Raw genomic sequence first — 72089 nt, forward strand, 5'->3', positions numbered from 1 at the left:
TACAACTCCCTCACAGATGTTTTTTAAAAAATTGTGGTGACTGTGGGCTTCCCTGGAATCCATTGTGTATCTAAATGATAGGTTTAGGGTAAGGGGAAATAAAAGGTATTGGTAATGAACTCAAACCTCTTTGGCAGAAAATTTAAGGGCAACACATTTAAAAGGATCAATTCAAATTTTAGTCTTTCTCAAATCTCAAAGTGTAAAATCCCCTTTGTAATTAAGAGCAAAGAATGTTCAGATGGTGCTTTTCCTGCTTGCAACGTGTTCTGCCACACATGGGTACCTCCCAGTAACTCTATTACCGTCTCCATTTGCTAACAGATAACTGAGACCCAGAGAGGTTGTCACCTTGCAGACTCATACAGCCAGCCAGTGGTGGGATGGGACCTGAACCCAGCTCTTGTGACTCCTCCATCAGAACTTTTGTTTCCTGCAATTATTGCTACCCTCTGTGGCAAGCATGAGAAATCAGGGTCCCTGGATTTAGAAAGGTGGAAATCACACCTTTATTTTTACTAACCTCTAAATGAAATTTTGAATTTAATTACAAATTAAGGAGACAAACCACGAGAGAAGTTGTAGTGCCTGGGTCTTGCTGCTGACATCTTGGAATTCTGTTCACACCCATATTATTTCAAAATTATTTCGGTTCCACTTACCACTAGATCTTGCTATTTCATAAAATTTCAAGAAATATGTCATCATTATTACAGACCTGTTTTTTTAAAAAAATATTTTCACTGCTATGTTTCAATACAATTGGTTTCCTTTGAATTCATGAGTATTTTATTTCATGCCTCTAAAAATATTACTCTGAAGAGTGGTACAGAGGCGTCACCATACCACACAGGTCGGTGGTTGCCATATTTAATAGTCACAGCCTCGCAGAACTGGGAATGTACATGGAAATAGTGAGTGGTTCTTGGGTGTCACACAAAAGGCACCAGAGAACGTTTCAGAACGAGAAGCACATTGACCTTTTTCTCAGTGGGACCTTGCGTTCTGAGATCTGAGGGATATGCCCTGACTTTTTGGGAGGAGGGGATGATTGGCATCTTTCATTTGCCCAGATAATCCCAGTCTCTGGTATGCATCCTATTCCATCAATACACACCCAGTCCCTTAAGTTAGTCTAAATAAGAGCAAGATTTCCTTTCTAAATGAGAATAAGCATGGAAGTCCCCACCATGTATATAAGTATTAGCAGAAATATAGGGCCTGTCCCCAGTGCTGGGAATGAACACACCCATGGAAGAAAGTGATGGCAGAGAGTTTACTATGTTTATGGATGAGGTGCTGGGCCTCCCAGCCAGCACACACCCATGAAACCCCGGATCCTCAGGCAGGCTCACAACATCCTCACCTGGGCTTCTGTGTGATTGCAAGGTGTTTGGTGTCTGGGCTTGGAAATGAACTACCTGTCTCTCAGTCTTCAATCTGGTCCTTGGAAAGTATTTGAGACACAGTCCGAGAGTGACAGGGGGAATTTGGAGAGCACCTGGGAATGAGAGAAGGGGTGAGGAAGAAGGCTGAGATTAGTTATACCAGACATAGAAGACAGGCATTTTTAACCCTGGGAGGTTTGCTTCCATAGCTAATGGTCTGTTTATATTAGGAGCAGGAGCAGAAGTTGCTGAAATGCACCTAAATTAATGGCTGAAAATGGGAAGGGTTATTCTACAGCAAGCCTTAGCCATTCTCCCTGGAAAAGAGCACCTGGAGGACTCGTGGGGCTGAAGTTTATGAAGGCTCCAGAAAAATAGCCTTCTGTAGGTGAGAGAATCCCCTTGCTCGTTGAACTTGCTCTCCGCTAAATGATGTAAACCACTTTTGCTTTCAGCCTCAGGAATTCATGGAACCACTCCAGACCCCACCTTTCTCTGGACCCCAAGATGAGGTTCCTCATTTGGGAGCTGAGATGTTATGTCCAGTTTGCTCAGCAGACACACAAGTGGCAGTTACAAAAAAGTGACCCAAGCTCCAATCAGATGTGGAAATGCTATCGCTCCATCTGGGGCTCAGAGTGGAGAGGAAGGACTTTGTACCTCGAGTTCACTAGGGAGGTAAAGGATGAGTGCCTGTAGGTGACACAGAGTCTTCATTTCATTCTGCTCATGTTTGGGGAGAAAGAATAGTTAATATTATTGGATGTAATAAAGTGAAGTTTGACATTTTTGTTCTTGTGGATGATTTTAAGATTAATGAACTCCCACAAGACTAATAAATATCCTTTTTAACCACGCCCTTTCCTTTAGGAACATGGGTAAAATACAAATATATGAGTGGTTTGTGGTGACACAAAGAAAGGAACCTTATTGTTTAAACACATTAGGACCATATTAATGACACTATAAAGATATGATATAAAGAGCACTAGAGTGATAACAATAATATATCCCTGGGATAGTGACAATTCTGTATTCCTCTTTCCCAAGGCCACATAGTTCCCCAGCTAGTAAACTCAACTAGAGAAAATTGACTAATATGACTTATAGGAAGCATTTTTAGTGTGAATTAGAGATAAATTAGTTGAAATTCTGTGATATTTCTACTCTTGGAGAAACAGTAAAGGAAAAAAATCCTAAAAGTTCTACAAAGATGAATCAACCACTAATTAGTACAGGTGGATAGTGGAAAGGAAGATGTCTTAGTTTGCCACTGCTCAGTAATGAACCAAAGCCTCAGTGTCTTAACCAACAACTGTGTATTATCATAGATCTGCATGTTGGGCCGGCTGGGGTTGGCTGATGTGGCTGGGCTCAGTTCCATGTGGCAGCTCTGTTCCACGTGTCTCTCACGCTCCTGGACCAACAGGCTGGCCAGATGTGCTCTTTTCATGATATCGGAAGAGACACAAAGCAGCTGAAATCAATTCTGAACGTGACTTTCAAGGTCTTTGACTGCTTCAGGTCCACCAGTGTTCCATTGGCCAAAGTCACAAGGGCACCCTAAGTGTCAAACTCACACCCCAAATCAAATGGTGAAGCAACTATGGAGGTGGGAGGTGGAGCATGCAAGAGGAAGGGGTGGGATCTTTGGAAGTGGGGCCTACAGGAGGTAATTAGAATTAGATGAGGTCATGAGTGTAAGGCCCTCGTGATAGCATTGGTAGCCTCCTCAAAAGAGGAAGAGAGACCCAGATAAACAAGCTTGGTCTCACCATGATGCCCTGTGCCACCCTGGGACTCTTGGTATAGGTAAATAGCAAATGGGAGCATCTTACCTGTGTTGCTCCAATGAACAGGACACACTTGTAGAATGATCTGGAGGGCGTTCTAGGAGCCTCAACAGACACCAAACAGGCTGAAAGAGACCAAACTGACATGCAGACCCACCTGTCCTACATGTTGACAGGGAGATAAATGTACCCTCAATCCCCCCATCTCATTTCTCCCTCGGCAGCGACACATGTTGTAAGTGTACACTTTGAAAGGACTGAGTCTGCATCCAGAAGTGCTAGAGGGGGTGAGGGGTTGGGGATGGTAAGGTTACAGAGAAGTAGACTTGGATAGGGTGGTGGCTTTGGGGCTTTAGATGTTTAGAGCTGGGAGAAGGGGTCTCAACTAGGTAGGCATTTCAGATTCTAGGCTCCATGAGCCTTGTGTTTCTAGAGGCTTTGGGGACAGATAGCAGAGGTACGGTGGAGCCAGCCTTCCCTGTGCCAGCTATTCACATCTCTTCTCAACTTCGTATTTAATGACATCTAGCTGGAGGCTCAAAACCAGCCATGGTGGTAATGTTTAAACCACTGAAATGGTCAGATGCTAAAATTCAGGGCTCTTCCCATTGCTGTCTGCGGAGAATCAGCTGCTCAAACTTCACCCCAGTTGTTGTCTGTTGTCAAATTTTACCACTGGATAGAATGATTTTTTTTTTTTTTTAGATTCAAAATCCTTGATTGTTGAACTACAGACCAATGAAGTCACAGTTGAGAAGGTAAGAGAGGAGGGCCAACATGGAGCCTAAAATGAGAGCAGAAGGTGAAGCTAAGTCTCAGGCACCTGGCTGGAAACACTCTGCAGTGCTATCTGTCAGGAGATGGTGGGCATAAGATTAGATGACCACGTACCACCACGTGCAGTGGGTGCTTGGTCCCCCAGATTGTTATCTGAAAATAAGAGACATACAGAACCAAGCAATTTTTTGAGTTCCTTCTGATGCTGCCATCCATCATTCTAACTATATACATTTTTACATGGAAAGTTACCTGACACTATAAAAGGAAACCCACAGGCCACATCACTGGTCCTATCCACAAGGACAGGCAATGAAACATGAGGTGGATTTACTCTTTTATTGATTTCAAATTATTTTTAGAGACCAGCTATGATTTGATATCTCTCTGTGAAAGCCTGGGGTATCATATTCAGAAATGTGCTGAACCCTGCAAACCCAGGAAACAGCTCATTTCTCACAGTGGTGACTGGCTTGATGACCCTTTTTTATCCCCACCAGGATTGAACTCAGGGGCACTTGACCACTGAGCCACATCCCCAACCCTATTTTGTATTTTATTTAGAGACAGGGTCTCACTGAGTTGCTTAGTACCTTGCTTTTGCTGAGGCTGGCTTTGAACTCGTGATCCTCCTGCCTCAGGCTCCTGAGCCACTGGGATTACAGGTGTGTGCTACCCAGCCTGGCTTGATAACCCATTTTTAAATTGACTTTCTCTGGTTCCTATTTCTTTTTTTCCCCCCTTTCCATTCGTGTCCCCACTCCCTTTCCAGTGTTCCCTGGAATCATCTCCTAAAAGGCCATTTGCTTTGAATGTTTGTCTCAGAGTTGCTGCTGGAGGAACCCTAATGGAAACATGATGACCTGAAAGTGTTCTGTGAGGCTTTGGCCATGGACCTGAGTCTTGCGTCTCTCCTCTTCCATGAAGTGGGCTCCCACAGATCATCCCTCGTGAAGGAGAGGTGGGAGGTGGTGTGAGTTGGAGGTGCCAAGGGCCTGCGTGAAAGTACTCATTTCTCATATTGCTTTGGAGGACCCGCTGGCAGAGTGAAGACCGACCGATCTAAAGCTATTCCCCAAAGGGGGAAATGAACGTCTGGGGGGCAGAGAAGCAGGCAAGAAGGAAGAAAGGGAGGGAGGGAAGGAGAGAAAAAGAAAATGAAATGTCTACCACCTTCTAGTCCTACAACGCTAGAGTCACTGGTGTTTCTGGGCTGTCCCTGAAAGAGGTGGAGAAGACCTAAGGACAGGATGCTCCAGAAAACAGATGGCCAACTCATGCTGCAGAACTCAGGAGTTTCCCTTTCCCCAGACACAGAGCTACATGCAGGTGAGGATAATGCGAGTGGATGAGGCAGGCACACTTGCACCTTCCAAAAGGAGACTCCCCCTTTTCCAGCATTTGTTGTTATAACAAAATTAGAGAAAGAACAAAACGTTCAATTAAATACTCTCTGGACCAGAAAATGACAATAGGAGGGAACTGTGCAGTGGTCCCTGGTGGGTTCTTGGTTTACTCCATTGTTTCTGAGCTCTGCAACCTGAAACATACGGTGTGTAATATTACCCAAACACCGTCACATGTGTGGACAAAGGGGCAGCCCCATCCTCAGTCCTGCGCCTTGCTTTTAAAGCCTTGGACGTCTTTTCAAAAATTATTTTTATGCTATAAGAAAAAAAATGAAAGGGGTGGGAGGGGTGAGGGAAGAATTGCAAATAACCAGTTTCAAAGATGCTTCCAACCCATGTATTAATTACAATAAGGCTTTGTAATTAGAGGCTGTGCTCAGTGCAGGGCACATGCGTTGCCAGTCCTCCCCTTTACTCCGCATCAGAACAATGAATGCACCGCCACTGATCTGATTTGTTTCAACTTTGAGAAAAACAGGAGATCCACTCTCAGGGCAATGGATCTTGCTCCTGTGTGTCTCAAACTTTTCCAAAGAGCTGTTTAGAACAGGGGGATTGGAAGAACCCACAAGCACAGAATTTTTCTGTGGGTATCACCCCACAAACACACTCTGCACTTTTTGAAGTTCTTTTTTCTTTTCTTTTTAATTCTTAAAAGCTCACGCCAAGCCAGACAAGTTTCCATCCATATAAATTCAGATGATGAATCCACACAAAGCCCCCCAGAAGATTTGCAATGGAAATGGCCACTGGCCCTTAACTACAGAGCCCAACGTGACACTTGCAGTGTTATTACAGTGTCTGATTTGGAATTCAAATTCTACAGATGACAACGGCCCTTTAGTATGTCTCTGACATTCATTACCTTGCCTGCTGGCGGCCATACCCCACTGACTGCTTATCCTGGGAGTCCTTCTAACTCTTCACCCAAACACAGGAAGAAGGCGACCCACCAGAGGGCAACCACCCAAAGAGATGAAATGCTGTGCAGATCTGAGCCCTGTAGCTCTGCTCTCGGTTGCCCTTTGCAGCTACACCCGTTTCTCTTTCTGAAATCATGAAACCGAAGGGGCTGCTTCGGTGGCGGCTCCAGGTACCTGTTGACCAGCCTCTCCCCCTCTGCAGCACAAATCCTCTGCTGCTGTCAGTGACACATGCTCCTGGCTCATCTGGGTGGCCCAGCCTCATTAGGAAGGGATTTGGTGCCTGTTAGTTAATTGAGGCCGTTCCCGCCACCTGCCACTCGCGGGCCTCATCTGCACACTAACTGCCCCTAATTGTCATCATACGGCGGATCCCCGCAACAACTTGAGAACAGATCCTGAGCGGCACGTGCAGGCTCGGCGACGGCCCGGGGAGCGGGGTGACTATTTATCAGGGGGCCAGAGGTTTACAGAGGAAAGGCACCTTGGGCCGACGTCAGTGTGAAAGTTGGCCATTTAGTACACTCTCCCGTGCCACTTTATAAACAGGGCAGGCCAAAGGCTTCACTGCAGTGGGGACCAACTCAGCCGAAAACAAATGGTGTAGAAAGTGGGCAGCTGATCCGCGCATCGTGGGAGCCTGTGCTGTCTGCTTAACTTCTCCTGTTGGGAGTCCAAGAAGGGTCTTATCCACACTCTGTTTCCAAAGAGTTTGAGTAAAAACAGACAAGGTGAGAGAGAAGCCGGCAAGCACAAAATGACCCAGAGGGAGCACATCCTGCAGGCACAGAATTGAAAGGCACTGGAGGGAAACACCTCCAAGTGAGGGAAGGGGCTTTGGCGAGGTATAAAATGCATATCTAGGGGCAGAGGCTGGAGCTCAGTGGTAAAGTGCTTTGCCTCCCATGTGTGAGGCCCTGGCTTCCATCCTCAGCACCACATAAAAATAAATAAAGATACTGTGTGTTCATCTACAACTAATAAATATTTTTTTAAAAAAAATGTGTATCGAGTGAAAAACAGAAACAACTTAAGACCCAGAATGTGAGGACTACAAGGAGAGACTGAGGAAGAGGGTAAGGAAGAAGATTCTATCACATAAGAAATCACAGTCTACTGTCATGTATAACTAAAAAGAACAAACAAACAAAAACTAAAAAGAAAAAAGAATAGGAATTAGGGGCTCAGGCACCACATCTGTAAGGAAATCCTTCTGGACTTACCAGAAATCAAACTATGACAGGTAATGGGGTTGATTTTGCTTTTGTATTTTATTTTTGCATTTTCCCCCACTGTGAGCACAACCCCAATAGCACTTCCCTGGGATTCTGAGGGCCAAGGCTCTCAGGAGGACCCATCCCTAGGGGGTTTGTCTGGTGTCTCCACCAGATCCGGGATTTTTAAAATTTAAATTTATTTATTTATTTATTTATTTATTATTTGGGGGGCTAGAGATTTTTAAGTCATGTCCAATTTATCAGCCTCTCCCAGCTGGATGAGGGAAAAGAGACAAAGTAAGAAACACCTGGAATGATCCTGCAAGCAGAGAAGCAGAGAGAGAGGGAAAGAGAGAAAGAAAGAGGAAAGAGGGAAGGAAAGAAGGAAGAGTGGGGAAAGGGGAGGGGGCTGATGAAGAAAGAAGGAAAACTGAGGACCATCTGACAGGAAGAGGGTAGCCCTGTGGACTGCTTCCAAGAGGCTTCAACGGTTAGCAGCCAGATCCACAGGACCAACTCCACCAGCGTCCCCGTAGACAGACACGGGGTGAGGGATGCTTAAGCCCCCCAGAGAGCTGGCAGAGAGGAGTCACGTGTGCAGGGCCACTCATGCTGCACACCTATTCTTTTGGTTTCTTCTGTATGACAAGTGATTTTTACCAAGCTTGATGCCACTGGTTTTCTTCCTTCCGTTTTATTAAAGAAGCCTCAGGTCTTCCCAGAGTTCCTGTTGGCACCTCACAAGCCAAGCCTGAAAATGTCCTTCAGCCTAATTTGCTAACCCCTGTACCTGTGCCTCACCCAAGCTTCATTCTGCCCACAATGCCAAACCCCAAAGCCCCTCTTTTCATGTCTTGCCGGGTGGCGGCTGGCTTTCCCGCTCCCCCTCCGCAGCATCCGTCCCTCCCTGGATGTCACTCACTGATCTCCCCCACTCAGGCCTGTGAACCCGAGGGGCCTGGTCTAAGCGGCTTGCGAGAGCTGGCAGATTTCAGAGGAAAAAAAAAAGTGCACGGGAAAGGAAGAATGGCAGTTTGACACTGCACTGTCACAGTTAAAATGGGCCCCGCGCGTGACCCGGGCTTGGACACCGAAGCCTCGTGCCCAATCACAGCTGAGTCTGCATCTGCCACGGTGCACGGCCGCCGCTCCATGCTGCGGGACCAGATGCCTCTGTTGATGCCGCCCTCCTCCCGGCCTTCTGCCGGACGGGCGACCACAAGACAGAGCCCTGCCGCCGTCACTGGACTTCATCTGTCCCTGCAGCCTGCCCTTTCTATAGATTCTTTCCTCCGCCCCTCTGTGTCTCCACACCACCACCCCAAATGACCAGAAGGGATGTTCTTTCTTCTTCAAGTTTGACCTGAAGAAGGCAAGCAGAATAAAAGGCTAACCCGGAGGACTTTGATTCCTGCCACATACAGGACAACACAAGAGTATTCAAAGATCGGGCCAAGAGGCCACCAGCACTCTGCTCTGGGTCCCCACTGGCTTCCTGTTTTAAATGTCACTGTGGCCTCTAGGAATATTGACATCGGAGAACCAAGTTTAAATACTGGCACTTAACCTTCTGAGAAAAATTGACCCTATTTTTTAAGAAGTTGGAGCTCAGGAGGAAGAATGACAGATTCGAGACAGGCAGCTCACTGCTGTTTTACAAACGGATTTTGGTTTTGTATTTTAAGTCCTCCTGGGTGCAGTTGGCATCCCCCTCTTTCGCTGAGCCCCAGGCACATGACACACACAAGGGACGGGGTGGGCACCCCTTTCTACAAGGGGGTGAGTGGAGCACACAGAAAGAAGAGTGTCCCCAGAGACCAAGTGAATTTTTATTTGTCTAGGGCACATAGCAGACCAGGTGCCAGTGACAGCCACATACACTGGCGGGGTCCCTGCAGCCTGCACATCACGGAAACATGTTCAGAGCAAACAGAGCCCACCATTCTCAGGCGCCCCAGATACCGCACATTTGGCCAGAGAGGGAGACGATGTGGTTTCTATGCAATGGCCATCCCTCCTGTGTCAGTGGTTATCCTTGCTAAGGACTCACGTCCTCATCATGAGTCCTAGAACCGTTCCCTTTGGCCATTGTAATCACACTGGAAATGCTTGGGATCTGCAGGCTTCTCACTTGCCTCTCCCCCAGAGGCCCTGTTCTCCCCTCTCCCCATTACTAGATATTTCTCTCTCCAAAATTCAACTTTACAATGAGATAAAACATGAGGTTTTATCTATACATTATATTGCAGCAGCCCCCCTGCCTTATTCAAGTGGACACATTCTTAGTCTCCCAGTGGATGCCTGAAACCTCAGATAGTAATAAACCCCATCTATATACACTATAATTTTCCTATACATAACAGACAGAACTATGTTAAAGCTTAATTTATAAATTAAACAGAGTAAGATACCTAATAATAAGGTAGAATTTCCCTGGAATCAGATTGCATCTCTCTCTCTCTCTCTCTCTCACACACACACACACACACACACACACACACACACACACAAAATGATTCAAAGAGAATATTATACTTCAGACATCAAATAATATTTATCATATACGAAATACCTGCAAAGCACCTACAAAATTCTTAGTGAATTAAAGAGACATATGGGTTATTAGAATCGAGTTTATACTCAATTATTATATCAATGTGATATGATAATATAATATTATAAGTACTTATATTGTTTTTCAGACAAAGTCAGGTTAGAAATATTAGTAATTTTAAATGGTGATCACAAGTACTATTTCTTTCTTTCTTTTTTTTTTTTTTTTTTTGTACCAGGGATTGAACCCAGGGGGACTCAACTACTGAGTCACATCCCTCTTTTCATATATTTTATTTAGAGACAGAGTCTCACTAAGTTGCTTAGGGCCTCACTAAGTTGCTGAGGCTGGCTTTGAACTTGAGATCCCCCTTCCTCAGCCTCCCATGTTGCTGATATTACAAGCATTCACCACAATGCCTGACTGATCACAAGTACTATTTTTAACCCCTAAGTCTTTATTCACATCTGACAAAATACTTGAAGACCACCAGTATCCTCAATGGGCACTGCATACCAGTGGTCACCTAGCAGCAGGCCAGCCTGACCCAACAGACAACACTGAATCTCTAAACAAGATGGGAACCAAGAAGCATTTTTTTCACCTAAGAAGAATTAAACAACAATAACAAAAAAGAAAACTATACAAAACTAAAAAACAAAACAAAATTACCTTGCAGGGGCAAGGTAATTTAAATTATATATAAATAATAAAAAAATTAACAGACAGAAAATATTGATGGTCACAGAGTTTAATTTGAGTTGATAAGAACATGTGGTTGTATCTGGTGCATATGTAAGAAGCTAAGGATTTTATATTTTCTGATAGATAATTATTTAGGAAGTCAGATCCACTGGTACTGGGGGAGGGTCCCTAGTACATGGAAAGCATTGAATGGAAGCTTCACAAGTACCATTCATGCTCTGCACCTGGCACAGATTCTGTGCTCAATGAATAGTTGGATGGATGAATGAATGAATGAATGAATGAATGCAATTCTAGCTGCTCTGGTGACTATTAAAATACATAAGGCATGATTCTTGACATCAACTGTTTGGATGGAAAAGATACAGAATAAGTAATGATCGAATAAAGTTGAGCTCCTTAATCTATCTATCAAGACTTTATATCATGCCGTGGCCTGTTTTTCTTATTCCTATATACTGTAAGAAAGGAAAAGTGGTGGAGGGAAGGGAGGATAAAGAAAAGAAGGAGGGGAAGTATTTTTAAATACCCTATTGACTCCAAATCCTCCTAGATTTCCTAGAAATGTTACTTTAAAATTTAATTTTACCTAGGCACGGTGGCACGCACCTGTAACCCCAGGGGCTCAGGAAGCTGAGGCAGGAGGATCGAAAGTTCAAAGCCAGCATCAGCAAAAGCAAGGTGCTAAGCAACTCAGTGAGACCCTGTCTCTAAGTAAAACACAAAATAAGGCTGGGGATGGAGCTTAGTGGTCAAGTGCCCTGAGTTCAATCCCCAGTAATCGCCCCCCAAATTAATTTTAACCTAAACTCTTTTTAACCAAATATTTGATCAACATATTTTGGCAAAATTCATTTGCATAGTTCAAAAGAATGTTTTCCAGGTAGGATATCACATGTGGGAGCTCCATCACTGAGAAACCCTATCGCATACTTTCCCTTTTGGAAATAATTTAGCATCTGAGTCACAGCTCTCTGCACATGCTTACCACAAAGTGACTCCAAAACAGGGCACACACATTGACTAATCAATCCCCATGACAACACGGGGAAGCCCTGGAAGGCTCTGAGCAGCTCCCATCCCCTGGGCAGCACCACAGCTTGGCTTTTAAGAATCTTGTTCTTTCTCAGCTTTCTCTATTCAGGACATCTCCCTCCAAAGAAAGAGACACAACAAACAACAACCCAGAATGTAGTCACTTCTGCCCACCGCACCATATGTGTCTCTCAACGAAAGCAGAAAGGGACTATCACTGTCCCAAATTGCAGATGAGAGAATGCACACAGAGATTATTGCCAAAGGTCTTACAGCTGGTAAGTGGTATAGACAGGATTATTCTAACCCAGGAAAATGGTTTCTGAGCCGGCTGCTGATTATCAGACTCTCCCCGTATCATTCAGCACCAAGGACACCTCCCATGATTTTGGATGCTGCTAGGGACACTGTGTTACAAAGGAAAGATTTGGTCTAAAGACTGCAAAGAAAGCTAGCCTCCCACCAAGGAAAGTATCCCAACCACCAACACAATTTCAAATATAATTTTAGGCAAAAGAAAACATATTTAACGGGCTGGGGATGTGGCTCAAGTGGTAACGCACTCGCCTGGCATGCACGGGGCACTGGGTTCGATCCTCAGCACCACATAAAAAATAAAAAAGATGTTGTGTCCACCAAAAACTAAAAAATAAATATTAAAAAATTCTCTCTCTCTCTTTCAAAAAAAGAAAACATATTTAACTGATTAGTTATGTTTATTGATATTATATAAATTAATATTTTAATTGATTTTAATTCATTATTTATCTTAAATAAAAGTCATGCTAAGCAAATTTCTGCTGAAATGTTTTCATTTACAGTATAAAGTAAAATAAAAAATAAAAGACACAGATTTCCAGGTGTGTGGGACCTCAGGAGCAGCTGACCACACACTCTCTCCATTTCACAAAAAAGCAAGGTCAAGATAGTGATCCATGGTAAGGGACTATTTCCAACCAATTACTCCCCACTCTCAGCTTTGCTCAAATATTAGAAAATTAGCTTTATGCTAAAAATTTTTCCATTTCTTACCTAAGATGTTTTCCCCTGATGATAACCTTTTTAATCAGTAAGATTTTGAAAGAAAATCTCTTTGGAGAATTTATTGTAAATCAACAACTTACAAAACATTTTTATTCCCTTCTTTCTTCCCTCTCCTCAGTCCTTTTATTGGGGGGAGGGCACTAGGGATTAAACCCAGGGATGCTTTACCACTGAGCTGTATCCCAGCCCATTTTATTCTTTATTTTGAATCAAGGCCTCACTAAGTTGCTGAGACTGGTCTGGACTTTGTGGTCCTCCTTCCTCAGTCTCCCAACTTGTTGAGATTGCAGGTACATGCTCATGTGCCTGGCCCCACCTCAGTCTTAATTAGATCAACAGCTTTCATTTTGGGGCCTCCTATGGGACAAATTGCTCTTCATGTATTACCATATTAATTCTCACAGTCACTCTGTAATACACTTGGTATTAACCTTATTTTTATAGATAAGGAATGAAGACAAAAACAGCTAAATAAAAACAAAACTGTATACCTGCGTAGAGACATAGTCAATAAATGGCAAAATAAGGATTCTCATTTGTTACAACATCCCCTCTACTTTCCCATCAGCCTCCCCAAATTCATTAACTGCTCATGAATCAGTGCCTAAAAGGGCCACCTATTATGAAAGGTAACATAAATTATGAAAGTAAAGGTCAAGAGCAGAGCTGGGCATGGGAAGGATGAATCTCAGCTGACCAAATTGCTCTGATAATAAAAATAAAGTGAGTGCTTTCAGTTTCTTCTGTGTTGGCACAAGAGATGTGAGGTTTGTTTTTGTTTGTTTGTTGGTTGGTTGGTTGGTTGGTTGGTTGGTTTTTTAAGAGGAATAATCTGAGAATAGCAAAGGCTGACAGAGCCCCATTGGAAGAAAGCAATCCAGGACCATGAGCAGGCTGGGGCCAACAGGAGTAATGGTAATGGCCACTAAAGAATTCCCCATGGTGAGCGTGGCACATTGAGTTTTCCCAGAGTGACCACAACAATATTTCTATGCCCAAATGTTCTTTCAGAATATTGTCACTGCCTTCAAGATGATGAGTCAGATAGGTACATGGTACCGGGCAGGATTTTGTGATGGCCTTGAAGAGTGGAAGGCATAATGGCATGTGATTTCTGAGGCTGAGTAATAGGAAGTAACTCTGCCTAACTCACTGTTACAGTCAGCATTTTGTGGCTGGGACCAAATACCTGACAGGAAACTCAAACAAGGAAAAGTTTACTTTGACTTATAGTTTCAGAGGTCTCTGTCCATCATCAGGACTCTATTCCTCTGGGCAATAGAGTGGAAGGTCACAGTGGAAGGACATTGCAAAGCAAAGCAGCTCAGCTCACAGAAGCCAGGAAACAGAGGGAGACAGGAAGTGACCAGGGACAGATATAGTCCCCAAGGCCACACCTAATCGCCTACCTTCTCTAACCACACACCACCTGCCTGTAGTTACCACTCAGTAGTCCATTCAAATTATTAATCCAGCAAATGGATAAATCCACTGGTGAGGTTACAGCTGTCATGATCCAGTCATTTCCTGGATCATGCACCTCTGAACCTTGCTGTATTGAGGACCATGCTTTCAACACATGAAGTGGAGGGGCATATTCATTCCAGATCCACACATGACACACACACTCTCTCTCTCTCTCTCAACGTGGACACCATGTTTTGAGAGGTTATGGCACACCAGCCAGGCTTTCAGGCAACAATCAACACCAACTACAAACATGCTAGTGAGTGACCTTTCAGATGACACCAGCCCACAGCACTCTGGCTCCCTAACAGACACTGAATGGGTATAAATGAAGAACTTCCTCAACAGTGATGAGAGATGCCTTATAAATTTTTAATTTGTTCTGTAACTGGTATTCCCAAGCCTTCAATAAAAATCCACTAAATAGTAAAAAAAAAATAGATTTATGTTAGGGATTCCTGAGAAATGGAGGAAGGGGACTGTGTCCATGCAGGGGGGAGAGCAGTGGGAAGAAGCAGCAATCAGGAGACCCTCAGATGTGGTCCCTAACCCAGGGACCAGAATCAACATGGAGTCACAAGTAAATAAACCTGATACACATATGACTGAGAAGAAGAACTATCAGAAGAGACTCCGTAACAAATGCCACTTTGTACAAAGGCCACCACAACTTCACACAGAAAATACTTCTTCAAGGACATCTGCCCAGCAACTGCCTGTCCAAACTTGGACTGACGCCACCCTTGTTATCAATCTTGTAGCAAAAGATAACTCTTTCAAAACAATTTATGTAACTCTTCACATTTTGCCTTTAAAAACCCTTGTCTTCCTTACTTCCCCCAATACTCATATGGTTTGCTATGACAGGCATATTTCCATTGCAATGTCCATTCCATAACACATTCATTATCTTGGGAGAATCTGTCTCTATTCTAGTTTGACTGTGGGGAAAGAGGTGACAGGCATTAATCAGTAGAATGTAGCTCACCATCATGTCATCCTAGAAATCCTTAGAAATTCTGAGAAAGGGACTAGTTTTGTTTTGAAAATAAGACTTTTAAACTACTGCTCAGGATACAATATTCCAAAGGTTCCTGTTAAAAGAGCATAAAATAACCACTTCATTACACTGGATTCATGAAACTTATTAAATAATATTAAAAATAGGTTTTAAAAGATATGTCTATTTCTGTCATGTGAAACTGTGGATTCAGACATCCCTGTATTGACTGGCTTCTCCAATATCCCTAGAGTCTAGGTTGCTTCTGGTTTTCTACTCTTCCATTTCTAGGGCATGGTTCTCATTCTTTTGGCCAAAATGGGACACCAATGATCACATCCACATTCCAAAGAGCAGGTTAGAGGAAGGAGGAGGAGAGGATGGGGGGTCAAAGGATGGGGCTATGATTTCAGTTGATGTGTCCTCTCCAAAACTCATGTGGAAATTTAATCCTTACTATGAGATGCTAAGAGTTGACACATCGAAGAGGTCATTCGAGCTCTGAATACATTAATCCATCCATGTGACGACTGTGTTAATGGGTTATCTCCAGAGTAGGTCTGCTATGAAAGCCAGTTGGCTAGGTTTCTCCCATGCTTCCTGTCTGTCACCATGTAAAGCCCTGAGCTGTCTTGGGACTCTGCCACCAAGGCCATTACCAGATGTGGCCCCTCCACCTTAGAATCATGAGTTAAAATAAACTTCTTATAATGTACCCATTCTATGATATTGTCTCATGAGCAACAGAAAGTGGACTAAGACAGAGTGTTTCATTCCTCTTGTTTACGTCCTGACCAATTGGTCCTTTAAGCAAGGAAATGCAGTCTTAATTCCAGGCAGTCATATACCCATTGGAAGTCCAGAGTTCCAACTGGGAAAGATATTCTCCAAGATGGGACCAAAACAACCTCTTTTGGGTGGCCAGGAAGATGTCTGCTGAGGCTCACAGCAGGACCATTAAAATATCAAGGTGGGATTTCACATGCTGCTCATCCTCATCCTCTGAATCTCAACTTCTCACTCACTGAAGCCAAGCAAATGAACTTGAGTGTCTCCTGTTGTTCCCCACACTCTGGGATGGGTTTGCAGCTGATTCATCTGGAATGGCTGCTCTCCAACACTGGCTTTCTAAAACCCATAGTATCTCCAAATGCTTTAAGTGACCTAGAAAAACCAATAAGAGATTTTCAAAAGAAAACTGAAACACACACACACACACACGTGTGTATGTGTGTGTGTACACGTATATATGTATATTATATATAGAGAGAAATAGGAGAAATGTCATCAAATCAAACAATTGAAAGGGAGGGTCAGAATTTCACAATGGTAGGAACAACTGTTCCCGGGGTCACTCACTCAAATGCCAAGAAGACGACCAAATCAAAGCTTCACATTAGTAATTTCTGGTGGCTGTTTTGTCTTTGACTTTGGTGAATTTTGATTCAGTCACCAGTCTAACTTTGCTCATAGGATAGAGGAACTTGTAATAAAGCCAGATCTTAGACAAGCCAGACTGCTGAAGACACTGCTCTACAAACGGGTGGAATCAGAACAAGCAGAGCCACCACCGAGCAGTCGGAGCTGTTTTGTGGACTTGCTCTTTGTAGGATCAATATCAGCCAGAATTCACAGGGTTCCCTGCATGGTGGGAGTGCATGGAAGAGATTTCCTTGTTACTTAAAATACTATCACATGCTAGGTGCTTTTAGCACTTTGATATAGACCTAATATAGTGTCATCAAAATCACAAAATTTTTAATTTATTTCCATTTCTATCAAAGTCATGTGGATCCACCTAAAATCAGGCAGAATTCATCAAGATGGTGTTACTTATACAACCAGAGATATGAAAAAACTGTGCTCTATATGTGTAATAAGAATTGCAATGCATTCCACTGTCATATATAAATAAATAAATTTTTTAAAAGATGGTGTTACTATTGCCAGCCACTGTCTGGACGATGTGACTGTGACTCCTGAGCCTCATCTGACAGATTATCATGAAATGGACAAAGTGCTAAGAAGTGTGGTCTTTAAAGTGGTTGATTAAATAACAGCAGACCAGTCATTAAAAAAAAAAAGTACCATAAAATACTGGCTCAGAGGCATCCCAGGGTTGAATCAAGTGAAGAATAATTCAGGGGAACTCAATACTATATCATATTTAGAAACATCAAGAAAAATTTCAAGGATTTTGGAGACTTCAGAGTTAATCATCATTTTGGAAGCTAGGCATTTTTGCATGGACCCTCTGTTCCTTGGGAACACCTTATATAACCACAGTAGTTTCAATGACAGTTGAGAAGACACATTCTCCAATAGATTAATTGTAAGTGGCTGGGAAATAGGGTCCTGGGCTATGGTGTGAACATGGTTTGTTCACACTAAAACTCACCTTGAGGCTTAAATCCTGCAGGCAGCAGAGTTGGGAGGAGTGGGCTGGTGGGAGGTGTCTGGTCATGGGGCTGGAGCCCTCACGATGGATCAATGCTTTTCCCACAGGAATGAGGTAGTCACAGCGGGAGCTTGGCCCCTTTCTCTCTTTCGCAGGTGCCCTCTTGCCCTCCTTCTTCCCCCCATCCCTGGAGCAGCACGAAGCCTTCAGATATGGCCACCACTTGATCTCCACCCTCCCATCCTCCGGAACCGTGAGCCAAAAGAAATCTGTGATCTTTTATTTTTTAAATAAATTACCTCGTCTCTGAATTTCTGTTAAATCAACAGAAAACAGGCTGTATTTTTTCATTTATTCCCATATTTCTAATCTGTGTCATTAAAATAAAAGGAACAACTTAAACAATCCACATTCCACCCATATGAGCTTCCCTCCCATGAGTTCAGGGTGGAAATAAGACTCCATTCCCATCATTACTTGCAGCCCATAGGACACATTTGTAGTCCCTCCTGCTCATCCAGACAGAATTGGAAGGAACTGCTGTGAATTTTACAGAAGTCACCGCTCTGTGACAAAGTTCACCGCTCCCTGCACCACCTGCCTCCGACTCCCACCAGAAGCCATCATCCCTGATTAAAGCAAACACTGTCAATTCGGCTGCGACCCAGGTCGTTCCAATCCTCTCTGAAAACATTGCCAAAACAGATTTCTGATTGGGTCACCTTAGGTCACAGTATCCACGGGTGGACAAAATGTAGTAAAATTTTTATGGGCCACTTGAGACCTATCCAATCGTCAAGGAACAAGCACTGTCCAGAAGAGCGCAGTTGGCTTCAAGTCCTTTCAGAAACTCCTCAGCATATGGAAACTTCCCCAAGACTTCTCTGGCCTCCTTGGCAGCCCGTGGCCCACCCCCACCCCTCCTCTCTTCAGCCCAGACAGTGCAACCTATTCTCTTTCAGCTCCATGCCTCCCGAAGAACAAAGGAAGTGTCAGAGTGGGTCCCTCTCCTTTGTTAGAACCCCAAGGAGCTCTTCCAGGAAGAGGGGCTGGTGTGAGGGGTGGGTGGTGGCCTTTCCAGGAATATTATTTTTACCCAATGCCTATCAGCCCCCAACCGGCCTGAGTTAACCTTGAGATACGACATATACATGTGTATGAAGATATAGGTACACATTCCCTCATGGAGGGCCCTGAACATTCTGCAAAGAGACTGAGACTTGATCTTGTTGGTACTGGGAGCCACTGAAGGTCTCAATGCAAGGTGCACATGAGTTTGGGGGCATCATGGGCATCTAGATATTGCAAAGTGACTCCTGGGAACTTATCGGCTTCCCCAGGCCCACGGGGATCACCTGGTGGAGGCTTTAGTATGGAAACCACAGATGCCTCATCCTAGTTCATCCCAGTTCTCTTATGTGCTGGGTCTGGGGTCTCTTCTCAGAACCTCAGTTTCCTCATCAATAACATGGGAAGCACTGATGTACCCATCCATGCATAAACAAAAAAATTTAAGTGATCTGTGAAAGAATGCTAAATTATGCCTTATGCCTCAAAATTCACTTGACATCTCTTCCTTAGAATAGAGACATTCCCACTCCTCGTTTTCAAAAAGAAAATCTCCAGCTCCTTGAGAAACATCCAAAGAAAGGCAGCTTTCCCCATCACTATGGACTGATCCACAGGGGAACTTTCTGTTTCTAAAGTAATGTTTTAATTTAAGGTCTGGCCTATATTGTGTGTAAAACATATGTTTACTTATATCTAATTATTCTATAAATATATTATAATATAAATACAATATGTAATTCTATACATAAGTATAACTTATAATCATTCTGTTTTCAGAATGTTTTGATTTAGGATGTGGCATAATACTGTATATATACAGTGTATATAAATAATTACATGTTATATTTAATTTTTATATCATTCTATGTAGGTAATATGTAATTATTATGATATAAATATATAAAATATACATATAAATACACCAAATACAAGTCCCTACACTTGCCAAGTTCTTAGTGAATTACTGGCATTGTGGCTGAATTGTGTCCCCAAAAAGGGACATCTGTGAATGTCAGCTTATTTGGAAACAGTGTCTTGGTAGGTGCATTTGAGGTAAGATAAAGTCATATTGGATTGGGGGGCATGGGTAAAATCTAATGACAGGCATCCTTGTGAGAAAAGGAAATCGGAGACACACAGAGGGAAGATGGCCATGTGAAAAGAGAGAATTTTCCTATAGAAACATCCTGCACAGGTTTCTCCCTACTCCTGGCTTTCTCTTATTTAAGAGTGTGTTAGTCAGTTTCCATCACCATAACAAAATGCCTGAGACAATCAACTTAAAAAGGGAAAAAGTTTATTTTGAATCATGGTTTCAGAGGTTTTGGTCTATGATTGTTTGGTTCCTTTGCTTTTAGTTCTGTATCAAGACAGAACATCATGGCAGGAACGCATGGCAGAGGATGACACTTCATGGCTAAGACATGAAAAAAGAGGAAGAGACCAGGGTCCCATAATCCCCTTTAAGGGCACCCCAGTGGGCTAAGATTTTTCACTAGGCCCACCCTCCTGAAGGTTCCACCATCCCCCAATAGCACCACAGGCTGGGGACCAAGCCTTTAACACCCTGGCCTTTGGAGGCATTCTAGATCCAAACTGGAGCAAGGCGCAGTCCCACTTTTTTGCTCCCATAAACAGTGTTTCTATAACAGAGACCTGGAGGTGAAATTTCTCTGGACCAAGGGATGTGTCCAATGCTTTTCTGATTCTCCACTCCTTTGCTTATGCCCATCCATGGATCCTACACCTCAAACAAACATAATTGCTTTGTCTGATTCTGATTCCTCCCCACGAGCAATGGCCTTTCCTTCCTCTGTGTTCCGAGGCCCTTGATTTGTCCCCCTACCTATTCCACTTTGTCACTGCTGCCATCTCTCTGCTTGGGTTCTCTCCTCTCCTGGGAGCAAAGTCTCAAGGTCACGATCCCTCACTGTGTCTGTTAGGCTGTAGTGCATACTGTACTTGCTCGGTTCCCAGAGCCACATTCTTTTTGCACGCTCACATCTATGACCTGGGAGAGGGTCTTACATTCTATAGCATGTCATAACTTACTTAGCAGCTTTCTTTCCAGAGCTTCTTAAAATAACAGCATGGCTCACAGTCAGGGATATCGTGGGTTCCGTTTGATACAGTAGGAGATGTTCAACAGATGTTTGCTGAACTGGATGAGTTTAAATCGTGTGAAGCCAGAGAAGGACTCGAGACCCACGTTGCACTGTGACTAGGGGCTTCCCTGGAGTCCCTCCTGCCCTCGCCTGTCCATGAGGCTGCTGATGGCTATTCCTGCAGTCTTCGCATGCTCTGAACTGTCTGGGCAGTTACTCTAGAGGACATTCTGCTCACCACCAGGATCCCTGTTGCCTCCAGCAGCAAGCTCAGTCACGGATTTTACCTTCTCCTTTGTTTCCACCCTCGGGATAAAGCATCTACACCCAAACCCTTCACTCAGGCTCCGATTCTGGAGAATGCAACTAAGATAGAAGGAAAAGGTGAGGGGGCGGGGGCTGGGGGCAGCTGGTCCAAGGAGGGAAATCTCCCAGGGTCTGTGGCCAGGGAAGGGAGCCACCCTTCCATACCTGTCCCTACGTGCTCGGCTGGCAGGGTAGAGAGCAGGATTTACCTAGACTTGTGATAAGTGACTCGAGGCCCCGTGACAAGGTGCTTCAGGCAGGGCCACCTCCAGGGATAGCAGGATGGGGGTGGAAGGCACCGTGCCTGGGGTGGGAGGCAGCGAGCTGGAGAGAGGAGAGCACACCAAGTGCTGGGAGCAGATGGGGCTTCCTGGACACCAGGGCTAATTAGCCAGCTCGTCAGCGCAGGGCTGGGGCCTAGCATAGTGCCCATGGCCCCTGGGGGCTGAGCACACACACCGTACATGGGTAAGGGCTCACGAAGCTGGCAGTCTAAGTAGAAACCCCAGCCCTGAGAGAAGAAGGCAGGAGGGAGAGTGGCCATCCTGGGGACAGGTCATCACTCCACTCTCCAATCCAGAAGCCAAGGCCCTCCCCTGGCCAGAGGGCAGCAGCTTCTAACACAAATCTGTGCTTCTCACTCATCAGGGACCCAAGGAGAGGAACAGAGGGAAAGGGAGGGTGGGGGGGAAAGCAAGAGCTAGGGACTCTGCTTAGGGAGCTGCCACTGCAGCCCCCCTGCCCTAGACCTCAGGACCCCAGAAAATAAATGTGACTTCTCAGAGATTGAGAGAGACCGTGTGTGTGTGTGTGTGTGTGTGTGTGTGTGTGTGTGTGTGCATGTGCACGCTGGCGCCACAGGCCTCTGACAGATTTTCAGTCAATTAATCTCCATCACACGTCCCAATCCAGCAGCTGGTGGTACCTCCCACCTCTTGGGGAGCCCCACGGGGACCTGTTCATTCCCTGTGTCCCTGAGTCCCAGCAGGTGTCTGCCCTACCTCCACAGCCTATCCTCCTGGGTTCCTCTCTCCTTCTCTCCCTTCCAAGAACAGAATTCATTTTAAGTGTCTCTGCTACCAAGCCAGGGACATTGTGGACAGGGCCGGAGAGACTAAAGCTTTTTCAAGGGAGATGAGGACGTCAAGAAAGGTTTCTTCATTTTCTTGGGGTTTTTTTTAGGTGCAGGCACCTAAAATGGGCTGTATGCTAGAACCCCTAATTATTTCATAACCAATTCTTGAAATTTAACTGAGATTAAGATTCATTCTTAAATTGCAGACAAGAGCAAGAAATAGCTCCCAGACACAAAGCAACCACGCACAACTCTGCCACAGAGCTCCTTAAGCTGTTTTCTTTGAATGTGTATTTGTGTTTGTATCAAAGCCAATTTGCCTGATTCTCTCCCAGTTTGGGGTGTTTTATCTCTGAATCTCCAATGCAGAGCACATTCCTGGCTTATGAAAGAAATTAGCAAATATTTGTTGAATAAATAGACCTCATATTCAAAACAGAGTCCCAGATCACAGAAACAGAGTAGCTAATGTATGCACACTCTTCATCATGTGGGGCAAGCCCGTCTCAAGCACTTTGTTACTAGTGACAAAATAATACTGGAATTACCATCATCCCACGAGGCAGGATCCAAAGTAAATTGCCTTCGTTCAACATTATTGTGTTTTACTTTCAAAGCTCTTTATGGATGATAAAATACAAAGTCTGGATTTGCTTCAAAATGCCTCAGCAGACTAAGATTATAGATTAGACGATATCTAGTGATGGGGACAGAGGAATTCATGAAAACCATTCTCTTTACTTTCAAAAGTATATCTTACATTTTCCATTGTAAAAATGTTTTTAAAATCCTAATTGTAATAAAGCAGAATTTTAAGGAAAATAAATAAAAAGAAGGAAAATAGTCAACAACTCACAAGGTTGGTGCATCCAGTTAGGACCTATATGCTCAGCCTTGGCTTCCAGGATTCCTGATGAAGAAGAATGATGTTCATGAAGCCTGTGTTAAAGGACAGTCTTTGCCACTATCTTGTTGCTCTGCAAATATATGCTCCAAGCCATCAAAAATTAGTAACAGCAACCAGGCGTGGTGGCAGTAGCACATGCCTGTAATCCCAGCAACTCGGGGGAGGTGGGGTACTGAGGCAGAAGGATCAAGAGTTCAAAGCCAGCCTCAGCAATGGCAAGGCATGAAGCAACTCAGTGAGACCCTGTCTCTAAATAAAATACAAAATAGGGCTGGGGATGTGGCTCAATGGTTGAGTGCCCCAGAATTCAATCCCTGGTTCCCTACCCGACCCCCCAAAAAAGAATAATAGTAAGTGATACACTTCTTCATTTACTTCTTCAATGTAAAACAGAATAAGAAGAAACGACCTGATTTCCTAACCATTATTTCTGCCTTTAAGGAGAAACAGGTTTTTGCACGATAGGTCTGTATACACTGCCTCCTTCCTTTTAAGCTTGTAAAGGGAATTTCTTGCAGACTTTGCAGGCAGAAGGAAGGGCTCTGACCTCCCTGGCGTGGCAGTGCTGGGTACCTCTGCCATCTTTTGCAAACTGAGCACAAAGAGACTCAATGCACATGAGCAGATCCCCTTACCCAGAGCCCAGCCCAGCTGTGAGAGCACAGAGCAGGTGTGCGGAAGTCCTGGCTCTGTGCAGTAGTAGCCAGTGAGCCTCCAAGAACTAAAAACCAGGCTGATTGGCAGCAACTGGAACTTATTAGAAGGAAAAAAACTAGTAAATAATCCTAAAGGAATGTTTCAATATGTACTTGGGATGCTTTGAACGTCCCCTCCAAAATTCATGTTGAAATTTAATCCCTATTGTGAGGTGTTAAGAGGTAGGACCTTCAAAATATGACAAGGTCAGAAAAGATCTACCTTCATGAACGGATTAATCCATTCACAAATTAATGAATGAATGGGTTGACGGGTTCTATCAAGAGTAGGTTTAATATAAAAAAGACTTTGGTCTGTCTCTTGTATGAGCTCCCTGGTCATGAGATGCCCTCTGTTGTGTTATGATGTAGCACAAGGCCCTCAATAAGGGGTCCTCACCATACTCTTAGACTTCCCAGCCTCCAGAACCAGGAGCCAAATAAACTTCTATTCCTTATAAATTTCCTTGTGTCAGGAATTCTGTTATAGCAATAGAAAACGGACTAAGACAATGGCTTTTTCAGAGTGGAAGGGAAGACAGTAACAATTTCTAGCAAAGTTCCGTTCCTTCAAGTATCTTACACAGAATGGGAGACACAGAAGGCAGACACAATTGCTCTTATTTTTGATGACACTGTTCCAGATATTAAAGAGCACCTTCCATGTCGGTTCCATGTTTGGGCTTCTATGATGCTTGATTGAGAATATTTCTAAAGATTTTTATTCTATGCCTTTCTTGTGCAATTTGTAAATTCAATTTTAAAAACAATTTAAAGTACCTAGAAATTTAGACCTTGATTCTAATTTCAAAAGACAGCTAAAAACCTAAATGTTTGCAATCTAAATAATATTCAAATAAGTGTCATTCATCTGAATGGCAAAACAAGTAAACGTTTGGACATTTTTGGGGGGGTATTTGGGCTCCCAAATACTTCTCAAAAGATCAGACTGTCCCATCAAAGAGATCATCAGCAGATTTTGGAGAGTGCACTACCCTGTCACATAACCCATCTTCAGCCTGAGATTTGAGTAAGCCAATAGTTCCAGAAATGCTGAGACTTTATTTCCAAATGCATTCCAAAATGACCTTCGGAATTTGGTGCAATGAGTATAATATTTTTGGAGTGGGGAACTTAAGCAAAAATAGCACATATTTTTTGTGTGCTATAAACTTCTATTCCTTATAAATTTCCTGGCATCAGGTATTCTGATATAGCAACATCAAAAACAGAAGTGATACAGAAAGAGCTCAACTCCAAAGGATGGACCTAAAAATCAACATTTTTTTCATTATTCTCCATATTAACAAAACATGTATGTATTCATATATGTTTTAAGCATATACATATGTAAACATAAAATAATAAATGCTTATTTGCCAATTGTAATGACCTTTTATTGAATACAAATATGAACTATCTCCTGCAATCCTCAACTCTGCTGCATCATTCTCACTTTAAGACTATGGAAATCACAGCTTAAAAGGTCACACAATATAACCAAGGTCATGCACTCATTACAGAACCCTTGCTCCATGGCCCAACTGACCAGCCCTATCCAAAGTCTGGCTCCACCAAAGACTGGAGTAGACAGAATCGTGTTGGTAGAAATTAAAAGCAATCAACCTGCCTATGAAGGACCAAGCAGGTCCTGACTGGGAAGGACCAACAGAAAGTCCCCAAGTGTGGCCCGTGTAGTCTTACCCAGCTCACCTCGCAGCTGCGGTCAGGCCAACACCCCTGAGACATCTTCCAGCACTGTTCTGGAAGAATCCACATCTAGCTCTGTATTTGAAAATGGTTGTCATCCCCCACTGTTCAGCCCCAGGCCTGAGAAGGCCCCAAACATACTATTTTCTGATCCCAAAGAAAGAACTTGGAGGCCTCGATGTAGAGTGATTGGCAGGCCAGGATGCAGGGGAGGGCCGCACCCTACCAGCAGGGAGGAGATATAGGTGGGTTACCTGCCCACTGTGCAGACTGCAGGAGAACATTCCCTACTCTACACCCAAGGTCACTCAGCTTCCGTCCTCTCCTAAGGCCTGGAAACAAGGAAGAGGCCGCTTCCCGTCTCCACTTCCTCCATCCTGACATTCTTACAGTTCTTACCTCACGGCCTGGAACACAAGCTTTCCTAGGCACTGAGTAGGGTTTACCCCCTTCTAAAAACAGTTCACCCACTTCCTAAACAAGAACTCAAAAAGAGTGACTCTGAGGGAGCTCTCCTTGGACGACTAAACTTGAGCGTAATCCCAAGCAACTGATTGTTTCCACGTTTTGACTGCTGTGAATGAACATGGGAGTGTAGACGTCTTTTTGAGGCAATGATTTCACTTCTTTTGGGCTATCCCCAGGGAGGGATTGCTGGGTCGTGTGGGAGTTCTATTTCTAGTTCTTTGAGGAACCTTCACACTGTTGTCCATAATTGCAGTTTGTGTGTATACATACGTGTGTGTGTGTGTGTGTGTATGTACGTACATATGAATATTATTTTAAAAGGAGATCTTACCATCTGCAAACACACTAATGAACCTGGGGGACATTTTGTTACATGAAGTAAACCAGACAAGAAAGAAAAATCCTGCATGGTCTGACCTCTACATGGAATCTACAAATCAAATGCATAGAAGCAGAGAATAGAAGGGCAGTTACCAAGGATTGGGGCATGGAATGTTGGTCAAAGAGCACAATCTTACAGTCATGAGATAGGTCCTGGAGACCTAATGTACGGCATAGTGAGTAGGGTTAATAATGTATTACATACCTAAATTTGCTGAAAGCAAATCTTAAATGTCTTCAACCTCTCCCATTACACACGCATACACACACACACACACACACACACACAAACACAAACACACATAATAACTATGTGAAGTGATAGCTATGTTAATTAGCTTGATTGTGGTAATCATTTCATAAAATATTTGTGTATCAAAACATCACCTGGTATGCTCTGAACATATGGTCATTCCAGGGGATCAATTATAGGACCCCCACAGATACCACGATCTGAGGATGCCCAAATTCCTGATAATGCAATCTTCCTGCACACTTTAAATCATCTCTAGATTACTTATAATACCTGATCTAATATAATGCCATGTAAATTGTTGTTACACTCTATCTTATAGGGAATAACAACAAGACTAAAGGTCCATACATATTCGGTACAGACTCAACTATCACAAGCCTAATCACATAGTGCAGTTCAGCAACACCAGAACATTTTTGACCCAAGGTTGGTTGAACATGGAGGACCAACTGTATATAATTTTTGTTAACTCAATAAACTGTGAAGATAAAAAAAAAAAAAGCAGCTGATTTACCTGTAGGGTTAAAGCCGCCGTTCTCCATGGAGGTATCACTAAAGGCTGGAGTTGACAGGGTCATTTGGGTAGAAATTAAAAGCGATCAAGCTCCCTGTGCAGGACCAAGACTGTGGAGGGCCAGCAGAAGCTACCCAAAGGTCGCTGTAGTCTTACCCAGCTCACCGTGCTGTGCTCACCATGCAGCCGTGGTCAGGCCAACACCTCTGTGACGGCATCTTTGACTCCCCTCTTTCTCACCTCATATCCCATCTGACAGAAAATCCTAAACTTCTAAATAAACTTAGAATAGGACCACTTCTCCCACACCCAACTGCCTGTCCGTCTGGGCCACCATTGTGCTGTGTCTGGATTCTTACAGCAGCCTTGCCGGGTCTCCTTGCCCCATGAGGTTCATCCTTAACACGGTAGCAGAACGGTCCCTTAAAAATCGAAGTCAAGGGGCTGGGGTTGTGGCTCATTGGTAGAGCACTTGCCTGACACATGCGGAGCCCTGGGTTTGATCTTCATCACCACATAAAAATAAAAAAGTAAAATAAATGTATCATGTCCAACTACAACTAAAAAAATAAACATTAAAAAAAATAATCTAAGCCAAATCAAGTCAGTCTCTGCTCCCAACCCTCCAAGGGCTCCTCCACTTCTTTCAGAGTCAAGGTCCTCTCCATGCTTCAAGGGCCCTGCATGGTCTGCTCCTGACCACACCCCAGTCCCTCTTGACTGCAGTCTGCATATCAACCCTGCTGTTCTTCAAACACACGGGGACTTTGCTTCCTCTCCCTGGAGCACACATCCCTGAAGACCCTCCTGACTCGCTCCCTCACCTCCCCAGGTCATGCTCCGATGTCACCTCACTGAGATCTGCCTCCAACTCTCTATTTAAAATTGCCACCGGCTCCGCCCATCATTCCCATCCGTACCCCTGCACCACTTCACCCCGTAGCACCTACACCCTCCTCACCTGTCAGTGACCTATTCACACTGCCCCCCGCACTCCCCCAACACACACAGCAGGTAAAGGCCAGGAGGGCATCCCCAGGGAATCCAGCTCCAGGCCCACAGTAGGCGGTTTGTGACTCAATCAATGTGAGTGAATGAATGAAGAAGGTCTGAGAGAAGGACCAGGGCTAAAGAAGACCCTTCCAAGAACCTTTCCTTCTCCCCTCCCACCCCCACCTCTCACCTGGGTGAAAAGAAGTGGCCGTGGTGAATGAAAGATCCCTAACATACCCAAGGGAAGAGCCATAGTCCAGGCTTTCCCCAAAGAAAACTAGAATCATAATCATAATAAACAATAAAAATAGGCATTTGCCAAGGATCCCCTCTGTCCCCAGCACCGTGAGAGGTGCTTTATCTGCCTCAGTTTCTGAAAACTCTTGAATACAGCAGATGTGCTGCCGTCTCATTTGTGAGTGTGCCACTGTATTTTTTGGAACTATTCTGACACCAACAGGTGTCCTGAAGTACGATCTCAGCACAACTACCAGAGTCAGCACAGAGCCCACAAGCTAGAGGGTTAGTCCTCACAAAACAACTCTAACTTCAGATGCCAGCCTCATGGTGGGGGTATCTGAAGCCATCTGCACCACTGTCTGACGGGACAAAGGCATTCCTATTACTTGGGAAATTCCAAGGATTTAGAGGCTCCCTCCCAAGAACCAGGAAGAAAGGCCAACAAAATTGCTCATTATGCAGCTGTGGCCTTACCTAAATTCTCTTCCCTCCGTCCAGTTTGGGGTTAAAGTTCCTTCCGGGGTTAATTCCTACTTCCAGCTCAAGTGACTTCAAGATGACAGGGGACAGGGGAAGCATGCACCTGGGCATAAGTCTCCTCTGTTTCAGCTGTGACACTCCAGTGCAGGGGACTCTGTGAGGCTGCTGAGGCCAGGCCCACGTCCACTCCAACACTGCCACAGGCCACCTGCAGTCCGAGTCTTGCTGCCTCTCTAGGATCTGTCTGGAAGAGCCTCCAGTGCTCCTCCATCCCCAAACCATATTCTTCACCCGGATTTGGCTGCGGGGAGGAAGTCCAGGGCCTTTTATTCAGAAACACATATTTATCCACGCACTTCCCCTCCCCGCCACGTACCCTCTTCCCTGAGCCTGGAACAGCCTTTCTAATTTCAGAAGCCACGAGCTTTACTCTCATATCTATCATCATGCTCCCTCCTGTATCTGACAGCTACCCCTAGGGCTGTCCCTTTCCTTCCCAAGGGATGGCTTCTGAAATCCAAAGGCCTGTTTTCTAGCAGGCCAGTGTGCCTCCCGATGAAACGGCAATGTACTCAACATGGCCTAGGAAGCGTCTTCATGTGAAAGAAGCTGAACCCAAATCCAATCCAACCTCTGCAGCCAACTTGCACTTACAGGAAGGGGGAAGCTGAGAATCAAGTGTCTGACAGCACCAGGAAGCAAACAGACAAACACAAAATGTGGGACAACCTCCAGGAACTGATCTAGGCACCAAGTCAAGGAGAGAAGAATTAGAAGAAGAAAGATATGGAAGACTACTCTAGATTAAGACATTTAAGAGATGCAACTTCCAAATGCCCCAGGGAGGCCTTGTGTGGGTCCTGACTTACACAAAGCAACAATAAAGACACACTTGGGAGACACATAGGAAATGTTGTTATGGACTGAATATTATATCCAATGCTTCTGAGATGGTGTCTTGGAAGAAAGAAAGAGTATCCTACAAAAAGACAAAAAGCAGAAGGGCAAAAGGGAACAGAGCTCCTCTGACAAGGCTTTAAATAGGAGCACCTAATTTCACTCATGATGGCAGAGCTTTCATGACTCAGTCACCTCCAAAAACTACACCCGTGCGGGGTTACATTTCAGTGTGGATTTGGGGAGGACAAAAACATTCACATTATAGAGAATATAGACATGATTTATCATCCACAGGACGGGTGCACTTAAATGGTTCGAAGGTGTTCATGAGAAGTGCATATCACACCCAGGCACAGAGCTAAGGGCTTATAGAACTTCTGTCAATCAATCTTCACAGTAACCTTAGGAGGTAGGTGTTCTCATTCCCACTTTACAGATAAAGAAACTGAGGCTCCAGATCACAAAGCAATATTATGAGTCAACCAAAATGGACATAGCTTCCAGTTACACAGTTTGCAGGAGCCCAGCTGAATCACCAACAACCAACTTGCTGCACGATCCTTCTGCCAAGTGATCAACTTGTGGAATGACCACTAATCTCTGCATTCACTGGATTTAGGAAAGTACCCTTGTCCCTGCAGCTTCACTACATTTTCCTTCCAGACTTTCTACTTCACTTGGTTTGCTCAAAATATGTCGGCCCAGGACAGCCAAAGGTCGGTATTTCTGTCATTTCAAGTTCCTGGTGACAAGCACCGTCCACTGCCCTGTGTTTATAGGTGCATGTGTGAGCAGCACCTTGTGTGAATTTTGCTGTCCCCGATTTCTGCAGACTTCTGTCCTATCCTCTGCCTCTGCCATTGGTGGAAAAACCAAAATCTGCTTAGACCTTGTTTGAGGCATCCATCTCCCAGTTTCAGCAAATGAGTCATGCTGTGAAGCAACTGATCACTAACTGGCTTCAGCCTCAGTCACCGCAGACCCAGGAAAACTTGAACTCAAAATGCAGGGTGGGCTTGTCCTCCACTCAGTGGCCCTCGTTGAGCTTTATGTGACAGAGTCAGGGTGCCGGTCACAGCTCCTCCTTCAGGTTTTGGCCCCTCTGACTCAGCCTTCAGGTGCCAGCCTGTCCCACGCTTTCCTGCCCTTTGATCCATGTCTCCATCTCCTGGCGCCATTCCACATGCAATTAGGCACCTAATAAAGGCTTCGTGCCACTGATGATGGTAATGATGAGGCAAGATGGCTACGGTGATGATCACAACTGGGAGCAATTGAATGAAATTGTGCTGAGGGGATGCTGAGCTGAATGTCAAAATCTCCTGATGCTGAAATTTACTGCATCGCTAGCTCCCCCAGGGCAGGTTGGAAACACTTGTCCCCCCTTGGGGACAGCCCATCACTCTGTATGTGTCAGGGTATTTATAGCCAGGATCACTGAGCATAGGAAAAGGTTTTGGAAGAGAGTGCAGCCAAACCCAGGGGTGCATGGAAGAGATGGTTGTGTGCCTGCTGTATCTGCTTCTCAGTTGCTCATCAAAAGCGTGGGCTCGGCGGCCGTGGTGCATTGAAGGTGACCACACATCTTTCATGTTCCTTTATTGCAGTGAAGTCAATTTTGCTTCCTCTGGACTCTGAGCAGGTCTTATGAATTGCTTTGACAAATAGAATGCAGTAAAAATGGCCCTGTGCCACTTCTAGCCCTAGACTTTAAAAAATTCTCGAAGCTTCCACTTATGCTTTTATTGTTCAGCTGCCCTGCCAAGAGCTAGATTTTTAAGAGGTCATGTAGGGAGAAAGCCGGGACGATGAGTGGCGTCTGGATATCTCAGCCCCAGTTGAGCGTCCAGCTGAATGCAACCACGTGTGTGCCCTCAGCTGACATCACCTGGAAGAAGAAGATGGGCCTAGCTGAGCTTAGCTGACCTCCTGGAACACAGGAACCAGAGAAAGAGGTGTATCATTATTGTCTTAAGCCACTAAATGTGGGGGTGGCATATTACGCATAAGTACATGACACAGACGGGAAACTGAGAGAATCCCCCACAGGACACTAGAATCAGTCCCTCTAGAGGGCACTCCCAGTCCATCTTGTGGGTAGAAGTGGAGAACAGTGTAGCCAGAGGATCCCTTGTTTTCATTTTAGTCAGGTTTTTCTACCACTGTGACCAAAAGATCTGCCAAGAACCATTAGAGGAGAAAAAGTTAATTTGGGCTTCATAGTTTCAGAAGCCTCAGTCCATAGACAACTGACTCCATTGCTCTGGGCTCAAAGTGAGGCCAGACATTATGGTGGAGGGGCGTGGCGGAGGAAGCTGCTCAGGACATGGCAATCAGAAATCATAGAGAACTCCACTCACCAGGGACAAAGGCACACCCCCATTGATCCACCTCCTCCAGCCACACCACACCTGCCTATAGTTACCACCCACTTAATCCATTTAAGTGGATTAATGCATTGATTAGGTTAAGACTCTCTGATCATTTCACATCTAAACTTTCTTGCATTGCCTCACACATGAGTTTTCAGGAGACACAATATATCCAAACCATAACCTTCCACAACTGGCCCCAAAAAGCTCATGCCCATCTCACAATGCAAAATACATTCAGTCCATTTCAAGAGTCCCCATAGTCTCAACAGTGATAGCATTACTCAAAAGTTCAAGTCCAAAGTCTCCTCTGAAATTCAAGGCAATATCTTATATATTTTCTCTGTAAAAATCAAAGCCAAGTTCCATATAATCCATTATATAAATGCAGACAGTAAACATTTCTATTCCACAAGAGATAATTGGGGGCATAGAAAGAAGGGATGGGACCAAAGCAAGAGCAAAATCCAGCTGGGCAAACAAGTCCTATAGATGCACATCCAGCATTGGGGGCACATGGCATCCTGATGTTTTCTCCAAAGGGCTTGTGAAGCTCCATTCCTGTGGCCTTGATGGTTGCTGCCCACACAGCTTCTCTATTGGCTTTTTTTCTGGTCAATTCCTGCAGCTTTCCTTGGCAGATGTCCCATGTCATTGGCATCTCTTCATTTTGGAGGTCTCCACCATTCTTTTACCTTCCTTCTCACATCTCCATGCATTCCTCTCTCAGGGGCTGCCTACAGGGCCTCTGACCCTGCTGAACTTTGCCTGGTCTCCCAGGCCTTCCTTTGAAAGGAAGTGGAAGCCTCCATGAATCCCTAACTCCGGCATCCTCCATTCCTGCAGAACCAGCACCATGTGGTTGTCACCAAGATCTGTCACCATCTTAAGCAGTAGCCAAACCTCTTGAGACCACAGCAGCAACAGTCTCTGAGCACCTCAGTGAAACAACTTCCTAAGCCTCCTTGGGAAAGTAGAGTGCCCCAGGGTCTCATCTCAAAGGAATTTGTACCTTCCAGCCTAAGATGGGTATGATCTTGCTGATTCCTGAAATGCTCTCAAGCCTACTTTCCTATTGTTTCTTTAGTGGCTGTTTTGTCTTTAACAACCACAACTTCCTTAGCCCCAGTTTTACTTGCATTTTCTGTCCAAACTCCAAATTTTTCTAATCTTTCTGCTTTGATTTCTGCTCCTGATTATCATGGTAAACTTGGTTAAAAGTCACCAGCAGTATTCATGCCACTGCCTTAATGCCTTAAATTGCCTCTGCCAGATTATGTAGTCCATCACCTTTAAATTCAGTCTCACAGAAGGTCTCAGGATATGGACAAAATGTAGATAACTTCTTAGCCAGAACATAACATGAATGGTCTCTAGTTCAATTTCCAATAAAGTCATCCTTCTCTGAAACCTCATGAGCCCAGTCTTTACTGTCCTTAGTCTCATTGGCATTCTGGTAGGAACTCCCAGAAAATCTCCCATTAAGCTCTGCTTACAACACTCTAAAGCTTTTCCATCTTGCATCTCCAAACTTTCCAGAATTCCTCCCACAAATTTCAAAAACCTTCAAAAGCTTCTGAACCACCTGGTCAGGTTAATCACAGCAATGATCCTACTCCTGGTACCAATTTCTGTTTCAGACAGTTTTTTCACAGCTGTGATCAAAATACCTGACAAGAACGATTTTAAAGAAGAAAAACTTCAGCAGTCTCAGTTCCATAGACTACAGACTCCATTGCTTTGGGGCTAACGTGAAGCAGAACATGATGGTTGAAGGGAGCTATAGAGGAAAGGAATTAGAACATGGCAATCAGAAAGCAGAAAGAAAGCTCCACTCAACAGGGACAAAATGTATACCACAAAGGCACAGCCCCTGGAATACCACCCCCTCCAGGCACATCCCACTTAATCCATTCAAGTGGCTTAATGCATTAATCAGATTAAGGTTCTCATAAACCAATCATCTCACCTCTAAACTTTCTTGCATTGTTTCATGCATGAGCTTTTGGGGAATACCACATATTCTAACCATAACAGCCCTAATTCACAGAAAATAAGCTCCTCCCCAAAAGACCATAAAGATAAATGGTCAGCTTTGTACTGAATGTTCACGTGTTGACCTCCTAGCCCCTAAAATATGGTATTAGGAGGTAGAGCATTTGGGAGGTTACTAGGGTAGGGGAACAGAGCCTTCGTGACTGGAATTAGTGCCCTTATAACAGGGACCACAGAGAAATACCTCACCCCTTCCTCCTTATGAGATTACAATGAGAAGTTAGCAGCCTACAATCCAGAAGAGGATCCTCCCCAAAACCCAACCTTCCTGGCAACCTGATTCTGGATCTCTAGCCTCCTGAAATGTGAGAATGAATTTCTGTTGTTTATTAGCCACTAGTCCGTGGTACTTTGTTATAGCAACCCCACCTCCCAAACTAAGATGTCTCCCTTGGTTCTTTGCCCTGTCTAACCCTCCCCAGGGGTCACACACCCAAACACTTACAGGAGTGAAATAATAATAGAAACAAGTGAAATGGGCAGAATGACTGCACATCAGTCAGATGGGAATGAACATTCTTCACCTCCAAAAGGAACTGTGGACTTCCTGTTGTTTTCAGATGGGTCACCCTCTCTGGCTGGAGACATAAGTCAAAGAGAAATGATCTCCTACCACAAGACAAACAACAAGGGCAACTACCAATGACAGGTGACACTTGGCTTCAGCTTCCGGGTGGCAGCTGGGAGTGGTGGGGAGGGGATACTCTGGTGTGCTGCCCACCTCCCCTGCAGGATACAGATGCCATTCCCTCAGCTTCTGGGAGCGTTGATGCGGATGGCTCTTAGCAGGACAACTTTCCAGGAATTGCTCTCAGCAAAAAATAGCCACACCCCTCTCGGGGTCAGCACCTTCCCAATGATGGTTAATCTGGCTCCTTCCATTGATGCCAGACAGCTTTGAAAGGCCACCTAGCTCCTGTGGGGCAAGTAGGAAAGCCCTTGTTTGTGATGGACCCAGCACACTGAGGTGCAGCTTCTCTGTCCAGTCCTCCTCCTTTCATCCCCGTGCTGGCATGGATCCTGAGACCACCTGACTCTAAATCCTGTCTCAGGCGGGATTCCTCGGGAGCCCCACCTCAGGCAGCTTTCCTTCAGAGCCGCTGTCACTCTGTGACCTTAGCGAACGTATTTATGAATTTGCCAGTTGGCTGTCCGCCCTCCTTCCTGTGGGGTTGTAGGCTTCATGCAGGAAGGGGATTTATTCTGTTGTCACTGAGTCTTCAGCACCGGGAAGCTCAGTCAGTGCTTGCTGAGCAAGTGGCTGAAGAGGATGATGATGTTCTCCCAAAGACACAACGAGTGTGCGGTGAGGCTGGGAGAAGGGCACAGGAAGCTGCGGGCCTCCCAGGAAAGTGAATAAACCAATAGGGAGTTCTGGGAAAGGCTTTGGAGAAGGGGCCCCAAGGGTCTGGGGCTCCGAGGAAGAGGATCTCGAGAGAGGGAGGTGTGGTGGAGAATGTGGCTGAGGCCGAATGAGTGAGAGGCTGGAGCAAGCTCAGGAAGTGGTCGGGGTGTCCTCGGGCTGGTCCCCAGGGACAGGGGGGCTGAGGTGATAGGACTGGCTGAGACTGTTGTTCCAGGCCCCCAGCATGTGCCACAGATAGGGTCCCAGGTGGGTTCTAATTCTGTGCCTGCACCTCCTGTTCAGCTCCAGCTGGTGTTTCCCTGAGAGCTGGGAATGACCCACAGTGAGGCCCTGGTGGCTGAAAGGGACCCAGTAGCTTTGGGGTTTGTTGTTGTTGTTGTTGTTTTCTTTTTTTAAAGAATGTAAACTGTAGAGGTTGGTTTTTCAATTCTGAATTCTAAAGGAGAAAAGATGCCTGACCCTTAGAGCCTTGAAGTTCCCCCAACATCATTGGGCACCAGGACAGAAAAGCACATTTCCAGGAATGAGCATTGCACATCTGAAGAGTCTAGAATGTTCCTGGCTCGTCTAAGGAAACTGCCTTATCAGAGGAGCGTGTGGGTGATAGAGTGGGAATGACTGGCATACGTGTTTCTCCTTTGTGCAGGGGAAAGAAAAGCAAATGTATCCCCTTCTGCATATAAGAGACCCAACACTGTCTACTGAGAAGGCAGTGACAACCCTGCTTCCCTGCCCAGGAGCTGAAATCTCACAGTTCGTAGTTTATTCCAAAGCAAGCAGAGAAAAGTTAAAATCATCACCTGTGAACGACTGTGTATGTTTCTTTCACCTAATTGGGTAATCTGCCCAGGTGTTTAGCACCACGTCCTCCATGCTTTAATTGGGAAAAGTCAAGGACAGACACTAATTAACATCCTTAATCCAAACCAGAGGTCTAATGATATTAACCACACGTCACGACCGACCGCCACCGGGAACCTTTATTCTGAACCACTTCAAAGTGGAGGAGGACAGGAAGAAAAAGCATTTCTGAGGTTTTTACAATACTCACTGCAGCGCCTAAGTCCCGGAGACTTTGACCCACTCTGCCCAAGAAACTGAAAGAATCGTGCGCAGCTACGGGGTAGTAAAGTGAAGGAGCGCTCCCTCGCTGCACCATCTGTGAGCAAGCAACCTGAAGTCAGCGACAGGCGGGCTTCCCTGGCTCGTCCCCTCTCCTCTCCTGAGGTCTCCTCCACAAGAATCTGGAACTCTCAAAGGGCAAACAGATTTGATGACCTGACAGCTTTTCTAAAATCTCCTCTTGATTCATTCCAGTTTTTCTTTCCAAGAGGGAAAAAAAAATGAACAAATTCCATAAGAAAAAATCCATCGTTCTAAGGCGGCTAATGGACCACTGGGTTTATAAAACCAACAGGCAGCTTTTATGACGGGCCTTTTCTATTTGCAACTTTCGTTCTTTTCCAGAATTTTTCATTTATTTACAAGAAGGGGTAGTTAGAAAACACAGGTGGAAACAGAGTCCGTGGTTTTGATTTGCTGTTATGTTTATTATTGAACATAAAATGACATTCAAATGATTTTAGATTGCTAGCACTCTGATGTTTGAAGCCATTAACTAGGTAAAAGTAAAATAGGATGAAAAGCTCAATTTAGGATCAGGCTAAAGACAAAAGGATGAAGAAACTCCCACACACACCCATCCTAATTTGCTGTAATGGAGTGCATTTTTCTGTCCTGTTTTCTCTCCCACGATGAGGAATTTTGTTATGTTGCTAACCAAATCCCTCCAGGTAAGCGCCAGCTAACGAAAACTTGGGCCCCATCAGAAAAAGAATCATGAACTGAAATTTCAAGCTCTGATTCTCCTCTGATTTCCTATTCCTGATTCCTTACCTTCAGTATGTCTCAATTCCCAGCCTCCCAAAATCATGACCAAAAAAATTTTTATGAAAAAAAAAAAAAACTTCAAAGAATAAAATCCATCAATTTGCAGAAATCAGTATCTTATGTAATTACATAATTTCAGAAATTAAAAGAGAGAAAAAATATTCTCACTACCTTTCCCTCTAGGATATAAACTGTCTCTGCCTCGTGAGAACATACCTGTGTCCCCAGCATCGGCCCTTGAGAGGTTGCGACTTAGAAACCAGAGTGTAAATAAAATCTGTGTATTTGGTAGTGCTTCTAGCAGCTGCTTTGGGAGCTTCTGCTGGTTCATATATTTGTTTTTTCATATTCTCTTTGTTTGACACATGCTAGGTTTTTCCTAGCATGCTAGCAAACATTGCTCACATTCAAGGGTTAAAATTATGGGGTCATTATTGGGCTATTCCCGAGGAACAGGCAAAAGAGACCCACGGCAGACTCACCGCAGCTGTTAGGAGCCCATTGCCAGTCACAAGGGAGTTTGCTTATTTCTATATCACAATCTCCCACCTTGATAAAAGAGAAAAACACACACCCATTTCATTTGAACTGTGTACTAAGAATAATTGCCACCAATATTGATTGGCCCTTGGGGACTTGGCTGAATTTAAAAATTGCAGACTGTGAAATCCCAGCAGATTGATCCTCACTGAGATTGCTGCTTATTTGTGACATGTTCCTATGTCTAAACTTATCTGTGAAAACTGTGAAATTAATATCCTCATGTTGAGTACAATATGGTAACACGCCCTGCCGAAACACATGGCTATTTTTATTCTTATTGTTTTAATACTGGTTCCTGTCCGTACCCCCTTGTAATTTTTTTTTTTTATAATGAAGACTAAGTATCTTTGTTACCTGGGGTCTCATGTTTCTATCATTTTGTAACTATCTGTTTTGGGGGATTGCACAAATGTAGGAGCTTTTGCTACCTATTTAGTTTGTTTTTGACCCGCAGTCCTCTTGGTCGCCCCTGGCTTGGGTGTGAAATTATTGCAGTTGTCTGCTGGGTTTCTTCTTATTAGGCAGGTCAGACAGTAGGTGCCAAGCTAAACATTTCCGAAAAAGTGCTTCCACCTAAAACCAGAGGGGGAAGGAAATACACCAGCCTTAGCTTAGCTGTTAAATCAGCGTGATTAGTCTCCAAAGTCCAAATATATTAAGGATGGAAATTTCAAGTATTTTTTAAATTAATTGCAGTTGAAAAGGAAAATACTGCTCTGTGGGTTTGGGGGGTTTATTTGGTTTTTTTCTTTTTTTCAGTGCTGGGCATCGAACCCTGAGTCTCAAGTGTTCTCCCACTGGGCACTGGACTGGATTACACGCCCAAGCCCACCATTCATACGTTCTTAAATCTGCAGAAATGTGCTCTTAACCCGCACCAAAAAAAAAAAAAAAAATAGATGTGACTCTGACAATGAAAACATCAGGGAATCAGGGATTGTTAGTTAGACATAATTAAAAGTGGCAGAAAACTATTTCAATTCTGTTTTCAGTTGGCCCAATAGTTCTTTGTTTTATATGTTATTATCAGAGTCCTTGCAAAAATCTCATCTTCCTTCCTCTCCATTCCAGTTTCATCCTTCCTCGTAATAAATTAAATGATAGCTTTAAAGGAAACTGGGCAATATCACTGAAAAAAAAAATAAAGGCATATTTAGAAAAAAGAACTGGAAAGATATACACTAAAATCCACAAGAATTCTCTCTGGTATCATTATCCGTAATTTTTATTTTCCTTTTTTTGTTCATTTCTACAGCCTAAGTTTTCTATGATGTAAACGGTTGACTTTGGCAATAAGAAATCAAGTGTTTTTTTTTTAATGACTATTCTAAATAAGTGGCATACCTTCTATATTTCATGTGCAAATTATATATTATTTCACTTATTTTTTAATGTGAAAACTATATAAACAAAAAATTAATATGACCATCAATATTCATCCTTAAATTTTATATTTAAATAATTCACTTTGGTGTTCAATTTTTTCAACTTCATTCTGATATATTCCAAAGAAAAATTTAAATGTGGCTGGTTTTGCTTCTCTTTTCATGTTGATTGATTGGTTGGTTTCATTTCCACGTTAGCAGTAGGTTTTCTTACTTTTCATGCTAATTGAGCATTTCACTTTATTATGATCATCTGAGGTTTCTAACACAGGGTGCCATTTTTCCAAACACAAATCATAACTAATGAGTAGAAAACCCTGCAGAATATTAAAAATGCAAATGTAACATATAAACACTCACTTACACACTACAATTTATTTCATTATCCCAATATTTGAAAATAGTTTTTAACCTTCCAATCCTGCCACTCCAACAAATGTGCTTCTACCAGACTACCAGACTAGAGAACAATGGAAAAGCGGCTAAAATCTTCTTTAAATTTCTGACAGCCACAAATTAGTTTTAAAATAGAAATTTAATGTATTTTAAAATAGTACCAGGGGTTGAACTCAGGGTCATTTAACCACTAAGCCACATCATCAGCTCCTTCTATTTATTTTATTTTATTTTTTTATTTTGAGACAGGGCCTTGCTAAGTCATTTAGGCCTCACTAAGTTGCTGAGGCTGGTTTTGAACTTGCCATCCTCCTGCCCCTGCCTCCCAGAGTTCCTGGAATTTCAGGCGTGCACCACCACACCCAGTTGGCCTCATTCTTTTTTACTTAACAGATCATAAAAAACAAAGTGTGTTGCTAATTGCATGGGAAAAATTGTTAACCCAAAAGATATACCACAATCAAGTTATTTAAATTTTTTTTTGTCTGAAAGCCTATGTACAGCATGATGATTCTGGTTAATGATAATGTATCATAACTTGAAATTTACTGAGAGGAGACACACAAACACACACACACACACACACACACACACAGGGTAACTATGTGAAGTGATGGGTTTTTTATTGGCTTGATAGTGGTAGCCATTTTGTAGCAAATATATATAGCAAACAGGATTTCCCTGTATCTAAATTTGGAAGTCAATGACTTAACTCTGAGCAGACACACATACATTTCCACAGGCAAGAGGGGCCGCACAGCCCACATCAAAAACAGCACATACCCCTAACCCAGCTACCTGAGAGATTGAGACAGATGGATTCCAAGTTCAAGGCCAACCTCAGCAACTTAGTGACACCCTGTCTCAAAAAATAAAATAAAATAAAGGTTCAGAATGCAACTCAGTATAGTAAAGCACCACTGAGTTCAATCCCCAGTCACAATAACAACAACAACAAAAAAGGCACTTGGAAAACAGCAACCCAGACTATATGGAGGTTGCCTACAAAATAAATCATACGTTTCTCTCAATCACAGGATAAAGGAATGATCTACATTGTTCTTCCAGCGTGTAATGTGAAATCCATTCACAGTGCACTGTATGGCGAGAGGAGTTTTTAGGTGTGTTTTATTTGTTAGAAGTGGCTTTTTACAGAGCACTTAGTTTAGGAAATGCTTATCTGACTGTAGAAGACAGGTGCAGGAGAGCAAAAGCCGAGAGTCACCTGTGGAGATGACTCAACAAGGCCACAGATGGCCACCACCTCCCAGGTGCCCCTGCCCAGGGCCCAGCGAACAAGGTGAAGGTTGACTGAGAAAGGAAATGGCAATTCTGCTGAGGCCATATCCCTGCCACTGCCTGGTCCAGAAGCCACTGGTCACAACGGGCTTCACCAGATCAAATACAGGACACTTGGTTAAATTTTAATTTCAGTTAAACCATGATTTTTTTTTTAGTATAAATATGTCTCAGATATTGCATTGGACATATTTTAAAAATTATTTCAGAAACCATCAATTCTCATGAGTGTCCCTTAGCTCTGAAAGAAGGCAAGAAATACAGGAATACTTAAAAACCAATTCCGCAAGATGGAGGAAGGGATACTGCTCTCACAAAGGCGAGGGCTACTATTGGGTCAGTATCCCCAGAAAAGCTGTAGCTAGTGCCTAGAACAGAGATAGGAGCCCCACCTGTTTAGGTGACCTTGAATTCTACAGGACAGGCTCCAGCCCCCACTGACCACATCTTGACCACCACCACCAACCAGAGAGTGGAAGCAGTCTCACATTCCCAAGTACACACTAGACCCAGAAAGTCAATAAAACTTACTTCTTAAAAAAAAATTCTTATTTGTTTTAAGTAGCTATACATGACAGTAAAATGCATTTATGCACTTTGATATATCATACATAGATGGGGTATAATTTCCCATTTTTCTGAATGTACATGCTGCAGGATCATATTGGTCATGGAATCACATATATACATACGGTAATAATGTCTGAATAAAACTTACTTTTTAAAGAACTTTGTTCTCAGAGCAGAAACCTTCTAAAAGATGAATTCAGATTCTATACCTGCCTATGGCTTGTACTTGACATGCACTGTCCCTGAGAGGCTCCACTCTTTATGGTAAGGAAAGGGTTAAGGATGGCTGCCTCCAAGTTATTTTCATTACCGGGTTGCTGCACACCAGCACCTTTCAAGACCCATATGCTGTCTCAATGGTGATCATTTAAGCAGAAAACTCAACTGTTTTAACTTCACCTACATTTCAAGGAAGACGGTATAGAATTAAATTCCATCCACACCAATTATTTTTCTTCTTTCAAATGTTCAAAGGGGGAAAATGAATTTTCCATTAAATCACAGATCTGTATTAAACTTCTCTTTATAATAAAAGCCCAAACAACTGGAGTTTGACTTGTAGTTGGGTATAACAGATATTTGAAACTCGATAATTTGATTCCTTGAAAATATCACCAGTGTAGGTATCAAATGACGGCTCATTCTGTTTTAAACATTATTAATTTCTTGGTGCCATTTAGGAACAGTGACTCCTTCATGTAGTAAAAATTGCAAAAGCTTATGATCCAGGAGGCCCATGTCTAGCCAAGTCTCAGTTGTGAACCTGTGACGGGACTTTGGGCAAGAATTTTATCACTCAGGATCTGTTTCCTTGCCTAGAAAGCAAGGGGAACCACCCAAATTACCTCTCGGACTGAGGTTCCATCATTTCACACGCACTGAAATGCGATGGCAGCAGCCCCCAGGCCTTTTTATCTTGAGGAAACAGCGCCACCTTCAGGACATCTAACAGCTGACCACAGAGGTGTTTCTTGAAAGCGGGAGCTATTTGCCCTGATCTGGGGTCAACCTTCCTGTGAGATTTGGTCACACACTTTTGGAATCTGCCTGCTGGATTAAGATCAGTGTGCGTGGACATGGAGCCAGGTTGAGCTAACTGATCCACAAGGGACAGCTGCATGACTTTGACCTAATTATCACAGTCTCCAGCTAGCAGTTTGCCTGCAAAATAATTGCTTATGGAACTCCACAAAGGAGGCAAAAAAGAAAGACAAAAAACATACACCCAATCGACTGAACACTATAAAGCCACAATGGGCAAAACTCTTCTTCCCCAAGACACTTTCCCTCATGTTCTCGTCTTGGCACAATATCGACTTGGAGGCATCTCCTGTATATACTTTCATTAAGAAAAATTATACAGCAGACTCTCAAGTAAGTATACATATTTCATCCAGCAAGTATTTATGGGGTGACCACACTCAGTGCCAGCACAGTGCTAAGCAATCTCACAAGATTACTTCTATTAAGAGGTGGGGTTTAATATCCCCGTTTTCAACACATGGAACCGGAGAACTCGAGAGGCCCGAATCCGCTGATTTAGCCTCCAGGCTTCAACATGCTGACACACAGGAGGATGGGACAGCAACTGCAGTCAGCAGTTTGGAGGCAAAGATAGCTGGAGAACTTCATTTATTTTTGTGAAGTGTGATCTGTGGGTTGAAAAGAACCCTAGCTTTGCCAGCCATCCTTAGTAGCAGCCCCTGGATGGAGAGCTGTATGTGCTGCAATAGAGTATCACTGTCTCTAACTCTGACTTTTCTTACAAATAGATTCATAAAAATAAAAGGGAGACCAGTGGAGTAGAGAAAAGATACCAGGAAGAGGGATGAAGGGAGGGAAAAGAAAATTCTGGGGAACCATATTGGCCAAATTATATTGTTTATATTGTATGCAGGCACAAATATGTAACAATGAATCCCACTATTATGTATAATTATAATGCACCAGTAAAAATGTGGAAAAAAAACAAATTGAATAGAGAATATTTAAGATTGCCCCTGTGACAATATCCCATCCATTCTAAGTTCCATAGACTTTCTGGGTTAGGAAAAGGGTAGAGCAGATGCTAGCTCACGGGAATGCATCAGATCTAGAAATATCCTTCTTTCCTGTACATCAAAGAGGAGAGTCATGGGCAGTATTTCATGCCAGAGTGCCCTGAATCGTGAATCTCACTCTTTTCTATGCCCACATATACTTGGATGCTGCTGCTGAAAAAAGATTGGATTTCTATTCTTTGTATCCCCCACTCCACTTTACAAAATACTGGTACATAAATCCGAAGTTACTAAAAATTGACTGGTATGTTAGAAAAAATATATAGTTTGCATGCAGAACACAAGAGCTGTCCAAGCTGGAGTGATCAGATATATTTGAGATGACAGCTGAGTTATTCTAGGGCAGAGCCCAAGTAAGGAGGCTGGCTGGGATGGGGGAAGTGCCTGGGACATTAAGATTGTAGGTGGAAGTAGGAAAAGACTCAGATGGAATAAGACACCAGAGTGGGCTGACCATTTGTGGAAGGACAAGTTAAGAGATAAGATTTGAACCACACAGCAAATGCTAGAAAAAGAAAAAATAATAATATACTATGTAGGCAGGAAATTTCTTAGTCTTAAGAATTTTGTACTCAGAGGAAATGATGTTATTTAAGGCTGAATAATCAGTCAGTTGCAGCTGAGCAAAAGCTGAGGAAGAAATGCTTGGCAGTTGTTAACCAGCTTTTGCACATAAGCAGAACTGGCAGTGTCAGTCCCGTGGTGTCTCAGAAGCTGAAACAGTACGGAGAAAGAGGAAGAGAAGGGAGACGCCCTGGTCACGCCACAGAGAAAAACACCACAGGTGAAATGGTGTGCGAACGTAGAACTGCCTACATGACACTTGTCCCCAAAAGTATGTGGCGCAGCAAGACCTGACAGCAGCAGCGGCTGAGCTCATCCTGACCAGAACCTGGCACACCCTGCTCAAGCCCCAGTGATGGTGATGGTTCATGAACGTCCATTGTCACAGGTCAGGGTCATGTTTCCTTCCCACCCTCAATGGACCATGCTTTATTTTTATTTATTTATTTATATATGACAGCGGAACACATTACAATTCTTATTACACATATAGAGCACAATTTTCATATCTCTAGTTGTATACACAGTATATTCACACCAATTCATGTGTGAATTCATTATCACTTTGGATAATAATGACCATCACATTCCACCATCATTTCTAACCCCATGCCCCCTCTCTTCCTCTCCCACCCCTCTGCCCTATCTAGAGTTCATCTGTTCCTCCCATGCTCCATCTCCATACCCCACTATGAATCAGCCTCCTTATATCAAAATTTGTTTTGGGGGGGATTGGCTAATTTCACTTAGCATTATCTTCTCTAACTCCATCCATTTACCTGCAAATGCCATGATTTTATTCTCCTTTATTGCTGACTAATATTCCATTGTGTATATATGCCACATTTTTTTTATCCATTCATCTATTGAAGGACATCTAGGTTGGTTCCACTGTTTAGCTATTGTGAATTGTGCTGTTATAAACATTGATGTGACTGTGTCCCTGTAGTATGCTGTTTTTAAGTCCTTTGGGTATAGACCGAGGAGAGGGATAGCTGGGTCAAATGGTGGTTCCATTCCCAATTTTCCAAGGATTCTCCATACTGCTTTCCATATTGGCTGCATCAATTTGCAGTCCCACCAGCAGTGTATGAGTGTGCCTTCCCCCACATCCTTGCCGACACTTATTGTTGTTTGTATGAATAATAACTGCCATTCTGACTGGAGTGAGATGAAATCTTAGAGTGGTTTTGATTTGCATTTCTCTAACTGCTAGTGATGATGAACATTTTTTCATGTGTTTGTTGATTGACTGTACATCATCTTCTGAGAAATGTCTCTTCAGGTCCTTGGCCCATTTATTGATTGGGTTATTTATTTGTTTGTTTATTTATTTTGGAGTTTAGCTTTTTTTTTTTTATAGAGAGAGGAGGGGGAGAGAGAGAGAGAGAGAGAGAGAGAGAGAATTTATTTATTTATTTATTTTAGTTCTCGGCGAACACAACATCTTTGTTGGTATGTGGTGCTGAGGATCGAACCCGGGCCGCACGCATGCCAGGCAAGCGCACTACCGCTTGAGCCACATCCCCAGCCCTAGCTTTTTGAGTTCTTTATATACCCTAGAGATTAGTGCTCTATCTGATGTGTGAGGGTAAAGATTTGCTCCCAAGATGCAGGCTCTCTGTTCACCTCACAGATTATTTCTTTTGCTGATAAGAAACTTTTTAGTCTGAGTACATCCCATTTATTGATTCTTGATGTTAATTCTTGCACCACAGGAGTCTTATTATCCCACATGATGGAGATTAGTGCCTACTTTTTGTTCTATTAGACGCAGGGTCTCTGATTCTATTCCTAAGTCCTTGATCCACTTTGAGTTTTGTGCATGGTGAGAGATAGGGGTTTAATTTCATTTTGTTGCCTGTGGATTTCCAGTTTTCCCAGCACCATTTGTTTTTTATCCAAGGCTTGTTCTTGGCTCCTTTATTTAATATAAGATAATTGTAGTTTTGTGGGTTAGTCTCTGTGTCCTCTATTCTGTACCATTGGTCCACCAGTCTGTTTTGGTGCCAATACCATGCTGTTTTTGTTACTATTGCTCTGTAGCATAGTTTGAGGTCTGGTATAGCGATGCCACCTCCATGCTTTCTTTTTTACAATTTCTAATCATAGGAGACCAGAACAATGAGAATAAAAAAAAAAAAAGATTGTCATCATTATATTGCGGATCGCTTCTGTGGTGTCAAGAGCAAGTTCTCAGTGCATTGTTTTCTGAAACTGCTTCTTCCTGTTCTTGGAGGAGTCCAGAGGGCTGATGTCCCAGGGAAGTGGGAAACTGGAGATGAGAGAGTGCACAGCCCATTTGGGGGCTGCAGACAATGTGCACAGAAGCGTGTGCCAGTGTTACAGTGAGGACTGGATTCTGGCAGAGTACGAGGCTTTCCCATAGAGAGGTCCCTGTGTTCTGGAAGATCAGTTCATTCATCTCCATGTTTGAGTGCACACCTACTATGTGCCACATACTGGGCACAGAGCAATGACCGTCAAACCATGATGACAGGTGATCTGATAGATTGAAAGCCAAGGAGGCCTTTGGTTGGACCAAGGGAGGTGACAGTTCATGCAGGGGGACAAGTGATATCTCCTTAAGGGGAAAAGCCAGGCAAATGCTCTACCAGGGAAAGAGGTGACCATTCAGGTCACCCTGAATGGAGTGACCATTACAGATAGGCAAAGAGGTAAAGATGAAGGTAATTATCTGTAAGGAGCAACTGTTTACTGGTTAGAGAGGTGTGACTCCTCCTGGGTGACATGCCTTCGGTTCCTTGAATGAGCAGCCCCAGGACCCTCCAACCCACGAGGTCCCTACATGAATTTGGGAAAGGCATTCTCCCTGGGCTGCTTAGCCTAGGAGTGGACGCAGCAAGCAGAGGGCATCCTTGTTGGATCTGGTCTAACCTACAGCCCCATGGAGGCCCCAGGAGCCACCCTCTAGCCCTGCTCTGACGGCTCTTGCTGCCTGGGCCATTTACATGGGCTGCTCTGTCTTCCTGAAAGGCTACACCACTACCCTCCTGCTTCCTGTCTAAGCTTCACCTTAGAGGTGACTGTCACTGGGAAACCATCCCAGTCCCTCACCTGGACGTGGCTCAGCTCTCCATTCTCACACTGGTTTGTCATTCTGTCCATTTCCCTTAATTATACTCAACCCAGTTACAAAGGCTTATAAAGTTCACTTTCTTCTGCTTGAGAATCTAAGCCCCAAGAAAGCAGGGCCTCTGGCCTCAAGTTCACTGCTGCATCCCCCACACGGGTGTGCACTGGGGATGCATTCAGCAAATGCTTCTGCAATATGTGAATGGGAGGGTCATTGCCATGGGAAGCCACCTTATCCTTCCCAGGGGAGTAGTCTCACCACACTCTTCCCTCCATGCCTCCTGGACATGCCAGAACAGCCCCTAATTCCAATCCTGGGCCCTGTGCTCAGACTCACTCCTGGAGGCCTAGGTCAGACTCACTCCTCTTTGCCTTCACCCTGACTTCCCTCATGTATCCAGAAGGGGCACTCGTTGCCCTCTTTATAAAAAATTCTCTTCCCAGACCATAGGATAGGTTTGGATTGTGTAAAGGCAGTGTGACTACACACGTTTGGAACTCAAAGCTGCCCATGTTTCCATTTCACGTTGTTCTATCACTATTCAGTCATTCAAAAAAAAAAAAATTACTGGCACTATTCCAGGGACTGTGTATTCTGTTCTCAGAATAGCTTGATAGAAAACAGATTTCTTGGATTGTCCACTGTTTCATAGCAAAGACATGAGGTTGAAATGATGGGAAGTTTAACATTCTAGCTGAAATTCACTAAGCCCTTTCTCCAGATTTGTTTTGTTCTTGGCCTTGGCAACAGGACTTGACCATCAGGAGGAGAGCGAGGACAATAGCAATAACTCAGCTAGCAAGGAATGTGTGTTAAATACCATAAACCACAGGAGCACAACAATTCCCTGCTTAGAAAAGATTTGCTTGTGGACTATTTCTAGGAGCAAGAGATTAAGCTAAAGAACTATTGTTTTACGAGAGGTATTAAAAACTATTTTTATAAGGTGATGAACTGACTCTGAGCCATATGACTTTATCGCCCACCCAGGTTGATTCTTCCATCCTGGTTGGTACATTGCCCTTTCCTGAATGACCCCCACCCCAGCCTTCCCACACTGCTCTCTGTTCACTGAGCTCCACCCAAGGTCCACCCCCACCCTTTCCTCAAAGTCCAGCATCCACAAGGTCAATGCTGGACACAGGAGGGAGCCACACCAGTTGCTAGACATACTTGTCCCTTGGTAGCTGAGGGTTATGATTTCTAGGACCCTCAGGGATACCAAAACCTTCAGATGCTCAAGTCTCTTGTATAAAATGATATACTATTTGCATAGAACCTATGCACATACTCCCATACAGTTAGAATCATCTCTAGATTACTTATAATACCTAATATGATGTAATATGATACATAAAAATAGTTGTTATAGTGTGTTGGCTTTTGAAATAATGTCAAAAGGCTGTACACATTCTGTATAGATGCAATATATTCTCCAAATATTTTTTATCCATGATTGGTTGAATCTTCCAGTGCAGGACCTGAGAAGGGAGACCCAGTTGCATTCTTTTTGTTTGTTTGTTTGTTTAATTTGTGGAATATTTCTTTTTTTTTTAGTCTCTGCCCTTTTAATCAGCTATGCCTAGACATTATTACACTTCATACTGGAAATTGGAACCATAAAATGCCAACTTGGCCATACAAGGTTGTCACTAAGAGCTTTGGGGCTTAAAATCAATCATCAGGGATAGAAACTGCTTCATCATAGTAATTAGATGATTGTATACAATCTGACATGTAAAGAGTGTCCATAACCATTAGCAGAATAAAATAGACTTTACTATTGCTGTGCGTATATACATGACTGCATGACCAATGTGATTCTGCAACCTATACACTCAGAAAAATGAGAAATTATACCCCATCTGATTCACATGTACGATATGTCAAGTTCATTGTACTGTCATGTGTAACTAATTAAAACAAATTAAAAAATAAAAAAATTTTAAAAAAGAGTGTCCATAACCATCAAACCAGACTATAAACACAATCATTTGGCTAGAAGGTGAAGGTTCTTCACCTAACGAAGATGGATGCATGACTTTTTGCTGTCTGGTGGCCTGTTTGCATAGATTGTATTTCATAAATGTGCAATAATTTCACGTTTTCTATTTCTAGAACAAATTTTTTTTTATTTTTTATTTTTTATTTTTTTTTATTGTTGGTTGTTCAAAACATTACATAGTTCTTGATATATCATATTTCACCTTTTGATTCAAGCGGGTTATGAACTCCCATTTTACCCCGTATACAGCTTGCAGAATCACATCTGTTACACTTCCATTGATTTACATATTGATATACTCATGTCTGCTGTATTCTGCTGCCTTTCCTATCCTCTACTATCCCCCCTCCCCTCCCCTCCCCTCCCCTCTTCTCTCTCTATCCCCACTACTGTAATTCATTTCTCCCCCTTGTATTATTTTTCCCTTTCCCCTCACTTCCTCTTGTATGTAATTTCCTATAACCCTGAGGGTCTCCTTCCATTTCCATGCAATTTCCCTTCTCTCTCCCTTTCCCTCCCACCTCTCATCCTTGTTTAATGTTGGTCTTCTTCTCGTGCTCTTCTTCCCTAGTCTGTTCTTAGTTACTCTCCTTATATCAAAGAAGACATTTGGCATTTGTTTTTTAGGGCTTGGCTAGCTTTGCTTAGCATAATCTGCTCTAATGCCATCAATTTCCCACCAAATTCTATGATTTTGTCATTTTTTAATGCAGAGTAATACTCCATTGTGTATAAATGCCACATTTTTTTATCCATTCGTCTATTGAAGGGCATCTAGGTTGGTTCCACAGTCTTGCTATTGTGAATTGTGCTGCTATGAACATCGATGTAGCAGTGTCCCTGTAGCATGCTCTTTTTAGGTCTTTAGGGAATAGACCGAGAAGGGGAATAGCTGGGTCAAATGGTGGTTCCATTCCCAGCTTTCCAAGAAATCTCCATACTGCTTTCCAAATTGGCTGCACCAATTTGCAGTCCCACCAACAATGTACAAGTGTACCCTTTTCCCCACAACCTCGCCAGCACTTATTGTTGTTTGACTTCCTAATGGCTGCCAATCTTACTGGAGTGAGATGGTATCTTAGGGTGGTTTTGATTTGCATTTCTCTGACTGCTAGAGATGGTGAGCATTTTTTCATGTACTTGTTGATTGATTGTATGTCCTCCTCTGAGAAGTGTCTGTTCAAGTCCTTGGCCCATTTGTTGATTGGGTTATTTGTTATCTTATTGTCTAATTTTCTGAGTTCTTTATATACTCTGGATATTAGGGCTCTATCTGAAGTGTGTGGAGTAAAGATTTGTTCCCAGTATGTAGGCTCCCTATTTACCTCTCTTATTGTTTCTTTTGCTGAGAAAAAACTTTTTAGTTTGAGTAAGTCCCATTTGTTGATTCTAGTTGTTAACTCTTGTGCTATGGGTGTCCTATTGAGGAATTTGGAGCCCGACCCCACAGCATGTAGGTCGTAGCCAACTTTTTCTTCTATCAGATGCCATGTCTCTGATTTGATATCAAGCTCCTTGATCCATTTTGAGTTAACTTTTGTGCATGGCGAGAGAAAGGGATTCAGTTTCATTTTGTTGCATATGGATTTCCAGTTTTCCCAGCACCATTTGTTGAAGATGCTATCCTTCCTCCATTGCATGCTTTTAGCCCCTTTATCAAATATAAGAAAGTTGTAGTTTTGTGGGTTGGTTTCTGTGTCCTCTATTCTGTACCATTGGTCCACCCGCCTGTTTTGGTACCAGTACCATGCTGTTTTTGTTACTATTGCTCTGTAGTATAGTTTGAAATCTGGAATCGCTATACCACCTGATTCACACTTCCTGCTTAGTATTGTTTTTGCTATTCTGGGTCTTTTATTCTTCCATATGAATTTCATGATTGCTTTCTCTATTTCTACAAGAAATGCCATTGGGATTTTGATTGGCATTGCATTAAACCTATAGAGAACTTTTGGTAATATCACCATTTTGATGATGTTAGTTCTATCTATCCATGAACAGGGTATATTTTTCCATCTTCTAAGGTCTTCTTCAATTTCTCTCTTTAGGGTTCTGTAGTTTTCATTGTATAAGTCTTTCACCTCTTTTGTTAGGTTGATTCCCAAGTATTTTATTCTTTTTGAGGATATTGTGAACGGAGTGGTTGTCCTCATTTCCATTTCAGAGGATTTGTCGCTGATATACAGGAATGCCTTTGATTTATGCGTGTTGATTTTATATCCTGCCACTTTGCTGAATTCATTTATTAGTTCTAGTAGTTTCTTTGTAGACCCTTTTGGGTTTTCTAGGTATAGAATCATGTCATCTGCAAATAGTGATAATTTAAGTTCTTCTTTTCCTATTTTTATGCCTTTAATTTCTTTCGTCTGTCTAATTGCTCTGGCCAGTGTTTCGAGAACTATGTTGAACAGAAGTGGTGAGAGAGGGCATCCCTGTCTTGTTCCAGATTTTAGAGGAAATGCCTTCAATTTTTCTCCATTCAGAATGATGCTAGCCTGAGGCTTAGCATAAATTGCTTTTACAATGTTGAGGTATGTTCCTGTTATCCCTAGTTTTTTGAGAGTTTTGAACATAAAGGGATGCTGTACTTTGTCGAATGCTTTTTCTGCATCTATCGAGATGATCATATGGTTCTTATTTTTAAGTCTATTGATGTGGTGAATAACATTTATTGATTTCCGTATATTGAAAAAGCCTTGCATCCCAGGGATGAATCCTACTTGATCATGGTGCACAATCTTTTTGATATGTTTTTGTATCCGATTCGCCAGAATTTTATTGAGGATTTTTGCATCTAGGTTCATTAGAGATATTGGTCTATAGTTTTCTTTCTTTGAAGTGTCTTTGTCTGGTTTCTGAATCAGGGTGATGTTGGCCTCGTAGAATGAATTTGGAAGTTCTCCCTCTTTTTCTATTTCCTGAAATAGCTTGAAAAGTATTGGTATTAGTTCCTCTTTAAAGGTTTTGTAAAACTCTGCTGTATACCCATCTGGTCCTGGGCTTTTCTTAGATGGTAATCTTTTGATGGTTTCTTCTATTTCCTCAATTGATATTGGTCTGTTTAGGTTGTCAATATCCTCCTGACTCAATCTGGGCAGATTATATGACTTAAGAAATTTATCGATGCCTTCACTATCTTCTATTTTATTGGAGTATAAGGATTCAAAATAATTTCTGATTATCTTCTGTATTTCTGAAGTGTCTGTTGTGATCTTGCCTTTTTCATCCCGTATGCTAGTAATTTGAGTTCTCTCTCTTCTTCTAGCATGGCTAAGGGTCTGTCAATTTTATTTATTTTTTCAAAGAACCAACTTTTAGTTTTGTCAATTTTTTCAATTGTTTCTTTTGTTTCAATTTCATTAATTTCAGCTCTGATTTTAATTATTTCTTGCCTTCTACTTCTTTTCTGTTGTTTTGCTCTTCTTTTTCTAGGATTTTGAGATGAAGTATGAGATCATTTATTTGTTGGTTTTTTTCTTTTTTTGAGGAATGAACTCCAAGCAATGAATTTTCCTCTTAGAACTGCTTTCAATGTGTCCCATAGATTCCGATATGTTGTGTCTGTGTTTTCATTTAACTCTAAGAATTTTTTAATTTCCTCCTTGATGTCTTCTAAAACCCATTGATCATTCAGTAACCTATTGTTCATTCTCCAAGTGATGCATGATTTTTCCTTCCTTCTTTTATCGTTGATTTTCAGTTTCATTCCATTATGATCAGATAAGATGCATGGTATTATCTCTACTCCTTTATATTGTCTAAGAGTTGCCCTGTGACATAATATATGATCTATTTTTGAGAAGGATCCATGTGCTGCTGAGAAAAAAGTGTAGCTGCTTGATGTTGGGTGGTATATTCTATATATGTCAATTAAGTCTACGTTATTAATTGTGTTGTTGAGTTCTATAGTTTCCTTATTCAACTTTTGTTTGGAAGATCTGTCCAGTGGTGAGAGAGGTGTGTTGAAGTCTCCCATGATTATTGTATGGTGGTCTATTAGACTCTTGAACTTGAGAAGAGTTTGCTTGATGAACATAGCAGCACCGTTGTTTGGGGCATATATATTTATGATTGTTATGTCTTGTTGGTGTATGGTTCCCTTGAGCAGTATGTAGTGTCCCTCTTTATCCCTTTTGATTAACTTTGGCTTGAAATATATTTTATTTGATATGAGTATGGACACTCCTGCTTGTTTCCACAGTCCATATGAGTGATATGATTTTTCCCAACCTTTCACCTTCAGTCTATGTATATATTTTCCTATCAAATGCATCTCCTGTAGGCAGCATATTGTTGGGTCTTGTTTTGTGATCCATTCAACTAGCCTGTGTCTCTTAATTGGTGAGTTTAAGCCATTAACATTTAGGGTTATTATTGAGATATGGTTTGTTCTTCCAGCCATATTTGTTTATTAATGCTATTAAACCTGAGTTGTTTTCCTCTTTGATTATTTTCCCCCCTTTACTGTCCTACCTCCCACTGTTGGTTTTCATTGTTGTTTTCCATTTCCTCTTCCTGTAGTGTTTTGCCAAGGATTTTTTGAAGAGATGGTTTTCTAGCTGCAAATTCTTTTAACTTTTGTTTATCGTGGAATGTTTTAATTTCATCTTCCATCATGAAGCTTAATTTCGCCGGATACACGATTCTTGGTTGGAACCCATTTTCTTTTAGCGTTTGAAATATGTTATTCCAGGATCTTCTAGAGTCTGTGTTGAGAGATCAGCTGTTATCCTGATTGGTTTACCCCTAAATGTAATCTGCTTCCTTTCTCTTGTAGCTTTTAAAATTCTCTCCTTATTCTGTATGTTGGACATCTTCATTATAATGTGTCTAGGTGTGGATCTCTTATGATTTTGCACATTCGGCGTCCTATAGGCTTCTAGGATTTGGGATTCTGTCTCATTCTTCAAGTCTGGGAAGTTTTCTCGTATTATTTCACTGAATAGATTGTGTATTCCTTTGGTTTGGAGCTCTGTGCCTTCCTGTATCCCAATGACTCTTAAGTTTGGTCTTTTGATATTATCCCATAGTTCTTGGATGTTCTGCTCATGGTTTCTTAGCAGACTTGCTGAGCTGTCTATGTTCTTTTCAAGTTGAAATACTCTGTCTTCATTGTCTGATGTTCTATCTTCTAAGTGATCCACTCTGCTGGTAGTATTCTCAATTGAGTTTTTAAGTTGGTTTATTGCTTCCTGCATTTCTAGGATTTCTATTTGTTTGTTTTTTATTACCTCTATCTCCCTGTGAAATTGATCTTTTACTTCCTGGATTTGTTTGTGTAGTTCCTTGTCAATGTGATCTTTCATTGTCTGATTTTGCTGTCTCATGTCTTCCTTGAGACTCCAGATCATCTGAAGCATGTATATCCTGACCTCTCTATCTGACATTCCATCTGTTGCAGCTATTACCTCTTCTAAAGTTGAGTTGACCTGCATTGCCTGTGGTCCTTTCTTTCCTTGTCTTTTCATACTGCTGGTGTTTCTTTCTGCTTGGTGAAACTGTTGTGTTTTTGAAATTTTCCCTCTATTTATTTATATTGCTCTTGTATAGTTGAAAAATCTCCCTTGCAGGGCAGGTAGTGGCTGTGATCCTCCTCCAATTGGTGTGATCCGTGTACCACGCTGGCGGGCCCTAGGTATGCACTGCTGGTCGGTCAAAGGTCCGCCTACCCAGCAGGCGCGAGGGGCACCTCTGTCACTCCGCAGGTTGCTGGGCCTAACCTCCCAATGGGTCGCAGGTCCGCCTACCTTGCAGGTGCGGGGGGAGGGGGCGGCTCCGCCCCTCAGCAGGCCGTTGGGCCTGATCTGCTGGTGCGTCGCAGGTCCGCGTTCCCTGCAGGCGCGTGTGGCAGCTCTGTCACTCGGCAGGTTGCTGGGCCTGACCTGCCCGTGGGTTGCAGGTTCGCCTACCTTGCAGGCACTGGGGGAGGGGCCGGCCCAGTTGCATTCTTAATACCTGATTACGGGTGAAGGAGCAGACAAAGAATTCACCAAAGAGTTCATATTCCTTATAATACATAAATTCCATAAAGGATTTCGTGAAAGGAATCTAAGTCCTTTGTTCTTTAATGCTGTACTGCTCACACACGAAGTTCTCGTTTTTCAAGTCAATGACTCAAAGAACCAGCAGAGGGAGTGATTTCCTAATAGAGGAGCTGTGGACCCCAACAAGATATCATCATGATTTTTCCAGGGTTGCCCTAACGCAGTACCACAGACAGGGTGGCTTACAAAGCACAAATGTATTTTCTCACAGTTCTGGAGACTGGAAGTCTGCAATCAAGGTGTCGGCATGATTGTTTTCTTCTGAGACCTCTCTTTGTCTTCTCTCTGTGATCTCATGTGACCATCTCTCTGTGTCCATGCCCTGATCTCCTCTTATGAGGCCCCCCAGGGACCTAGTTTCACCTTCATTAGAATTTTAAAGGTCCTCTGTCCAAATACTGTCATATTCTGTGGTACTTGGAGGTTAGGACTTCAACATACGAATAGGGAAGGGGTGGCATATTTCAGCCCATAACAGCTATTCAGGTTTCAACTTTGTGAACCTTTAAAAAGTGTTGGTTCGACTTAAAATGGATTGATCTTATAATGGTGCCAAAGTATCATGCATCAGTAGAAAATGTGCTATAAATGTTGAATTTGGGGCATTCTCAGGCCGTCCATGCTCAGTCTGACCCACTGCAGCTCCCAGTCAGCCAGGTGCTCACAAAGGAAAAAGCAGCCCATGCTCCACATTGTGCCTGGTGCTAAGCTGGGATGCTAAATAGGTTAGATGCCTTAAATGCATTTTTGATCTAGGATATTTTCAACTTACAAATAGGCTTACTGGGGTAAATCAAGGAGTATCTGTATTTCAAAAATATAGATGTTTTCTAAAAATTATATTGCCTACCTTGTTTTGAGTCCCCTAATGATTATGGTTTAAAGTCTGTGCTCATCACCAGATTGGTACACAACGTGGTGTGCTTGGATTGGTGGGAAGGCAGGCCTGGGTCTTGCTTGGGTAGGCCCTGCATGTTCACTCAGCTAAAGACACAGGAGGAAACCAGTGAGGCAGGAAGCATGAATTCTCAGTTCTCTAAAGAGGCCAAGAAGTCCCTGAACCACAAAATGGGGAGTTGCAGATGTTGTGAAAAGTCAAAAATTCAGTGGTCCGTTTTCAGAATGAAGTATTTAGCCTGAATTGGGATGTGAAGATCCAATCGTAGCCATTTTTAACTCTAGCCCTTCCCTTTGTCAGCCCCAAATTTTAGAATTAGCTAATCACACAGATTATAAACCCCAGCTCCTCCCATCAGGGAAAGGGGCAGCGCTATGTTAGGGATAAAAACAGGCAGACTGCCCACCCAAGTGCACTTGCTAGCCAGGTTCGGTAGCACACGCTTGTGGCAGAGGTGAGGCTTGCCTTGCCGACCCACTTCCGAGCCCGTGTTTGATTTCTTGCAGCACCTCGGTATTTCTAGCAATTTTGGCACCCAACATGGAGCTCCGTCCATCACCTAAGGGTCATGAGGACTCCCTCCTTAGAGGAGATACATCCTGCTGCCTTGTTGTGGCCTCAGAGTAGGGGAGGAAACTGTGATCCCTGAGGCTGACAACAAACCCCAAATTGAAAGTGGATTGGCAATGCAGAGAAAGGACCCAAGCAAGCACCACGTGACAGGTAACTCGGAGCACAGACCAAAGGAGGGAAATCTATTCTCAAGTTCAGAAAGAAGTATTTCCTTGGTGGCCAGGCCATCCCAGATGTTGTGTGAGTCTGACTGAGACTATTCCAAAACATGAGACCACATCTAAGAGAGTGGGATGGGAGGGTGTGCACAGGGGGTCTGGGGTGTACAAGAAAACTCCAATAAGGGGGGGGGCACAAAGAGGGGAACTTAATTATAGGAATCTACAAAAAAATGAGGAATAAAAAGTCTAGACCTAGGAACAGGGAAAGACAATGAAAAGACCCCATAGGGAAAATAAACAGGGTGGTGGTGGGAGAAAATCTGCCCCTGTGGAGGACAAGGCTACCTGAACCTTTGATTTCAGTGTCCATCATGCCTGACAGACTACACACCTGATATTTCCAACTTACAGGTCTGCCCTGTGTTTAAGTCATAATATAAAAATTTTTGATAGACCCTATTTTAACTTCTAGAGGTTTAGCTCCAATAGAGACTGTAATAAATATCTGTAGCTATTATCTCTTACCTGTGGAGATCTAATACCTGTAAAAAATTACAAGATCTTTGTTTCCAGTGTCATGTATATGTATGCACACCTGTGTATTATATGTTGTGTCTACATATGTGCTTGTGTTTATATATCACGTACATGGTATCAAAATTGGCTTATAGATAAATGAGTACTCATAAATTTAATGAATGGGTCCAAATGCCTTTCAATTAACATGACTTAAATAAAACTTTAACAAAAAGGGTCAATCTAAATGGGTAAGAGAAAGGATGCATTTGAAACTACTAACCCACACATTTTTTTTCTAGGTGGCCAGTCAATCAGAGTGTTGGTTTCCATAAAATGTTTCAAGTGCCACGTCCATTGCTTCTAAGGATTTTTCTTTGGCAGGAATAACTGACTTAAAGTGTTAACTAGTCTTGTTCAATACCTTGGTTTTCATGGGTAACCTAAGTTAGAAACAGGTAAATTCGATTTAACATAAATGGGATTAATCTTCATAAATGTGTTTGTTAGAGGACACATCTATTAACTTGCAAAATTAAAGTACTAAAACATCAACTAAGTATGAATTCAGGTACTCTTGGCTTCTTGAATTCCATAAGGTAACATATATTTGGTTCCATTACAAATTGGTAAAAAAAAAAAAAAAGTTCAAGATTGCGTGTTTTGGAGTCTTAACCTAAAAGCAAAGTTGCCAAGTGTTAAAATTCTGACAGGTATAATTCTATATGTATACTAATAGCTTCAGCTGTGTTTTGATTAAAGTACTGTCAAAATAGTGAAGTATTTCATCTTATTTAAAAAGAGTAAGATCTGTTTGAATGAGAGAAGATTGAGCTCCTATGACACAAGGGGGAACCTAAAGAGAGGGTTTTTTTCCACTTACGGCTTCTGAATAAAGGCACTGATCAGAGTCCATGATGAGCAGATATTAAGAAAAATGTTGGGGCTAATGGTTGGAACCTGTGTTATACAGGCTTCAGGAGGGTACCAAGTCTATTGACTTGGCCCATGGTTGTCTAATTGACTATATCCTGTTAGTTCTCAAATCTAAATTTTTTTCTGTAACTTTCACATGGATCCACCCCAACTTCCATTTTCCCAGATGCTCTGAGACAAAGGAGTTGACTGGAAGCTTTAACCTCTGTGGGTGGCCTTCACATTAAAATAATAATAATAATAAGTTGATTGGGTTCTGTTACCCTGAGTGCCAGATGATTAACTGTCCTATTTTATTCAGGGGGTGAAAACTGCTAGTCACAAAGGACATAACAAAGGTTTCCAGTGCTATTAGATTATAATCTGGGGACAAAAAAAAATGTTCTCCCCTTTTAAGATCCAGTAGGATGTTCAGGGTAGAGTCCAGCCTGTTGCCCACAGAACTAAAACAAAAGGGCCTCCTGGAGTTCCCGTATGCAGGTATCTATGTATTGGTCATACTGATTTCTATATAGGGAGGTCCCTAGCAGTCTCCATATGGTCAATGTGACCTTCATTGGACAGGGAGGAGAAACTGACATAAACCCCTCACAACTAGTTGATAGTGCCTTCATGGTATATAATGTCTGGGGGGAACAGAAACAAAAGCCAACCTATGTTTTGTTGGCAGCTTATGCAAAGGGATCTCCAAGGAGGCCTAAAGAAAAAGATGAAAAGGGCCTCCACCATTGAACATCAATATGCCTCGTGTAAGAAAAAGGCCCCAAAGGAGCATCTGGGTACAACTGACAGTGGGAAATCACCTGAAGTTGATGGCATTACGACAATGATAAGGGATGCAGGTCAGATTAACAATCTCCTGTGTGCCAACTCTCTGAATACAAGCTGGGGGACCGGGATTAATACACAGTTTTGTTTTGTTTTGTCTTTGTGTATGCCAGATTGTCCATCCCTCTCCCGGGGTAAAATTTGCTGTGTAAATTAAATGTGCAGGTAACATTCTTACACAAAGTGCAACAGCTTCTTTTGCAAATGGGTTGGTCCCAGGAAAGAAAACAGTAGCCTGCTCTGCCGGAGGTCTACTAAAGTGAGTAAGGTTAATCGGGCCATAGGGACCCTGAGAAAAGTGATCAATATTATCTGAACTGAGATTTTGTTTAAGGAGGGAATAACTTGCCCCAGGACGAAAACACACACACACACACACACACACACACACCTTAAAAGTGAGGCATTAATGGGGATCCATTCTCTTCTGGACAAAGTTTCAAAACATGAATTGAAGCAGCTTTGCCACACACCCTAAATATATGTGACTAGAGATATGTATATATTTAAAATAGAGGAGCACTTCACCAAGCTGGTGTTTACCAAAATAAAGTGGTCTGTAATGTTAATCTCCTTCAGATTTATATAGAAATAGCAAATTTAATTGAGGATTTATTTATGTCATTTAATATTCTGTAACTGGATGAAGGTAACCTAGTATCAAATATATATATATAATTTTGTGTTACTTTTTACAATGGGACTGGAATTTAAATGTATTTTTTTGAAAGATCCTTACTTCTTTAAAGGTTGATAGTGTAAACATGAAGGCATTTTGCCATTTATCCCACAAAGGGAAGTTAGGTGCTTTCTTAGTTTTTGTTTAATTCATGTTTCATATGTAATGTCAAATTGTATTATTTGTCAAGAGTCCTGCCTTGCCTGAGATAAGGTTCTGCTTCTCACCCTACTATATGTTAGGATGGCTCCAAAGTAAGCTAAACTTAAGTTCATTCAAAGTTCAAAGGAGAGATTTTTGTTGTAATGATTACTGGGATCTCAAAATAAAGGTTTAGGATTTGATTTATAGCTATTATATAAATCAAATTGTTTTGCTCATGTTATCTTCATTTTGTATTTTCCTTGTAAAAATGTCTGACTGTTCTCTGGTCATGTTTTGCAGAACCACTGCTTCAAATAGAACAACTGGAATTAATTTGAGACAATAAGCCATCACCTATAGGACAGATAGGATATAAAGCTGACTTCTAGTACTGATACTGACCCTTATTAAACAAAAGGGATTACTATTAATTAAATTATAGCCTTAAAATATGACCCATCCTGCTGATGTTTAAAACCAAACCTGGAGACCAAAGTCAAGGAAATAAAAGAGCTAAGGAAAAATAGCCAATATTCTGGCTTTTGACCTCTTAGGTCAGCCAAAACTCAGGGAATACCAGAACTTCTCTAAGGGCCTTGCAACTCTGGTGAGCTCCCAATCAGGAGTATCAAGAGGACCCTAGAAAAACAGGAGGCCAACCCGTGCACATTCTGCAAAGAGGAAGGTCATTGGAGAGGGAAATGTCCCTGATGCTTCCAAGAGAAGCCACAAAGGTCAGCAAGACACTGACCCATCCTGGCAGATGGCACCACTGGTAGAATAAAAGCTAAAGGAGCCAAGAGGCTTCTCACAATTTCCAAAAGCGATCCCTGACAACTCTCAGCTAACTCTAACAGTAGGTAGGGAAAAGGTCAATTTTGACCAGTTTGGCCTTAAACACCTGGCAAGAAAGTATGACCAAAACCCAGACATACATGGACATTTAAAAGATAAGACAATGGTGCTTTTACTTGAGACATACATTTGTGTCAGTCCTCCTGAAAGTAAGCTAAACTGGGAAGTTATGAAGGAAAGGTTTTTATACCAAAGTGTCTAATAAATATCACAAAAAGCTCTGTCAGAGTCACAAGTTTGTTCTGAGTCAATTTGAAACCTACCTGAGCTTTATTTTATTTACTTATTTAAAATTTATTTATTTATGGTCTGGTTATTATAAACTGCTGCTCAGACTCTCCTGGAGTTTGCAATTCATCACTTCTAACCTGGCGACTTGATTTTAATCAATACCTGGAAGGGAGACAAGCTACTACAGAGCTGGAAAGGACCTTACCAAATGTTTCTAATTACAAGGATGGTTATTCAAACTGCTAAAAAGGGGAGACTCATTACCACGGGCAATCTCCACCTCAAAAAGTTAATATATCTAAGATGGATGACAATACAAAATGAAAATGAAACCAAAACGTATAAAGAGAAAAAGAGAAGGCTTGTGAGAAAGAGATAGGTCACTGGTTCATTTTCAGAATATAGTATTTGGCTTTAATTAGAATGTGAAGATCGAATTGTAGCCATTTCTAACTATAACCCTTTGCCTGCCCCAATTTTAAAATGAGCTAATCACATAGATTGTAGCCCCGAGCTCCTCCTGTCAGGGCAAGGGGCAGTGCTACATTAGATACCAAAACAGGTAGACTGCCGGCCCCAGTGTGCTTGCTAGCCAGGTTCGGTAGCATGCTCTTCTGGAAGAAGTCAAGTTTGCCTTGCAGATCCACTTGAGAGCATGAGTTCAATTTCTTGCAGCACAGGTAGTTCTAACATGTTAAGGGTCTTACCAGATGTCATCAAGCCCAGCCTACAGACTTGCTTCTCCCTGATTCCCCTCTCCTGCCCCAGCTTCATACAATCCAGGGTATTGCAGTCCTGCTCATGGACCAGCCTGGATGCAGAGGGAATGACCTCCTGGAGGAAGGGACAATTAAGCTGAGTCCAGGAGGGAAAGGAGAACCTGGGTCTCTGGGAGAAGGGAACAGCATTCATGAGCCCAGTTCCATTGGGAAAAGAGCAGATGAAGCATTTGAGGGCAGAACACTGGTTCAGCAAAGCAGGAGTGGAGATGGGATGAGGAGCTGTGTCAACAGCTGGCCCAGCGGGTGAGATGAGCTGGCTTCAAAGGAGCTGGCTGTATCAATAACTAAGAAAACAGCAAAGAAACCACACAGCCCATGAACATGAGTTTCTCAGATCAAGGGTGGGACTGCTCTGTGACACCAAGGGTCAGCTCCACACTGGGAAGCGCTGGAAAGAGAACATGCACCCGGATTCTTTTTATTTTATAGGAGGGACGCACACAAGGGAAGTTGGATGGAATGTTCTTCACCAAATAAGGTAGAAAATTGGGTTTCAAAGGTGGAGTCTTGCTTTGTGATGTCTTGTGGTCAGCAGATTGATTGACATCTTGGCAGGTCACACCCAAGTCAGGTGCCCTATGGGATCATAGGCAGAGCGAGAGGAAAGGCACTCTTTTGTTGCACAGCTCAATCAGTGCACAACAGCAGACCAGGCCTCTCATACTCTTAAATACACGTAGCTCACACACTCAGCCCATGGATGGCTTGCCACAGAGCTGGATGAGAAGCAGGAAGAAGGCTGCAGCACAAGTGTGGATAAAACAGGGGGTCCCCCCGGACCCAAGGGAGAGTGCTGAGAGCCATAGCCAAGTAGGAATGACACATGGCAATTTCCTTGTCAGCCTACCCAATGTTGCTTAGAGGGAGGACTCTCCATTGTGGAAATGGGCTTGCCTTGGACCCATGTCATTTGCAGTGACCTTGCTCAGGGATTAGGGCAGATCTGGGTTTAGGGTGGATCTGAATTTAGGGTGGATCCTGCTGGGAATAGGGCGGTTCCAGGTTTAGGGTGGATCCTGCTCGGAATAGGGCGTATCCTGCTGCCTCAGGCACACCTGCTCCTTGAGTTCCCGTTGAGTTCTCATGGGATTCAGAGGGTATTTGGTACGCAGAGCCCAGTGGAGGGTGTATTTTCCCCAGATGGTGCGTGTAGAGTGCGGGTGAAAGTTCGGGAATAAAGACTTGCTGTTTGAATCTACAAGGCTTTTGTGGTGGTTCGGTTATTTTGTGCCCAGCCGGACTGCGGCAGGAGAGTGGTCAGCATTTTATTTGAAGGACTGTGGGAGCTCAAGGAGTTTTGCATAAGAGAGCAAGTTTACATTTAAAAAGCTGTCCTGGTGGCTATGTGGAAAGTGGGTAGGAGTGTGAGATTTGGGATTTTTTTCCCCCACATTCAGCTATGACTCACAGGAAGTAAAGCTTACAACATCACAAATACAAACACTTTCTGGGAAATGAAATGCATCCAATGCCATGGTTTGGGAGGGTTCCCAATGCTATGGTTGGTGTTCCCACAAAAGTACCTGTTTTAAAAACTGGGTCCCCAAAGTCGTGCTATTGGAAGGCAGTGGAATTTTAGGGGTGGGGCCTTATGGGAAGTCCTTAAGAGCTAGGGATAGGCCTTCAAAGGAAAGTGTGGGCTTGTTCTCTTCCTCTTGCTCATGAAGTAAATGGCCTGCTCTGCCACACATTCCTGCCACCATGTGCCACTCTTACCAGAGGCCCAAAGCAATGGGGTTACTCAATCTTGAACTGGAAATTCCAGAGCCATGTTCCAAAATAAACCTTGACTCTGTAAGTTTTGCCTCAGGTATTTCATTATCATGATGAAAAGTAAACTCTTACATCCCTCTTCAAGAGAAAGAATGCAACAATTTAGCATTACAAACAGCAGCTTAGGTTCAGGGCTTTGCAAAAGGGTAGGTCTTAAAGTTTGAGCTTCTTTAGTCTCAGGGTAAAGCCACTTCTGATTACAACCCAATACACATGAATCACATACCCCCACACACATGCACACACATACAAATGCACACAAACAGACCACAATAAATGCCACGTGGACACACATCACATACACTCACACTCCATACAAATATTACACACACACATGCAACACATAGAGCACATGCTCCCCAAAACAAGCATCATATATATCCGACACATACACCTCACAGAGCACATACCCCACCACACACAGTAAAATGCCACATACACCACACACACCTCACACACAAACACCACACAAACATTACATATACCACATACACCACACACACACCACCTACACATCCACTGGAGAGATCACATTGAAAGGGTAAAGTTTCTAAGCTGGAAAGCTTGAATGTAAAAGATTAGGTATTATTAAGTTCCTCTGTTACACCCAGAACTTGGATTTCCTGAGATAGTTAAAACAACGCCCTACTGGCCGTTTAGCCTAGGGCCCTGTGCAGTTCCTCACAGGGCCCGGACCAATCAGTTTGAATGTGTAACCCGCTTAGGAATGACGAATCACCCCCGCCCCACCTGTTCCTGCCAATGATTGTGCCAATCACGTCTCAGAGTTGTTGTTCAATTTCCCCGCGCCTCATGATGATTCGTTCTGATGTATGCAAAGCCCACCGCCCTCTCCAAAAAGTGTACTTAAGCTCTGCTTGACCTTTGCTCTGGGCTCTGGGCTGCTCTCCCTTCTTGAGTGGGCACAGAGTCCCAGCGCGCTGGAACGGATCCCCAATAAAATCCCCTTTTGCCAATTGCATGGAGTAAGTCTCTTGTGTGGTCTCTCCCTCCGACGTTCCGCCGGACCCCCCCCCTTACAACATATCACACACATACCACTATGTACACCACACAATCCAAAACAGCTTGGTATTTATCCTTACCAGGTACTGTGTACCCTATTTTCTATTCTAGTCTATATTCCATTCCTTTACATTTTTCTCTTAATTTTTTTCTTTTAATGATTCTGAGACTCACTAAATTGATTTCATGGCCTGCTAAAAGTTTGGAAAACACAGGCTCCCAAGAAATGGAACTTCAGCCTGTAGCCTGCCCTCTACCTATAAGCAGTCGTTCACTGGGGGATCCCTGGCCTGAGACAGAGTTAGGGAAGGAGCCCCCTCCTCCTGGGGCTGCCCTGGCCAATGATAGGAGTGGAAGAGTCACGCGGCCAGGAGACACGCTTGCTCTGCTTGCACAGAAACTTTTTGTTTTTTGAAGGGTGGTGGGGGGTACTTGGTATTGAACTTAGGGGCACTCAACCACGGAGCCTCATCCTCACCCCTATTTTGTATTTTGTTTAGAGACAGGGTCTCACTGAGTTGCTTAGTAACACACTTTTGCAGAGGCTGGCTTTGAACTCGTGATCCTCCTGCCTCAGCTCCAGAGCCACTGGGATTACTGCCTGGCTGCACAGCTACTTTTTACCTAAGAAATACCTCACCAGTTTCCATTCTTAATCACTCCTTCATTTCACTATCGCCTGTGTGTTTCCTTTGTCTTTCTCCAAATCAATGTTTTCCAAACTGCAACTGGTTCGTGAAATAAGTTTACAGTGCATCCTCTGCATCTGCAGGTTCTGAATCCATGACTTCAACCAACCTCAGATTGAAAATATTTGGGTGGAAAATTGTGACCCTACTGAACATCGTTCTTGTCATTATTCTCTAAACAATACAGTCTAACAACTATTTATGTAGTATTAAGATCATAGTAGGTTTTTAAAGTAATTGAGGGATGATTTAAAGCACACAGAGCATGTGTGTAGTTCTATGCAAATGCTATTCCATTTTATTTAAGAGACTTGAACATCTGTGAATTTTAGTATGGGGAGAGTGTCCTGGAACCAATCCCCCAAGAATACTGACAGTATAGTGAGTCTCAGGCAGCATTAAAGAGAATGAAAAAATGGAATGGGACAGAACAGAACAGAATAGAGCAGAACACGTCTCGAGGTGTAAGGGTCCGGCGAAAAGTCTGAGGAAGAGACCACCAAGAGACCACTCATGCAATTGGCAGAAGGGGATTTATTGATCCAGCATGCTGGGGCTCCGTACCCACTCAGGAAGAGAGAGAGCCCAGAGCCCCGGGCAGGGGTTGAGCAGTGCTTAAGTACACTTTTTGGGGAGGGCCGGGACTTTACACACATTACAGTCTCCTTTAACAAATCACCATACACCGCTGGAAAATCAAACAACAATTCTTAGACTTGATCAGGACATTCATTGGCGGGAACAGGTCGGGCGGGGGTGATTGGTCACTCCTAAGTGGGGTACACATTCAAACTGATTGGTTTGGGCCCTGAATGCCTACGTGCCAGGCTTCACAGGGTCCTAGGTTATTAAACAACCAGAGGGTCAGTGGGCCATTGTCTTAACTGCCCCAGGAATTTCAGGTTCTGTGTGCGGTTCAGAAACTTTACAATACCTAGTCCTTCACTTTTTAACTCAGGCCTTGCAGCTTAGAAACTTTACAATGCCCGGTCTTTTACACTTTAACTTCAATTTCTTTTACTCTTACAGAGGGTCAATGCTGATTTGGTCTGGGGGGGGGCGGTTTGTGTCTTATTTTAATTTTTCTTCAACTGTCAATCCAGCTATTAAACAGATGAGGCTATAAATACAGGCAGAAAGAATCAGTCATGTCTGGTGATTCAAACACTGAAGTACCAAATGGAGCAACTCCAGAAATCACCAGCTGAAAAATTAAAGAGAACATCTGAAGCCTGCAGGCCACGGCTGAATCTGCGGATGACTCAGTGAGAGGCAAGGAATGGAATTATCTTAACCTTGTTTTATTCCTGTCTAATATCCAACCCAGGAATGATTCCACCTACTTCAAGCAGACCCATCTCTGGCAGGGGCTGAGGCCTCCAGCAGTAGGTGACTCACCTCCTAAGGAACTGGTTCATGGTATGTAGGACTGGGGTCTGAGGCGGCAGGGCAGGGGGCAGGCTGGAGACCCAGGGAAGGGGTGTGTCTCAACTCCAGTTTGAAGGTATCTGGAGGCAGAATTCCCTTTTCTTAAGGGAACCTCAGTCCTTTAGCATTGATTTGATGAGTCCCATCCCTATTATGGAAGGTAATCTGCTTTACTCAAAATCGATTGATTCAGGGTTGAAGTTGTAGCTCAGTAGTAGAGGGCTTGCTTAGCACAGGTGAGGCACTGGGTTTGATCTTTAGCACCACATAAAGATAAATAAATAAAATCCATCTACAACTAAGATAAATTTAATAAAAAATTCTATTCATTCATATATTCATCATACCTTTTTTTTCCCCCTTCTGTACTGGGGATTGAACTCAGGAGCACTCAACCACTGAGCCACATCCCCAGCCCTTTTTTTGTATTTTAATTAGACACAGGTTCTTGCTGAATTGCTTAGTGTTGAATTGCTGAGGCTGGCTTTGAACTCACTATCCTCCTGCCTTGGGCTCCCAAACCTCTGGGATTACAGGTGAATGTCACTGTGCCAGGTCTGTTAATCGTATCTTAAAGGTACCTTCACAGCAACATCTAGACTGGTTTGATCAGAGAACTGGGCACCGTGACCTAGCCAAATTAATACATTAAATTAGCCATTACACATACTATTTTAGAAAACAGTACCACCATCTAACAGATGCCTAATCCAGGACCTGGGGAGTTTACTTTGCATCCTTATGTGACCCTAACCACACAGCCAATCTAGAACCAAACTCTATTTACTTACCTTCCTATTTCCGACCCATCCATCCACTGATATCTTGGTCCCGGACTCTACCACTACTGAACAACTACAAGAGCCTCCTCCCTATTAGTGTGCCCAATCTTCTTCAAATCTTTCCAAGACACAGCAAGGAGAAAGAACTTACTAACCTATAAATGAGATCATGCTAATTTCCTGTTTAATCTGGGCTCATCACAAATGCCACACAGTTGCCACACTGTCTGGTAGATTGTTATTGACTCAGATATCACGAATGATGTTATTGGTGTGCTGATCTTTCCAAAAGGAAGAACTCATGGTAAATTTCTGAACAAAATAAAGTACAATTTTTTTCCCAGTTTGTGCAGCAATTACATTCCTAGAAAAATTGGTGATATTAAAATCATACTGTTTTGAGTTTGTTTGGCTTTATAACCAAAAAAAAAAAAGCATAATGGGGTGGCTTAACCAACAGAGATTTATTTCTCCAAGATCATGATTCAATTCCTGGGGTAAAGTATATGTTTGGTATGCATGAGGACGTGGAATCAATACCCAGCACCTACCCCCAGGTTACCCTGGATTGCAGATAGCTATCTTCTTGCTGTGTCTTCATATGGTGGAGAAAGAGTGAGAGCTCTTTCTGATTACTCTCCTCTTATAAGGGCACTAATCTCATATGAGGACTGCATCCTTCTGATCTAATTACCTCCCAAGGGTCTCTGCCTTCAAATACCATTACATTGGGTGTTAGGACTTCCTCATAAGAATTTCAGGAGTGACCATTTCATCATAAACAAAACATATGATTAAACGTAAAAAAGAATTAGGTTCTAAGCTCAACTAATTACCAATAGGTTTTTTACCTACATCGAGGACTCAAGAGTCTTAACAGGCTCAGGACCACTTTTATCATGGAAGTGGTCCTAAAAATACAGAATGTTCAGCATCTCTGGCCTCTGCCCCCCAAATATTGGTACTACCTGCCCACCACCATGATAACAAATACCATACCACCCCCACTACTTTATACGTGGAGAACCTCTACCCTGAAGTTCACACCCCTTCACTGGACTTCCATTCCTAACTCCAACCCTCACCTATAGCTTGAGTCCAACTCTCTAATCATTCATCTTAACCCAGTGGCCATGAATCTCTCCCATGTTGCTGCCTCATCATCTCTAACCCAGAGCCATTCATCATTAACTCCTCCCACCAAAGGCAGGCAATCTTACTGAATTTTGGTTCTTTATCGGACTTCAATATATTTATCTTTTCTCCCTTCTCAATTGTCAGACCCAATGGATGGTTCTTTCTCTCTTCCTGATCAAGCAATCGATCAGAAACAAAATAGTCCAATTTGGGCTCTGAACTCAAGGGCATCAGAAAAAACTGTATGAAAACAAATAATGATCCCTTTTTCCTGGCAGAAAGAGACAGCCCAGAAGGACGGGACAACAACATATAGGTCCCTGGAAGTCGTTTTCAGCTTGTCCTTCCTACCCAGAGAAATTCTTGGAATGTTAAGTCCAGGTTCCCTCACTGCCAGCATCCTCTGGGTCCCAGCTCCTCTGGGTCCCCAGAGGTTTAGCAGAGCACTTCATATTTGCAATGTGGGGAAATGGGGGTCCCTGGGGCATTCATCTTTGAGTTTCTTACAGCTGTCCCTGCAGGAGACACTGAGTTCTCCCTGGGGTGACATTGGGGACTTTCTGAGAGGCTGCACCCAGATGTTCCTGCTCCCCAACCTCACCAGGACCTAGGATCAAGTTTAGACACCTCCATTAGACCTTGCCAGCCTCTTGTGAGTTACCTGCCTTCTTGGATTTCTCTCCTAGAAAGGAGGGCCCCCGGGGAGTCATGGGTCCTCTCCTCCTGTGCCTAGATCTCCCTGGACATGACAGCTGGGCCGATGGCAGACTCAAAGCACATGAGAAGCAGTTGGTGAGATTTCAGTTTCGTTTTTTAACGAAATCTACATTTTTGTAGTAACTTGCTACATGAGATGCAGTACAGTGTATGTAAAATAACTCAATGCTATTCTACAAAGTCTCAAGAGACTTCAATTGGTCCAACAACATGTTCTAGATGAGAAAACTGGCTAAAATCCCCTTGCTACTTTATTTTTTCTTTCTTTTGAGCACTGTTTGAGTACATTTCTCAGGCCAGCCTGGAGAAGGGTCAAGCCACCATACGACCATAGCAGCCCCGTAGCTCTGGTACATTCCCCAAAAGAAGGCTGGTACGGTGAAGCTTCAGGTACAACCGAGCTCTAGATTATATTGCTGACTGGAAAAGACAGTGAAAGAGGAAGGAAATAAGCTATTCTGAGAATCAGAGGTAAAGATGGAGGGTCACGTGTGCACAGCTGAGTTGAGGCTGGGTGTGATGAATTCAGCTGCCACTTTATCAAATAAGGCCAGAAGCTCACCCTGGTTGCAGCACCCTCTGAGTAGGTACCTTGCAGCTGAGCGGAAGAAGAGCCCTCCCCCTCCCCACTTCCTCTACCTGTCTGGGCTAAGGAGGGCAGCTGCCAGAGAGAGGCGAAGTCTGGTAATGGGGGTTTGGGACATCTCAGGCAGAGTCTCCGTGGAGGAACTGACCCCCACCTTCCTCACACATGCACCTGTGGGCAAGTTCATAGCTTATCATGGGATAGCCACCTGGAGCTTCATCCAGAACCTGCCAAGAGGATAACAGAGCTGAGCATTTGGCCTCAAAAGTAAACCTATAAGGAGATCATGCCAGAGTTGGGACCAGATCCAGACTCCTAATGTGTCACCCTTTTTACTGATTATCCCCCACCCAAGAGGGCAGAAAGTTATAGGAGTATAGATTTTATGAAAAGAAGGGTCAAACCCACATAAACAACTGTCTCCAGCTCACTGAGTTACCTTCTACCATGAAATATTTGACACACAAGAACATTCCACATCTATAATTTTTTTTTTCTCCACAAGTCTCCTTCATGACCCTTACCATGCAACCTCTCAGCAAAACACATTGCTACATATTTCCTGTAAAAAGCAGATGCTGGGGGCTGGGGTTGTGGCTCAGCGGTAGAGTGCTCACCTAGCACGTGTGGGGCCCTGGGTTTGATCATCAGCACCACATAAAAATAAATAAATAAAATAAAGGTGTTGTGTCCAACTGCAACTATATATACACAGATGCTGTCCCTCAGGAACTCTTTTACATTCTCAATCCAAATCTAAACACATGATCTGTGTGTGCCTTTCCTCTGTTATAAAAAAAATAAAATAAAATGCAAAGTCTCTGCTCCTATGGAAGTTCAACCCTTCCAGGTTCCTGGATGCTTCCCACTATTCCCATCTCAGCAACTTCACTCTCACCTTTATATCAACTCTTCCCCAGTATTAATGTATCACTCTGTACAGGATCATGCTCGTACACCATGGGCATGCATTATCATCTCCCACCTTAAAAATATCCACCCTTTGAGATGCCACTGCACATCTGTTAGGGTGGCTAAAATCCAAAACATGACAAAACCAAATACTGGTGGTGATGAAGAACAACAGGAACTTTCATTCATTGCTTGTGGGAATGCAAAATGGTGTAGCCATGTTGGAAGACAGTTTGACAATTTCTTACAAAACTAATCATATCTTGCCGTATGATCTAGCAATGTAGCTCCCCGGTATTTAACCAAATGAATTTAAAACATATTCACACAAAATCCTGCATGTGGACATTTATAGCAGCTTTCTTCATTATTGTCCAAACTGAAAGCAAACAAGATTTTCTTCCACAGGTGAATAATACACAAACTGTTCAGACAATAAAATATTGTTCAGCACTAAAATGAGCTGTCAAGCCACAACCTGACATGGAAGAACCTCAAATACATATTGCTAAGTGAAAAAGTCACTATAGAAAGGCCATATACTGTATGATTACAAATAGATAACATTCTAGAAAAGGCAAAAATTGACAGTTTTGAAAAAGTCAATAGTTGCCTGGAGTTGAGGAAAGGACAAATGAACATTGAGAATTTTTAGGGCAGTAAAACTGTTCTGTGGGGGCTGGGGTTGTGGCTCAGCGGTAGAGCACTCGCCTAGCACGTGCAAGGCCCTGGGTTCCATCCTCAGCACCGCATAAAAATAAATTAATTAAATAAAGGTATTGTGTCCAAATACAACTAAAAAATAAATATTAAAAAAATCTCTTCTTCTGTGGAATATAGTAATACAGTTGTTATTATGTTTGGCAAAAATCACAGACCATACAATAACAATATTGAAACTTACTGTAAACCATGGACTTTAGTTAATAATAATGTATGGATTATGTTCATCAATGGTAACAAATGTGCCACATTAATG

This window comes from Urocitellus parryii, chromosome 2 (genome assembly GCF_045843805.1).
Source record: "Urocitellus parryii isolate mUroPar1 chromosome 2, mUroPar1.hap1, whole genome shotgun sequence".
Lineage (NCBI taxonomy): Eukaryota > Metazoa > Chordata > Mammalia > Rodentia > Sciuridae > Urocitellus > Urocitellus parryii.